Source organism: Manacus candei, unplaced genomic scaffold, assembly GCF_025592945.1.
Source record: "Manacus candei isolate 608988 ecotype Guabito, Panama unplaced genomic scaffold, ASM2559294v1 h1tg000046l, whole genome shotgun sequence".
Classification (NCBI taxonomy): Eukaryota; Metazoa; Chordata; class Aves; order Passeriformes; family Pipridae; genus Manacus; species Manacus candei.
In genome coordinates, this window is record NW_026138094.1 from 15048455 (window position 1) to 15118413 (window position 69959).

At 50.8% G+C, this 69959-nt stretch overlaps 1 protein-coding gene across 1 annotated transcript; it reads left to right on the forward strand.

Annotated features, from left to right (window-relative positions):
* Positions 1 to 13512: 13512 nt before the first annotated feature.
* SMAD6 (SMAD family member 6) lies at positions 13513 to 54470 on the forward strand. The gene is made up of 4 exons (XM_051796898.1): positions 13513 to 15137; positions 17783 to 17839; positions 19560 to 19637; positions 53888 to 54470. Exons 1-4 carry the CDS (start codon positions 14393 to 14395, stop codon positions 54427 to 54429), a joined length of 1422 nt encoding a protein of 473 aa, XP_051652858.1. The 5' UTR covers positions 13513 to 14392; the 3' UTR covers positions 54430 to 54470.
* The last annotated feature ends 15489 nt before the right edge of the window (positions 54471 to 69959 follow it).

Here is a 69959-nt window from a genome sequence, read left to right on the forward strand (position 1 = left end):
GTCAAACCCACACGGAATTTCCACTGGCCTCAGCTCAGAGGAGCTTCAAGCCCGTGCTTTCACTTCCAGATCACGCTGGACGGGTGAAAACAGAGTTTTTAGTCAGGCTTCACATATAAATGGAGAGTTTTGGAGTACTGGGGGTCGCTCGGAGCTCGTCGTGTGCTGGGCGCTGCTTTGGTTCAGTTTTTGCAGAGGAACCCTCTGGTTTGGTGGTTCCTGCTGGCATCCAGCACAGAACTTTCTTCACATGCCTTTACATTTAACTGGGGCAGCTTAATTGTTACTCTCTGAAAGCCCAAATCTGCAGCAGAGGCATCACTCTACTCCAGGGAGAGGAGCTGAGATTTAAGAGCTGGCAGGGAGAGACCCTTATGCAAGGGCAGGAAGATCATTCAGAAGTATTCATAAAACACGAGGCAAATCTTGAAATATTTATTAAAAATGAAGTTTGACTGTTAATTCCCCCTCACACATCACCCGTGAAGGAGATTCTAGAGATGGGGAAATGAAACCACAACGCCAGTAAGTGATTTGCCCGAGGCCTCAGCTGTAAATCAGGCTCTGAACTGGAGAGCAGCTCCTCCCTCAGTTGCCTGTCCCCAGACAGAGATGCCACCTGGGAGTGATGCTCATCAAGGTCCCAGCCCTCTGTTCTGCAGGGAGATGAACCCTGCAGCTACACAAGGAGCACAAGGGAGTGGCTGTGATCTCGTTATTTCTCTCAAATCTTACCATGCCATGATGAGAGAACTGGCCTTCTCCATCTGAGGAGTGCTCTCCTGGCCTTATCAATGAGAACACACCTATTTTCAGTGCTTTGTGTAATCAGTGGGGAAAATGATTGGTGTTGGCAGTTTTGTGTTGAGAAAGAGTGTTTAAGTCTCTTTTTGGAGCCTTCCTGGTTCAAGCCCTACCTGTGCAACCACAAAGCCACCGACGACTAGGAGCGCCGTTCCTCCTCCTGGAGGCAAATCCATGGATCTCCATTCCCTTTTGTGAGCTGGTTGGGCTTTGACCCCAGCACCCCTTAGCAGCCAGGCTCCCCAAAACCTCCTGGGCTCCCCCAAGCCGGGGCCGGGTGTCTATCCCCGCTCCGTGCCGTGTCACACCGCGCAGCAGAGCCTGCGGAGCCTCGGCCAGATCCGCTTCCTCCCGTGGGACTCTGCAGATAACTCGCTTGTGTATTAAAAGTTGTTTACCCCGTGCTCAGAGCAGGATGCTTTCCTTATCTGCAGGCTGAGCAAATTCCCCCCAGTGCCTCCTCACGTCATTCCTGGCCCGCTCCTGGCTCCGGGCTCGGCGCTGGTGGCTCTGCGTTATCTCCGGGCTGCAGCACAGACAGACCCTGCCTGGAGCAGCCCCCGGGCTCGGCAGCACCGACACCAATGGCTTCAAAGGCTCCAAATTGCCCCTGTAATTTGAATCTTTAACGACACGTGGAAAAATCCCCAGGAGCTGGCCTGTGTCGTGTCTGCGAACGGGCTTCGTAAATACCACGCTGAGGAATTTGGATACTCTCGTGTGTGTGTCGGTGATGGATGTTTGTATCCTAAAATAATGCATTTTCTGCTTTTCTCTATCTTTGAAGAGCAGTTCAGATCCACTGTGCAGCTCCTTTTCCTGACCCTTCCTTACCTCCAGCTCCTGTCCAGTCGTACCTCACCAGTCGTACCCGCACCAAGGGCAAAGTTTAGCCCCCCTCCCTAATTCCCAAGCCAGCGGGATCTGGTGGCTCCTCCTGGGCCACCACTGTGGTCAAACCCCCGTTCCTGTCTGCCTGAGATGCAAAAGCCACAGATGCAGAAAGTCCAGATAGAAAAAAGCTCGATGGAATGTATTTATCTGAAAACAATAGTGTGTCTGGATGGAAAAATCAGCATTTTACACCAATCATGTGGTTGTTATTAATGTTTTCCAAAACACCCAGAGGTACCTCGTGTGTTAAGTAAGAGCAGCCTGGACTGTTCTGCTTAAAAAGCAAAAAGTGCATCTCTGCCCCCAAAGCTGCTCTTGTGTTCCAGCCCTGCCCTGATGCCCAGATGGGACCAGAGGAATTTCCTGTTCCCCCAAATCTGCAGTCACGGGGCTCCATTTCAGCCCAAGACGCTGCAGCAAATCTTTATGGGTGCATTTCAACACTTCTTTTCAACACTCCTTTTCCAGTCCCTTCCTTAAAGCAGTCCTGGAAGTGTGGATGGAGCCTGAGCTGTGGCCCTGGCAGCCCTGCTTGGCTTTCAGCTGCCATGTGGGCTGAGGTGCCATTCCTGGCGCCGGTGTGCCGGATGGAATCCTGTGCCACGTGCTCTGGGATGACCCTCTTGAGCAGGGAGGTTGGATGACCCCACCAGTGGTCCCTTCCAACCTGATCCATTCTGGGGTTCTGTGCTCTGGGGGGATGTTGAGGGACACCGGTGGGGACGATGCTCACAGACAACGCTGGGCGGTGCCGTGGGCTCCAGCTGGGTTTTACAACCTGCGCTCTGACCAGCACAGAGCTGCCACGAGGAGGGATTGTTTGAAGCTGCTCCAGCAGCGCAGCCGAGCTGGAGGGTTCATTTCCTCGGCCGTGGCGCTGCGGCAGCCCCAGAAACCCAAGATGCACTGATAGCCATGGAGCAAGGATTTCCATTTTCGGTGCGGGCTCAGACTTAAAATAGACAGTCTTGAGCGAGGAAGAAACTCTGTTGACAGAACATAGGGAACATTCCTCCAGTGTACTTTTGCAAAGGACTATCTCTGTCTTTAATCTCCACGGCGTTTCCTGCAGGTCTCCCGGGCCCAGCTTCCCTCTCATTGTTAGTGGCGCTTTTGGAAATGACCTCAGGCAGTTTGCAGTGACTGGCGACCCACGGTCAGAATGACTAACCCAGTCTGTCTCCATCCCTTGGACATGTCCCATTGACTAAATAAATGACAGGCACTGACATGTGAATAGAAACAAAAACAGCCTGACAAGTGAAATCTTAACTCTTTGGAGCAAAGAGACGTCTGGACGCGGGTTCATCCTGCCCATGGAGCGAAGGGAATCGCTCCAAAAAGTCCTGACAATGGTAAAAATGCAGCCAGCCGCCCCTGAGCTGCTCAGGACACATGCAGATTGGGTAGACAAACACCTCTAATATTATTTTTAATTGTTGAAAATTGTTTTCTGCAGCTTTTTATCTCGGCACATCTTTAATTAAAAGGGCAGCTCGGTGTTTATGTGGCCATTTGGGTGTCTGGGCTCAGCATGAATAATTCCACCAAACGTTACGATCAAGGGTCAGTGATGAGAGAGGCTGTCACAGGATCCCAGCCCTGTGTTGTGCCCATAACTCACCACAGGTGAGCCTATAGGTGCTTCTTGCCATTCCTATTCCCACCTTTTGCACATAACCACCCATTGGAAAGGTGATCCTGGTTCTCCAAGTCTGTATGGACCCCACTGCAGTCAGCTTTAGGGAGGATGGAAGGGGGATGTAGGTTATAGGGGGGATGTAATTTGTAAGAGGGATGTATGGATTTATAGATTTATGGATTTATGCCCCTCCTAACTGGGGACTGTCAGGCTTTGAATTCCTCATCTTGCCAAGCTCCCTCCAGTCCCCACCCCAGCTAAGCCACACCAGAGTTTGGGAACATGCCCTGCCATCCCAGCATGATCTATTTTTTAGGGCCCAGACCAGCTGCCTTTGAAATCTAACAATAGTTTAACCAATATGAATAGAATTAGTGTTAATAAGCTACATTTGTGGATTTTTTTCTTGGTTGGAAAAGTAGGAAAGTATTCTCTTTAATATCATCAGAATAGATTTTAAATGCCGTAATTACAATAATTAATAATGCTGCTTAGCAGTTATTAGCACTGGGTGCATTGTTAGGATGTCTGTGTTAGCTAAGGTTTAATAATGAGCTTCACAGAAATCCAAAAAGAAGAAAATAATGATACGGGGAGTGGTTGTGGGGCTGTGGTCTGATGGCTTCTTGCTTTAATGTAAGTAACAAATAATTCCCTCTGGCTCTCAGCATTTGTGGATAAGGCCATAAAAAAGGAGGGGGGGGGGAAAAGGAGGAGGAAACCTCAGCTAATAAAAATGCCACCGTGGTTTAAGGACCAGGAGGAGTGTTTGTTGTTTGGCTGATGATGACGGAATAACCCTTGTGGGGACGGATGGCTCACGTCACCCTGTGCTCCTGCCCATGGAACGTGTGTGTGGGGAGCACAGGGATGGTCCTCACTGAGATCTGGGTCATTGTCACACACCTCGTGTCACAAGGAGAGGTTGTGGGCACAGCCCTTGGCTTTGGGATGTGTTGGCAGGTCCTAACCTGGATTTGGGGATTCTTCTTTTTAATGCAGCACAATTTATTGTCTTTCCTTCCAAATGACTGTTGTCCTTAGCTGGTGTTGAGCAGCTGCTGTCCCACCACAGGGCTGGGTGAAGCTCAATGAAGAGAGAGATGGTCCCATGAAAAGTGGGACAAGAATTACTGGGACCTGATTCCTGCAGATCCAACACCCAATCCCTCAGCCAAGCTCTTCTACACTTTCCTCTCTCTCTCTCGTTGCATGTTTGGTCTTGGTTCACCACATCTGATCACTGAGCATCAATCATTTACCAGTGAATAAAAAGAGACTGAGAACTAAAACCCACTCACCTTATGTAAAATTTGTTTCCTATCAGGTATCATCACCAAGTTTCTGCTCCTGGCAGCGCTCCATCCTCTCCTTCTCATCCCACGTTACTCCAGGACAGCCTGCTGGGTCATGGGAAGCTGTTTCCAGCCAGCAGGTCAGTTTTCCATCCTTGTGCCAGGTCGGTTCTAACACGGGCTGAATTTGGGAAGGGTGGGCAAGGATGGTGAGGGATGGTCCCAGGTCATCACCCACCTAAGGTAAATAATGGTCAGACTTTGGCTGGGAACTGTCCATGGAAGGTGAAAGGTGCTACACCAGTTTACACCCTCCAAGGGCTTGACTCACCAAAGTACCAGTGAAAGAGTTTAGTGTCATAAATCCATGTCCATGTCATAAATGCTATGGAAAATCCCAGTCATGGTGCCCAAAGGATGGAAAGGGGTCTGCAGAGAGCACCTGCACCCCCAGAGCTGCCTGGCATGCCCATGTGGGGCCGTGCTGGTGGCCAGGATGGCTCCCAGCAGGGAGAGGTGCTGCTGGCACCCACGGAGCCTTAGGGAAGGAGCTGCTGCTTCTGATCATCTCGCAACAGCCTGGGATGTCAGAGCCAGCAGATTCCTGAACAGAGACGGCTTCTCGGCACAGTTGGAGACCAACAGAAGGACCAACCCCTGAGGGTGCCTGCTCAGAGAGGGGTTTTCTCATTCCATGGTGTGGCAATGGGATGGAGAAGATTCCCTGGAGACTCGACTGGCTTCCAACACCATCTCCATTCTCAGCAAAGCCTGTGCCGGGTGTCGAAGTAACAACTGTGCTACTGCTGGGCCAAACCATGTCCTGCTGTGTCCTGGTGTCTATTTAAGGGTGATTTGCTCTCAGTAACACCCAGCAGTGCCAATGACTTCAGGGTCAGCTCCTTTCCTCCCTAATCCTGCTTTCTATTTTCACATACTTCTGCATGAGCAAGCCCTGGAGATCCCGCTGCCAGCAGAGACACTCAAAACACAGTTTCGACACAGGAGATGCAGTTTTGGTTCTTTAGCAATGAGTGCCTCTGGCTCCCTTTGGTCCAGGCTCAAAACAAGAGAAGACAATATTCTATTTCTCCCATATTGGCTTTCATGTCCCCATTCTGAGGTTGCAAGAAATTTGGGGAAGCATCAGCTCAGTGCGTGCTGATCCCGCAGCCGCGTCCTGGGACCGGCTTTTGAAGCCTGTCTTTTTTAATCTTCTCTTGCTGGGTTCAGCCTCTCCAGCCAGTGACTCACTCACTATTTCTATTCTCTTCCCACTTCTGTTCCTGCTTCTCTAAAGTTCTGGTCAGTGGCAGCAGCTTTTGCTCATGTCTTGTGGCTGCTTCTCCCCGAGTTATTATTGGAGATGCCTACGAAATAACAGTGCTGCTCTGTCAGACGCTGCTGCACCACTGCAGAAAATATTTACCAAAGCTGTGGTGAGCAGCTCTTTGCTGGAGTGACTGGCGTCTGCTCTGGGGCGGCCCAGACGCCACTCAGTCACTCCAGCAAAGAGCTGCTGCAACACAGCAAATTGCCCAGGGCAGCAGATCTTGGGAAGGGAGAAAAGCCAGCAGCCCAGTCTGTCTGTCTTTGTGTTTTCTGAGGGAGAAAAATTATCTTTTTACAAGCCTGCCCTAGTTGGCTCGGACCAGCCCTTCCCAGAAAATACCCTCAGAAAGAGGAGAGCAGACTATTGCATAAATGGACAGGTTGCCATTTAGGTCTGACCTTTCTCAGGTCTGCTTTGAGGTCAACCTCCCTTCTCCTCCAGCTCCACTGTGTTTTTAGCTCCTTCTTGTAGCAGAACACCACTGGACACAACAAACCTCAATTAAAATCCATTTTGGACCTATATATATATATATACATACATACATACATACATACATATATATATATATATATTTACATATAGTCCCTTTGCTCTCTGGACCAGCTCCAAAAAAAATAATCCTTTTTTTAATCCTCCCCCCGCCCGAGGAACTTCCAGTTTTGTGTTTGCAAATTGTTTGGGTAAACATGGAGAGGGGGAAATTTATTTTTTTTAAGGACACTGGGCTTGGCACATTCCACAGTTTGTTGCTGGATCGGCGTGGTGGCAGCACACACAGAGCTGGGCTGTTTTTCTTACTCAAATAGTCCCTTTCCAGCTCAAAAATGACAATTCACCAAAGCCAAGCCAACAGAAAAGTAAAGGGCAGTTTCAGAACTGGGTGTTATCTGCCTGGAAAAGGCTCCAGAAAGGCAGACTGTCTCCACAGGCTGCTGGATAAATGATAAAAGGACAAACTCCCGCGTGCTTGTGAGGGGTGGTGTGATTTTTAGATGGCTCCTCTGGTTGTAATTCCCTTCCTTTGGAGCAGAGCAGCTGGTTTATGTGATATTTGTGTGATACTGCTCAGCTCCTCCAGCCAGAGGGGTTCGGTGGCTGCTGGTCCTCCTGCAGCTGGGGAGGGAGAGGATGAGGCTGAGGGAGAGGAAGAGTTTCTGTGGGTCTGGAGATCCCCAGAGTGCTGTCCTGCAGGTGGGTGGCTGCATTCAGTGTATCCACCTCTCTCCTGCAGCACCCTCAGAGGCTGCACTGTCCTTGGAGTGGCTGAATGGGACTTTTCCTCCCCATCCCCTTCTCCACCTTATAGAATCATAGAATGGTTGGGGTGGGAAGGGACCTTAAAGATCATCTTTAATGCCATGGGCAGGGACACCTTCCACTAGCCCAGGCTGCTCAGAGCAACATCCAACCTGGCCTTGGACACTTCCAGGGATCCAGGGGCAACCACAGCTTCTCTGGGCAACCTGTGCCAGGGTCCCACCACCCTCACAGCCAAGAACTTTGTTCTGATACTCCATCTGACCCTCATCTCTGTCAGTTTGAAGCCATTGCCCCTTGTCCTGTCACTCCAGGCTCTTGTCCCAGTTCCCTCTCCATCTTCCTTGTGGGCTCCTTCCTGCTGGAAGGATCTTGCTCCGGTACCTCCTCGTGCGAGTCCCGGGAGCCGATCCCGGTGCTCACACCCATGGATCCATTGGAGGCTCACAGTCCACCACGAGGTAGGAAATCCTCCTGGATAAGCACTGGATTGAGGCTCAGGAATCAATGCCTTCATCCTCTCCACTCATATGCCTCGTTTTATTGGATCATCCATTCAAAAGGACATGGAAAATGCCTGTCAGTGGCACCAGGGAAGACATGGAAGGTCTGGTGGCAGCCCCGTGTCCGTGGCCAGTGGAAAGCCCACGGGCTGCCAATCACCTTCCCCATGTCTCCAGGGAAGGACTCCACACTTCATGGAGCTCTTCATCCTTTTCTACTTTCCTGAGGTGACTCTGGATTTTCTGAAGGTGTCTGAGGCTGCTCAGGGAGAATTGGTCTTCCCAGATGGGATTTTCAGCACCATTGGGAAAGACAGAAGATGCTTCATGTTTCACTGTGTGACTGACACAGTCACCCTATGACTGACCAAGAGCCAAGGTGTCCCTTTGGCTTGTTCTCCCATGGGAAAAGAATTAAAATTAATCTTCTGTTAAGGGGAGAAAAACACTTTTCTCTGCTGTGGAAGCTGGCACTGGGTTTGGATGAGGGCAGCCTTCCTGTCCTAGGAAACCTGAGACACCAGTGCTTTCCTTGGATTGCAGCAGGGCTTTTCTGGGATGGCTTGAGTTTGTTTTCCTAAAAATGAAAGCAGCAGCACAGGGGATAATCCTGTACTCGTGGCACTGCCTGACTTGTGGCTTTTAATCCCTGTTTGTCCTGCCCCAAACCAGGGAGCTGAACCCAAGATCTCAGGGCTCTCATCTCCAGCCTTAAAGTTGGACTCTTTCTCCCTGAATAACTGATTAATTATTTATACAAATTGGCCCAGCTCCACCTAGAAGGGATTTAAAGAAGTCCATGTCCCTGCTCCAGGCAAGGGGCCTGTCCTGGGATGGGGACCACCATGGATAGGGGCCACCACCACCCATGAGGACCAGTTGGGAGATGATTTTCCCCCTGTGGGTTTGACTAGAAATCCAGGCTTGCTCCCAAGAAAATTTTTCCAAGCAGCAAACTGGTAGTTTGCTACCAAAAAAAAACCACCAAAAAACAAAACACAACAGAAAACAACCAAACCAGTTTTGGCTTTGCCAAACTGATGTTTTCCTGACCCAAGAAAACATTTTGTCAAAAAAACTTCCCAACTGCTCTGCTGGGAATGTGCTCTTTGCCATCAGTCCCCAAGGCTGGAGCGCCGGGGTGTTGAAATGTTACTACAGCCCTGGAAACTGTGAGTCAGCTTGTCCCCACCCACAGCAGATACTCGTGGGAAGGGCCTTGAAAAGCCTGGAAACTCAGCAGCTCCTGCCTTGTGGAGTTTCCATTAACCCATTAACTTTAATTCCTGGTGAAATGAGGCATTTGGCGAATTTCTGTTGGATTTTGTCTCTTTTTTTCTTCTTCCTGATTCTGATCAGTTTTGGAGGATACTTCCTTTCAGCTCATCCCTGAGCAATTTGGCTGCTGTGGCCCCAGTTCACCCCCCGAGGTCCATGGGCAGCAAATGCAGCACCTGCCGTGGTGCCACCGCAAAACTAATCACTGGGCTGGGATTTAAAGGCAGCAAAATGGGCATCTCCTGGCAAGGCAAGAGATGGCCCAGGTTGTCTGGGAGAAGACCTGCGGCTCTGCTCCCGCTGGGAATGCAGCAGAAGCCCTGTGGATGCTCCCAGCCCTGCCAGCAGCTGCCCGTGCCACAGTGGCCATGGTGTTGTCACACATCAGGGATGCCCCAGGCAGATCCAAGGGTGGGTGTGATGCTGCCCCTCTGCTCTGGAGCCGGGTTGGGAGAGCTGGGGGGGTTCACCTGGAGAAGAGAAGGATCCAGGGAGACCTGAGAGCCACTTCTGGTGCTTAAAGTGGCCCCAGGAGAGCTGGAGAGGGACTGGGGACAAGGGATGGAGGGACAGGACACAGGGAGTGGCTTCCCACTGCCAGAGGGCAGGGATAGATGGGATACTGGGAGGGAATTGTTGGCTGTGAGGGTGGGGAGGCCCTGGCACAGGTTTCCCAGAGAAGCTGTGGCTGCCCCTGGATCCCTGGGAGTGTCCAAGGCCAGGTTGGAGCAACCTGGGCTAGTGGAAGGTGTCCCTGCCTGTGGCAGGGAGTGGAACTCCATAACCTTTAAGGTCTCTTCCAGCCCAAACTGGTTTGTGATTCTACATCCCAGGAGAGGTGGCCCAGAGTGGCTGCACCCACCGGGATGGGCTTTGCCACGGCCACAGCTCACCCAGGATGGGGGCACGTGCCGAGGTGCTGGGTGAGATCACACCCCCTGCAGGAAGGGTTTCAAGATGCCAGGGAGGTCTGGGGATGTGGAATCCAGCACTTGGGAAATTCTCCGTGGAGGAAAATACTTCTAACATTTTTATTTTTTTTTTAAACTTTGGATTTATCAAAACGCCTTGTTCTGATTTTAGCTTTTTCCATTTTGAAGAGGGTCCAAGCTCCCATCACAGTGTGTTACTGCACAGAGTGTAACATTTGCAAGAGTAAAATGCAAAGTTGGTTTGAACTGGAAAATCGTGGCAATGTCATCAAAACAAAGGAAACGGGACATTCTGATGTTGTCAAAACTTTTTTTCCCCCTGGTTCCTTTCAAAATCAGCTGCCAGCAAAACCAGCCTGATTTTATGAGGCGTTTTAGATTTGGCAGCTGTGGCACAGCAGTTTCGTGGTGGTTTCTCTGGCTGGGCTCAGACACCCCCTGCTCCTGTTCCCTGGCAGTGACACGGGGGTGCAGTTTGTCCCCCCAGCCTCTAACACCCCTTGGCATTGAGGCAACGGGGGGGGGGGTCCATTTCTCCACCCCATTTCTGAGGCACTAAAATAACCTATAAATCAAGCTGTTGCAACATTATATAAGTGGCAATTATTCGTTTTGTGAAAATATTACGTTTCATTTATTCGCGATTTAATTTTATATTCTGACCCCTGCATCCTTCTTTTTGACCAGAAATATACAAAATACTAGAGATTAAAAAAAAAGGACAGAAAATTATGAAATTGATTTTCCTTCCTGAAAACCTGGAGCACCCTCAGTCTGTGCCTGCAGGTTTGGGCTCTGCTGATGGTGCTGAGGGTGCTGGTGTGGACACAGTGGCAGGGCTGGTCCCTTTTTCCCCCAGTCCTGGCTGCAGTTTGGCTTTGGGAAGAGGCTCCAGTGCCCTCCTGACCACCCACAGTCCTCCTGGACCCAGGAGGATTTGGCTTCCTATAGTACCTGGGAGATCCATGTCAGATAAGACTGGCAGGCTTTCAAAAGCTTCTCTTCAGCTTTTCTGCCAAGACCTATAGGATGTGTTCCAGAGCATCTCCCAGGAATGTTTGTTATTATGACAGGCAGGGGAAAAAAAAAGGGGGGGGGAGAAAGGCAGTGAAAGAGCACATTGCTGTTAATCACTAGAAATCCTTTAATAACCAACATTACTATAAATTATATGTGCATTGTGACAAGCACAATTGAGGGCTCTGTTTTTCCTGCCCACATTAGAGCAGGGAACAATGTGCTGTTGTTGCAGGAGCCGGGATGGATGGCACTCCTGGTGGAATGGGGACTCCATCACATACCTGTGCCCCTGGAGATGCTGGGCTGCTCCAGATCCCATGAAAGCTCCATTGTTCTTCCTGCCATAGTGCACATCCATGATTATATAGCGTTGGATAAGCAGTAAGACGCTGCTTGCTGAAATAATACCCTGTCCTTGGTTTAAGCAGCGCTATATTTAAGATTTATATATATTTAAATGCTGGCAATTGCACATTGGTGGCATCTTATAATTTGGATGACAGTTTGTAAAGACAACGTTGGGAAGAAAAGCATCAGCTGCATTTAGGGAAGTGAATCTTGGGGTCATGCAGGACAGGGAGGTCAATGTGGATTTTAAACAAGTGTTGGAACCTCTCTGGAGCAGCCTCAGGATGGGCAGGGATCCTGTCTGGGTCCAAGATCCACCCCTGGAAGTGTCCAAGGCAGGTTGGATGGAGCTTGGAGCAACCTGGGATAGTGGAAGGTGTCCCTGTCCACCCCAGGGGGTGGAATGAGATGGGCTTTAAGGTCCCTTCCAGTCTAAACCATTCTATGATTCCATGAGATCCAGGAAATCCCAGTTTCTCCTTCCATGTCTGCAGCTGGATTTTCTTTGCAGCTGTTTTGTGCCTTTTCACTTGCTTTTATTCCTGGACATGAAAAAAGGCATTTTCCCAGCCCGGTGGGATGTTGGGTGACCTTTGCCAGGGGCTCCAAACTGTGCTCCAGGTGTGAAATGGGGCTGCTCTGGGGTGGGTGAGTGCTGGGTCTGAGCCCACTGGGACAGCATTTCCACATAAACTGGGTCAGTGCCCAAAACCAGCATCATCTGGGTTTACTCACAGTTGTTTCCTCCTCAAGGCAGGAGCCCATTGGAGGAGGACAGTGCTGGATGGACCATCAATCCCTTGGCCAGAGCAGTTTGGAACCCAATGGCAGAGGCAGCAGGTCCCTTACAGGTTTGACATGATTTTTGACATTTTTAACCAGGCAAACCACACATTTCCTCAAACTCACCCAAAAATGGCAGGGAAAAAGGAGCTTTGCCCCTGGTCCTAAAAGGTCAGAAGGGGCAGAAGTGACCCCAAAGTCATAAGGCCTATTTCATACTGCAACTATGTTGGTGCAAACCTCAGTGGCACACAGTATTGATTCTAAATGGAGTATTTGGAGATCCCTAATGTTACACTGATTAAGTTTTCCATTAAAAAAAAAGTATTGTTTTTATCCATATTTAAATTATGTTCTTGGGTGTATTAGGGCAGGTTTGGGGAAATGTGACAGAAATTTGGACAGAAGCCTTCAAGGATGGAAAAAGCCACTCAAAGACTCCAAGAGAAAATTTTCCCTGGCCATTCAGGTTGTCCAGGATTTGTTGGTTGAAATGATTTTATTGGTTTGGTTTTGGGGTGTTTTTCCTTTAACCGATGGAGAATTAACTGCCCAGACTTATTTTTGCTCGTGAGTGAAGTACTCAGGCTGGGTGGGAATCGCTGATTTAGGTGTTTAATTTATTTTATATTGTCGGGGGGTTGCTGGGGGTGGTGTTTAGGGGAGGGTCCCACCCGGAGGATGTTTGGGGGGTACCACGCTCGCACTGCGCTTCCCACGGACACCTCTCGCCGCGGCCGCGTGAAGGGGGATTCCCCCCGCCACGGAGCCGCCGCTCCCGTCCCTTTTGCCCCCCATTGGCCCCCGTTATCCCCCCGTTATCCCCTCGTTATCCCCCCGTTATCCCCTGTCCCCCGTCCCGTCCCCGCGGACCCCCGCGCGCCGCTCCATTCACGGGCACTGCGGGGTGGGAGAAGGGGGCGGGGCCTCCCCCGCACCTCCACCAATGGGCGGCGCGCGGCGCCGCGCGTCACGCGGGCGCGGGCCAATGGGGGCGCGGCGGGCCTGAACTTTTGGCAGGGCCGCCAAGGCGCCGCACGGCGGGGGCGTGTCCGGCGGGGGGGGGGACGAGCCGTGAGCGCCATTAACCCCCGCCGCGCCGTGACCTATTTTCCCTCCTCACATTCCCACCCGCCGCCGCCGCCGCCGCGTCCCCGCGGGGCTGCGCTCGGAAGGCGCCCGGGGAGCGGCGTGCGCGGGCGGGCGCGCGGGCGCGTTGCGCGGGTGCGTTGCGCGGGGCGGCGGGCGATGCCGCGGGGCGCGCGGTGCCTTTAAGGCGCGGCGGGGCCGGGGCGGGGCGCGCGCGGGGCCGGTGGCGCTCGGGGCCGCCGCGCTGTCTAGACTGGCACATGATGGGGCGGCAGCCAATGGCGGCGCCGCTCGCGAGGGGGCCCCGCGCGCGCGCCCCGGCCACACAAAAGCCGGCGAGGGGCGGGCGGGCGCGAGCGGGCGGCGGCGGCCCCGGGAGCCGCGCACGGACCCGCCGGGCCGGGGCCGCGCCCTGCGATGCGGACGAGGGACGCGCTGACACCGGGCTGTTCTTCTGCTGCGGCTGCTGCTGATTCTTCGCGTGTCTGATTTATTTCTTCGGGTGTATTTCATCCCCCCCTTTTTTTTTTAATTTTTTCGCTATTATTTTTTGCCCTTTTTTCACTATTTTTTTTTACTATTTCTTTACTATTTTTTTTATTTCTTTGCTATTTTTTTTAGTCTTTTTAATTTTTTTTTTTTTACTATTTTTGCCTTCCTATTTTCTTCCTAATTTTCTTCCCACTTTCTTCCTATTTTCTATTTTTCCTTCCTATTTTTCTTCCCATTTTTTTTCTTCCCAGTTTGTTTTTTTTCTTTTACTCTTTTTTTTTTCCAATTTTTTTTTTCTACATATTTTTTTTCTTTTTAACTATTTTTGGCCGAAGGGGGAAAAACCCCGACGCCGGGCAGCACCCACACCCCGCGACCTCGTACGGTGGAGCGGCCGCGGGGTTGCCCCGGGCTCCCCCCGGCCGCCGCTCCCCGCCCGGCCCGGCGTTGGCAGCCGATGTAGGGCACGGCGCGGCGCGCCCGAGCCCCAGCGCCGCCACGGGAGCGGCCCCCGCGGCGCCGTCTATGCCCGCGCCGCCCCGCCGCCCCCCCCATGGTGCGCTCCGAGAGCCGCTGGGCAGCGCCGCGGGGACTCCGGGCTGCGCCGGGGCTGCCATGAGATAGAGCCGGCGGCGGAGCGAGGAGCCCCGCGGAGGAGGGCGCGGGGCGGGGGGGAAGCGGCGGAGAGCGACGCGACCCCCCGGCCGCCCGCGGGTCGTATGTTCAGGTCCAAACGCTCAGGGCTGGTGCGGCGACTTTGGAGGAGCCGCGTCATTCCGGACAGGGACGGCGGAGATGGGAGCGCCAGGAGCTCGGGCCACCACGACCTCGGAGCCGGCGGGAGCTGCAAGATCGCGGAGAGGAGCCCCTCGGTAGCGCGCTCGCTGCTGCTGCGGGAGGCGGAGGAGCGGGGCGAGGCGGCGCCGCGCGGGGACCCCATGGCGGAGCGGCGCGGGGCCCGGCTCCGCAACCCCGCCGGGGCCCCGGAGAGCGACGGCCGGACCGTGACCTGCTGCCTGTTCTCGGAGCGAGAGCCGGGCGGCCCCCAGCCACCCCCCGCCGCCGCCGCCGCCCCCTCCGGCCCCGACGGCGCGGCCGACGGCGGCTCCCCGGAGCGGCGGGGCCGGGAGGCGCGGGCGCGGCTCCTGCTGCTGGAGCAGGAGCTGAAGGCCGTCACCTACTCGCTGCTGAAGCGGCTGAAGGAGCGCTCGCTGGACAGCCTGCTGGAGGCGGTGGAGTCCCGCGGGGGGATGCCCGGAGGCTGCGTCCTGGTGGCCCGCACCGAGGTGCGCCTGGGGGGCCTGGCGGCGCCCCCGCACCTCCTCCTGGGCAAGCTGTTCCGCTGGCCCGACCTGCAGCACCCCGCCGAGCTGAAGCCCCTCTGCGAGTGCCAGAGCTTCGGCGTCGCCGACGGACCCACCGTCTGCTGCAACCCCTACCACTTCAGCCGCCTCTGTGGGCCAGGTGAGCAGCGGCGAGTTGGGTTTACCCCCCGAAAACACCCACCGATTTGGGGGTTCGGGGCTTCTGGGCCCTTCCTGGGCTTCTCTGAACCCTCGTGGATCAGCGCTGCCCTGGCCCCGCGGGATGCCCGGGGGGAGATGCGCCTGGCGCGGGGTCCCCGCCGGGCATCCCCCGCTCCCCTGCCGCCAGCGGTTCCAGTTGTGCGTAAAAAGCCCTTTCTCTTTTTATTTCCTTTTTTTTTTTTTCCCCTTCCCGCGGAGTTTCCCCGCGCTCTGGGAGCCGGAGGGGCGATAATCGGCGGCTCCATCCCGCTGGCGCCAGCCTGGCTCGCCCGTATCGGAGCCGGGCGGTCACCGCCGCCGGCTTAAAGCCGCAGGACCCGCCGGGCGCCTCGGGGGGGGCTGCGGGGATGCCCCCGCCGCGGGGATCCCCCAACCCGCGGGGGAACCAGGGCTCCTGCATTTCTCGGGGGTTTCTCGTTGGTTTTTTTTTTTTAGCGTAGGCAGATTGTGAGCGTTTTCGAGGAGTGCGTTTGGTTTTCTCGAGGGTTTTGTGTTTCTCCCAGCAGCGCACGATGGGAGTTTCCATGTGAGCTGGGAGCAGTTAAATGGAGCAGAGGCGTGCTCATGGTTGAGGTGCAGAAATCGAAGTGATACTTACAGGGCTGGACTAAAACTGCGACAAAACTGGACAGTTGGATTCGTGCTGACAGAGGGTAGCATTGCGTGGGATCTTAGGAAGAAAGTCTTCCCTCTGAGGGTGGGGAGGCCCTGGCACAGGTTGCTCAGAAGAAACTGTGGCTGCCCCTGGATCCCTGGAAGTGTCCAAGACCAGGTTGGATGAACTTGGAGCAACCTGGACTAGTGGAAGGTGTCCCTGCCCATGGCAGGGAGTTGAACGAGATGATCTTTAAGGTCCCTTCCAACCCTAACCCAAACCGCTCTGATGCTGATGGTCCCTTTTTTGGCAAGAACTTGGATTTTCTGTTTTATTTTGCAGTCGGGGCTCCCGCCTCACTTTGTGCTTTGCATCATTTCTTTCAAAGAAACTTCTCTGCTGGGCGTGCTTCCCCCGAAGGTCGCTAGAGGCTGGAGGCAGCTTTTTTACTCCAGTTGGATTAGAGTTGCGTTTGTAAGAACGGGGCGTTTATTTTAGAAACGAGCGAAGTTTCCCAGTGACTTTGCTGCAGCCGTGGTGGTTTTCCCAGCCGTGTGCGGCTGCCAGCCCTGTGCTGGGAGTAGTAGAAAGCAGAGCTGTTATCAAGCGGCCCCTTATCGCTTTGATAATGGGTGACTGTGCCAGGCCCCACCCGCGCCGGCTGGGCGCTGGTGGCAGGAGCCAAGAAAAGGCCCTGATGCCCTTTTCCACAAGTGGCTCCCTGCAGGGATCATCCGCGTTCGTGTTTCCCACCCGGTTTACTGTGGGGTGTGAAGGCAGCGAGGTGCTCTGAAGAAGGCACCGCTGGGACCAGCACGGCACAGGTCGGGCTGTTACATCCACATGGGGACTGCGGCACCATTATTTTTTATTTTTGAGACTCTTAAGCCCCCTGTGAGAAGAGCATCCTGCTCCGTTTGGGGAGATGGGGAACCTTTTCTTACAAGCAGTAGATGACCCTAAAGCCATCCCATGGGGAACACTGAGGTTCTCTTTGAACTCACCCAAGCTGAGCTGCAGTTGTTGGCCGAGTGCTTTCAGATCAGGGTGGGAGCTGAGGAGCACACTCGTGTTTTGGGTGTCTGGGGTTAATGTGTTGCCACTGATTTTCAGTACAATTTCTTACTGAAGTCGGTGCCTGCTCAGTGCTGGTGCCATGGCTTAGCCCAGCTGGCTGCACACTCAGTTTTGCCAAGTTACAATTCAAGAAACAGATCATTGTCATATTGTGGAAAAGAAAAAAAAATCTAATGAGGACATGGAGTAATGAAGGGCCTTCATCAGCCTTTTGCATGGTCTTGACCCTTACAAGGACAGCAAGAGCCAGTTGAATGACCTGATTCAGCAAAGCACTTCTGAGGACTTGCTGAACTTGGAGCACATGACTGCTGCAGTCCTGCTGCCTAAAGCTGAGCCTGTGCTCAGGAGCTTTGTGGGATGGAGGTGGGGGTGAGCAGGATCATGGATCTGCTGCTGAGCCACTTGTGTGCCGAGGGCTTTATTGGGAGGGACCAGAATTTGGTGGCTTATTGGCTGAAGCCAACCTGGCTCTGGTGTCAGCCTTCATGGGCCAAGAGAGGAGCATCTTTTCATCACCCAACACCCTCTTTCAGTAGTTGTGTGTTTGGGGATCTCTTGTTAAGTCCATGTGTGTTGGAGCCATGGTTGGAAGGTTGTCTCCCAAGGCAGTTGATGGAAACCTTGTTCTTTGGGAAGCACCATCATGATTTGTGTGGTTCAAACTGGGTGTCCAGGCATGGATATGGGACAGGGGTGTAGGGGACACTTGCAGCGTTTTCAGTAGTAAAGCCCAGTTTGAATGGTCAAGGTGGAACCCCCCCATTCCTCAAAAATTGGGAAAACTCTTGGTCTCCAGTTGCTTCCAAGTGTTTTTTTTAACCTTGGGAGAGTTCCTACCCCAGAAGAGAAAGCGGGAGGGTTTGTTGATAAACTGAACAGAGCACTAACCTACAGTTTTGTTTTTCCAGAGTCTCCACCACCTCCCTACTCTCGGCTGTCTCCTAATGATGAGCAAAAGCCACTGGGTACGTGTTTTCCCTCTTTTGATGTCCCGAGAACTCTTTCATGGTGCAGTCCCAGTGTTGGTTCTGAGACAGCCCTCCCTGGCACGTCAGGCAAAAGCCAACAAGTTGGGATTTTATGGCTCCTCATTATTTCTGAGCAAGCATCACCTGACAGGCTTTAAGAAGTAAATGGATGTCAGTTTATCCTCCCAAATTACCATGTAGACACATGCATATTTTCCAAAATAATATGAAGCTCTATTTTTAATGAAGGCGTAATGAAAGGTTACCAGACGTCATGTTTTGTCTGCGTGTGTAATCTGTGGGATGATGGAGCAGAGGGGGAGTGGGAGCTCCTGGGTGCCATTTCCATAAAGCCCTGGCTGCTCTGCACCTTGGAGGAACCAGCTCTTACCTTTCCTCTGCTCATTACAATGAGATGTAAAGCCTTTGAAACTCAGCACCGTGTAATTTCTGAGTGGGGTATGACTTTTCCTGGTGAATTGTGGGAGGTTTTCAAAGCAAAGGTAGTGAAAGTGGCTGGGGTGGGTACCTGGGCACAGAGTGAAGGGTGCTGGGGAGCCTGGCAGCCTTGGATCCTGGTCCTATGTGCTGGACGTTGGCTTGGAGATGTTTCAAGTTGGCATCACTGCATCCTGCCCATCTTTCTCAGTGCCTGCTTCTTGCTCAGTTAAATGGGAAGCAAAGATGTGGGAAAGAAGGGAGTAATGCCCTGTCCCATGTGGGTTTTTTGCTGGGATCAGTGCAGCTGTGGGATTTCTCCCTTCATCTGTGGCCGGTGCCTCTGACTCCTGGGCGTAGTGACCCAGGTGAGCCACTCTTGCTCCCCATCAGGGAGGAGGCAGACAGGGTTTGGCAGGGCGATAGGAATGGGACAGTGTTCCTGCCTGTCCCACCCAGCCCCGGGGGAAGGCAGGAGCTGTCCTGTGCCAAAGGTGAGTCCCTGCCCTGGCGTCTCCCTGCGGTGCAGCCACATGGGCACCGTGCCTGTCGGAGGGACTGGTGCCTTCATCACCACAGGGCCGTGACCTGGGTGTCCTGCAAAGCCAAACTGGCTGCTTGTGGGATTTTTTTTTTTCCTATATTTTGTTAGGTGTGGAGGCAGAAAAAAAAAAAAGGAGTTGTCCCTCCCTGCGCTCCCCCTTCCAAGTTAATTCCCTTTGGAAACTGCTTGTGCTGCAGGGAGAGATGATAGTGGGCAGCACGTGACTTTATTAAAACAACAGCCAGGGATTGAAATTTGCTTCACTGGCTTGTTTGATTGGAAAAATAATAGTTAATCTGTGAGCAAACAGTTGAGCACTTAATTAGAGGGGTGTAAGCAAGAGAGAATAACAAAGACTCTTAACTTGTTAAAACAAAGTTTCCTTCGCTTCAGCAAAGAGGAAGGAAGGAAGGAAGCAAGAATAAACAGCTTCAAGAATTTTAATGGTGATAATTAAGTATAGTAACTCTGACTTGTTTAGAGGCTTAATGTAACTTTATCCAGTAAGCACCAAGTTCCTACTTGTTTGATCAACTTAACTGGAGTTATTTTTGTGGTGGAGGCAGTTCAGAGTTTGCATTTGCGTGGTGGAGCTACAAAGTTAATCGTTGCTTTCTGGCTCGGTGGAGAGTTTCTCTCGGGGAGGTGGTGGGAAGCTGGAGAGCCACTGGTGCTCATGTAGCCCTGGCAAACACAGGAGGACTAAAAGTGCTTTTTTTTTTTTTTTTTCCCCAGATCTATCAGATTCCACGTTGTCTTACACTGAAACAGAGGCTACAAACTCGCCCAACGTCACGCCCGGAGATTTCTCAGGTTGGCAGATGTTTGCGCCTTCCCGCCCGTGTTGTCTGAGCTGGGAGCTGGGGCAGCACAGCAGGAGGGTGTGGGGGGTATGGTCCTGCTGTTGATTTTGTGGTCTTGATGTGAAAGGAGGGAGAAGAGAGCAGTTACTTCAGTTGGTTGGTCAGAGACACCAGCGCTCTGCGGGTTGTGATGAGGTGCCGTTCGTGGGACGAGCGGGGACGTTTGGGAAGTGGCCACGTGTGTCCTTTGTGGAAGCCACCTGGACCTCTCCCAGGCTCCAGGGCCATGGGCTGCTGTGGGGTGGGGCTGTACACCCTCCCCATTTCCATGGCAGGAGCAGTGAGGCCATTCCAAATGATGCTGCCTTGTGGTGGTTCTTGCCGGGTCCGTCCGGCTTGTGTTACCTGTTGGGCCCTGGCCCCGCGGTGCAATCCCTGCTGTCATGAGCAGGCTCCCAGCTATGGTGCCATTGAAGCTCCTGAACAAAGCTTGGCTTAATTAGGTCCTGGTTTTTGCTCTGCCCCACCCCTGCAACCTTTCATTCATTTAATGGGGCTCTGTGAGGCCTGGGGTGGTTTTACTTGACAGCAGGTAGAGTTGGGGCTTTCCTTGGCTCCACGTTGGGCTCTGGCTGCAGTGATGGTTCCACATCTTTCTCCTTGGTGTCTCATCCCAGGCAGGGGGCTGACCATGTAGGAGATAGGAGGGGCCTGTCTACAGGTTTAATTTCTCTGGCTGGTTAATGGTCTGAGAGCTGAGATGAAGGAAGACAAACCTTGGTCCTGGTGGGGTCCCACATGCCTCCTTCAGCAACTGTGGTGGGGTAGGATTGGGCACCTCGGTGCCCAATTGCCAGATTGCTGAGCACATGGATTGAATTTGCTGCTCTCTCTGGGGATGCTGGAAGTTGTTGGTGGTGGAGGGGACCACTGGGGCACTGGTCCCTTAGCTGTGGCTTTTCTCTTGGTGTTCTCCACCTGCAAGAGCTTGTGGACAGTTTGTTGAGACCTGCGCCTTCCTTGGGACGTTCAGGCCGATCCTGACTCTTCAGCTCTCCAGAGAGTGTTCAGGCAGCAGTGCCGTGGCGTGGTGGCACATTTCCCTCCGGGGATTTTCCCTTCTCCTTCTCCTTTAAGGTCCTCCAGCCGTGGTGGGCCGGCGGTGCTGCCGCGTGCCGGATCCAACCGTGCCGCCCGCCCGGCTTTTGTTGTGCTGCCAAGTGCCCATAGCAGGGGAACAATTGATAGCCAGGCCTTGGATCGTTCGGGCCTGTGCTGTAATAAATGGGTGTTTGCAATTCCTAACAAACATTCCCGGGGCTGGAAGCGCGTCCGTAAAGGCTCCCCGTGCCCGTGGCTTTTATCGTAACATGATAATTGTCGTTAATTAGAGCGGCCGGGTTGGAGAACGGGGGGTTCCTGAGCATGGAGTGGCTCAGCTCCTCTCACGGCCGAGTCTTTATGGGACATCTGGTGGGTTTTCTGGAATAGAGGAGGGATTTTTAACTTTTCCTTGAACAATATAATGATAACATGTGACTGAGATTGTATGAAATCGGATCCCTCTGCTCCCCCTGTGCCGTTTCCAGTGGTGTAACTTTTAATAAGAGTCTGGGGTTGGGTGATTTATTTTTCCCCAGTGCTCACGATTGCTGAAAGAGGATAAGAGCTCTGCTGAATTAACCCATACGTGTCATCACAGGGAGGTAAAAGGGAAAAACCCACTTAGGCTCCAGTCTACCTGCCACATTTCAGTTTGTTTATTCTCCATTTCAACTTATTTAATAGGTCTGCTTGAAGTGTAGGTCTGTGGAAATGGTACACAAAGCACGTGGTCTTCCCTTCCTCCTCTCGTGTACCAAAGGAGCTCGGTGTGCATTTAACTCCTCTTCCAAAAATAAGTACATTTTGGATCTTGCACCAAGCCACTACTATTTATTGCTCCAGCTTTGATCATCAAAAAGGCTTTTCCTACTAAAACCACAAAATTCAATTTTGGATAACAAAGAGAACCATTCTTCTTCTGTTGGTCCTTTACTTGATGAACTTCTAAACAGGAAGTTTTACCATGAAGGCAAAAGATGATCTCTGTCATATGTAGAAATTTTATAAAAAACCAAACTCTTTTTGAAGTAGAACCTTTCATGGTCATAATAACACTTTTAAGAGGAAAAGTCTTCAGTGAACTAGCAGGCTTGCTATGAAATTCTGAGGAACAGCCAGTGCTAACTGGAAGCACGGGTTGTGGATAGTTGGGTGGATGTGACCTGTGTGGTGACCTGGATCTATGGATGATCCAGAGCCCTCTTCATCTGAGGTTCAGAGTATTTGGGTCATGAAATGAAGTTGTCTGTTCAAGGATCAGTGTCCAGCCGCAGCATTTCCCTTGGATTAGGGATGCTCCTGTTTCCTGCAGTGGCTTGGGAAGATCTGGGTTGCTGGGAAAAGGCACTTGGAGGTGTCTGACCCCGAAGTTTCCATCTCCTGAGCTCAAGCAGTGTCACATTCAGGCCCGTGAGAGTACAAAGAGGGGCTCCAGCTTTCCCTCATTAGATTTATTTCTGCCTGGGGAGCAGAGCTGAAGAAAACCTGCTGTTTTGGGGGTTGCATTCCTAACCCAAGTGGTTCCCTGTGCCTGTCCCCCAGGAGCTGGCAGACCCATGGCCCGTTTTGGCGTCCCCGCGGCTCCCAACCGGAGCCGGGGAAATACCAGGGAAAGGGCAAAATCCAGCAAGGCAGGAACAAAAGCTCAGCCTCGTGACTCATAATTGGTGGAACATTTGTAGTAATTTTTTTTTTTTTCCCTTCCCCTCAGACTTGGCTCCTCCAGCACATGCCAAGAAGCTGCTGTACCCGTTAGACTTGCCAGGCTTGTAGAGGGATGTGCTGCTGCTGCGGGAACTGGTTTGGGATGGTGGGGACGTGCTGGAGCAGATGTTGTGGGCTTTGGGATTGCCTGCCTTCCCCTCAGTCCCATGGGGCTGTCCCTCACCATCCCTGGGAAGGACCCTCTCTTAATCACCATGGAATAGCCCCTCTCCTCTTGCACAGCACCTGGAAAAGCCCCATGAATTCCTGCCAGCAGCCACCAGAGTTCTTGGTAGTGGTGGCATTAAATTCTGGAAGTCCCAAGGACTGTGCAGGAGGGGAAGGGTTGAGCACAGGTAGGAGGGCAAAAGGTGGTCTTGCAGCTTGGGATCCTCCTGCAGGTCTCTGTCCTGCCTTGGCCATCACCAGGGAAGGTGCTGATTTATTTTTTCCAGAAATACTATTATTTTTTTTCCTAAACTTTGAAATCATTTCACTTCCCCTGTGCTAAAACTCTGCTGGTGAACCCATTTATAGCTGAAAATGTGCATCCAAAAGAAGAAAGGTTTGTTGGAGGAGGAATGAATTCTCTCCACATTCTGAAGCTGTGGGAAGTTGTTTCCCACCTGAAAGTGGAAGCACAGGTTGAGTCTATTCCCAGCAGCTCTGCTGAGGTCCAGAGGATGATGTGGCAATGAGCTCTGCTTGGTGGCTTAGTCTGATGCTGGTGGAGGATAATTGGGAATTAACAGAGAGAAGAAATCGAGTTACAGAATATTCTGAGTTGGAAGGGACCCACAAGGATCATAGAGTCCAACTCTTAAGTGAATTGTAAACAAAGAGACTGAATGGGCTGGAGCTTATTGAAATTATTTCTGATTTTTTTTTTTTTTCAAGGCCTGAGAAGATGGAGAAGATTTTACAGGGCAGTGGTGGGATTGGGGATGTTGGATTTGGGAAGCAGGGTACCTCCAGAGGGAGGAAGAAGGCAGGAACATGCCTGTCCATCCCAGCTGGTGACTCAGCCCTGCTGAAGTGATGCCACGGCTCCAAGCGAGAGCCAGAGGGTTTTTTCTGCTTCCAGCAATATTTAGGATGAACTTAAGGAAGCATATTTTAAAACCCACTGAATGGAGAAAGTGAACGTCTCTCTTCCTCTTCCCCCCCCAGAAATAACAGGCTGCAGGATTTATGCTACCAAGGAAATTTATGAAGATCCTGTGTGTTGGGAGTAGGAAAAAAAAAAGCCTATTAAATATGTCAGGCGGATGCGTGTGGCAACTGGGCAAACATGGCCCTTTCCGGCCTGGGGAGAGATGGTGGAACTACCTGGGAGGAGAAGAAAAAAGAGATTTTTCTCATTAATAGGGCAGCAATTTCTTCTGGGGGGGGGGAAATGTTGGTTTTGTTACTTTTTGAGGATTGACTCTGTGTCCCACCGTGGGCTGGGAGCTGCAGGTTGGGTCTGACCCAGCAGCACCCTGGAGCCTTTTCAGCCTTTCTTCCTCCCGTCCTGCAGAAACAGATCCATTAAAAAGCAGGCAGAACATCTCTGTGCATCCAGTTTAATCACAGACAGATGTTTATTTGGGCCAGTGATGGTTTTAGTTTCTTTTCTCTTTCATTTTTAACTGTAAGCTTGCTGGCTTGTCTAACCCTGTGCAGTCTAGAACAATCAGGGTTTGGCTAAAACTTCTCCTGGTCGGAGGAACGAGCCTGTTGCCAAGAGCTACTTCTTTGATGCAAAAAAGTACATCCTGGAGGTGCTTTGTCAGATGTTTTTATATTAAACAGTTTTCCTCCATGATTTTAGTTTGCCAACGGGAAATAAAGGGCATCTATTTTTTCCAGAGTGCTTCAGAGAGTGTGGAGCCTTTGCCCATGTGGCCATGGATGGCCTTGGATGTTGGAACCCCTGTGAGAGAGGGTCCTTCTGGATGTCTGGGACAGCGTCAGAGCAATAACTTGCCTTCCCTGTGGGTTTGGTCATGTGCAGCTCCTGGCCCTGCCTGGGGCAGACATCAAAGGTCACTTCTCAAACCACAGGGTGAATCATGGAGTTAATCCCTGAAAGGGAAGGTGGGGAAGCTCTGGGAGACACATCCCTGGGCTTTCAGCACTCTCCCTTTCAGAGAGGTGCAGGTGTGCTCTTTTATTCCACAACAAAGTTCTTCCTGGGTTGATGATAAATCCACTGGAGCCAGTGGATTTACAGGAGAGTGGAGGGTTTTTTATGCTCACCACAGGTGGCAGCTCCTGGACTTCAAACATTCCTTTTTTTTGGAGCAGAGAGGAAAGGGATCATTGATTCTGTAGCTGGGTGGGCTCCTCGTTGGTTCAAAGGCTGTTAATGGCAGTGCTTCATCCATAAGTGAAGTAACCAGCAGGGAATATTCCACTTGGGTTCGTAATAAGCAGCTAAAGATGTTCTTCAGAGCACTGAAGCTGAGCAAGCATCAATTTAGGAAAAACCTTTCAAGAAGTTAAACAACTTGCCAACTGAAGAAAAGCCCCCTGGATCAGGGCTGGAGGAGGAGGTATTTCCTCCACGGGGTTGTTTCTTCATTAAAACCCTGTGGGACAACTCAAGTTGGGCCACCAAACCCAACAGCTGGAGCGTCGGGGTCAGTGGGAGCTTCCTCTTGTGCATGACCATGCTTGGGTGGTGATACCCCTTCATGGTGACTCCTGTGCCCAGTGTCCTGTCTGGAGAGGTGCCTGTGGCCCATCCATGCAGAGCAGGGGCCTCTGGAAGGAGGATGGAGTGTCAGCAGCTGTAGGAGAGTTTCTGCTCATCAAAGATCTCCTGTGGGTGATGGGCTCCCAGTGCAAGGCTTTGGGCTCGAGATTAATGCAGAGCTGAGCGTGGGGAGGGGAAATGAATTTTGTGAAGGGTGAGGAACCCCTGGGGAATTTGCTGGAGATGGGAAGAGGTGGTTTGTGCTGGAGGTCTCCCGAGGAGGGAAGTAAAGGTTGCTCTGAGGCAAGAAAGAGCATCAGCAGCAGCCTCCAAAAAGGTTGTCTTTCAGGAGGAAAGGTGTCTTCTGGACAGGGAGATGGAGAAATGTCCCTTTGTTATTGGTCATGTGAAGGCATTGCAAGAGAAGTGATTTTGTCCAGCACATTTTGTGTCAAGAAGGAGGAGGGATGGGAGGGAGCTCCCAGAGCACCCTGTGCTCAGCCAGGGCTGGTTGGTCCCAAGAAGCATCTTTAGTTGATGTTCTTCGTCTGAGCTGGTGAAACAGTGGTGAAATCCCTCCTTCCCATGTGTTTTTCCTTGTGAGGGACCAGGGAGTCATGATGGGAACCAGGGTAGATGGGGCAGCTGCTGGAGAGTTGGGAATCAAGCTGAACTCTTCCCTGTCACCATCCATTGCTTCGTGTGCCAAAACATCCTTCCCCTTGGATTATTATGATGGCTGATACTGCTGCTATAACCATCCAACAGACAGCACTTGAAAAATGGGGATAATCAGAGCTGTCCCCAAAAAATTGTGGGCAATCAGAGCTGTCCCTTAAAAATGTGGACAATTGGAGCTGTCCCTAATCCAGAAGAAGGATGAAAAAAAGCAAAACCAGCTGCCAGAGCCTTGGGATCATCTGCCTGGAGCAGCACAGGCTGCCTGGTGCACAGGGTGGGTGGAAGAAGGTTGGTCTTATCAATATTTGGCCCTGTGCCTAATGCAGGGATTAAAACTGCTCTGCAGATGATCCCTCTCTATTTATTTATGTGTGGACACACAGCTCCCTGGCTCTGAAGGAGAATTTCCTGGGATGGAGCTGGGTGGGATGATGCCCTGAAGGGAAGGTTCCATGGGCAGTATTTGGGGAACACTGGAGGCAATACAGTGAACTTCTCAGTGTATTTCTGCAGAGAAGGAGAGAGAGTTGCTTTTTCTCCCTCTCTCACCTGGAACTGGGATGGATTTTCACAGCTAGCCTGGATGTTTTCAACCTAGAAGTTCTTGGAGTAAGTACAACACCCAGATAAAATATGTTTTTGTCTGTGGTTCATTGAGTACTTATGATGTTTGGCCTTGAATCACAGAATAATCACATCCCTCACTTCTCCAAGCACCTAGGCATCACTCTTAAAAAAAGAAACATCAGGAAGTAAGCAAGTTACTTAAAAGTAAATTAGTTTAATCTCTGTAGCCAAAACATTACATTCTTGCACTCTATTAGGGGTTGGATAGGGCTTTCTAGGTAGTAAAAGTTCTTTTGATGTAGCTGGTTGTGTCCTTTAAGCAGCACAGATCCGATGGTAGGTCTTTGTTTGAACTCTCCTTTTTCTCTGTGCCTGTGTTTTGCTTTTTGAAGGGATTTGCTGAATACTGGACACAGTGTATTTATGACCTTTGAAAACGGCGAATGTTTTGAAGGAGGAATTTTGGCTTCTTCTAGGGGGGACCTGTAGAGAGAGGCTTGTGTTCACAGTCACAGTAATAGATTTTTTTGTGGCACTTTGATGAGTGAGAGGTGTTTATAGGCTTGATTCATAACCGAGTTACTAAGGTTTTCCACGGAAATAACTTATTAAATGTGTGGCGCTCCCCAAAACGATTGAAGTCTGGAGATTTGCTGTTCATCAAAGGTACCTCCTTTCCCGGCCTCCAATACCTAACTCAGCATTTTACCTCTGGAGGATGCTCAGATCCAAAAGGGGGGTGTGGTGTGGGAGCTTGAGCTGGGTTTTTTTAGTAAGAAATTTTAAAAAAAAAAAAAAAAGGCAAATTGGAAAGGAGGAGGTAAAAAAAAACAACCCAAAAACCCTCAGGAAAAACATCCCCCGTCGTTCGGAGCCGCTGATGGTTAAACCTGGTTTTCTGGAACACTGCTTATTTGTGTGGATTTTACTTTGCTGCTCCACAGCCCAAAAGTACATCCCTTTACTGCTGCTGGCCGGGCTGCTGAGGGCTTTGAAGTGCCCCGAGCCCCTGGAACCGCAGGTTCAATTTACTGGCAAAGGAGACTCGGCTCTTTGTGCTTCCCAAGTGCCGGGATCGGCGGGGATTAGGCACGTGGCTGCTGTGATTCCCAGCACTGCCGGCTGTCCCGCCGTGCCACAGGCTCTGGGAGGGAGGAGAGGAGTGTGCTGCTGCCTCCCTGGACTCTGTGGGATTCAGGTTTTGGGTGGGATGGAGGAGGAGGAGGGTCGTGGGCTCGTTGAGGTCCCACCTTGCTCACGGGTGATTGGGTTTGGGTGGTGCTCGTCCCAGCAGTGCTGTACTGCAGGTTTTTAAGATCAGACTGGTGTGGCATCAGTGCCATGGTCTAGTAACCAGGGTGGTAGTGGATCAAGGGTTGGACTTGATGATCTCAGAGGTCCCTTCCGACCCAGTTGATTCTATGATTCTATGATTCTGCTTGCTCTCCCTCCTGTTCTGTGCCTTACACCTGGTTGCTTCACTGAATCCTGAAATGGTTTGGGTTGGAAGGGACTTTAAAGCTCATCTCATTCCAACCCCCCTGCCATGTGCAGGGACACCTTCCACTCTCTCAGGTTGCTCCAACCTGGCCTTGATCACTCCCAGGGATGGGGCAGCCACAGTTTCTGTGGATAACCTCTGCCAGCGTCTCCCACCCTGTCACAAGTCCTTCTCCAGCTTCCTTATAAGCCCCAGAAAATGAGTGTTTAGCTGGGAAAGACCATCACTCCAGGGTCAGAGCACTCAGAGAGGGGAGGCTGATGGGAAGATGTGCAGCCCATCACCAGCACTGGAATCTGGGCTTTGGATGCTGAGAACTGTTGAATTCCTGTTTGGTTTTTTTTCTTCTGTAAGAACAAAAACATTTCACATGGAAATGCCTGTCTTGGCTGACCTCTTGCAGAGCTGCTGACTGGTAATGGCCTTTGCAGCTCCTGGGGCTGGAGCAGGGATTAAACAGGCTCCAGCCTTGAAGTGCTGGAGTTTGTTGCTGCCCCACCACCCCCTTCCCAGAGGTGCTTCTCCTTCAGTGAGAAGCTGAGCATCACTCTGGTTCCTCATCCTGGGCTTTTACTGTAGGAACATATGTGGGAAAACACCAGCAGCATCAGAGGATATAAATACAATTAAACCAAAGCTCTCTTTTCCTGCCCCAGCATCTCCTCAGTCAGCCCTGCACTCTGCTTTTTCCCCTCTTTTTCCCCTTTTTTTCTTGAAATACAAAAGAATTACCTTTGATACCCAGACCTGAATTCCCTCACACAATTCCTACCTTTCCACAGTAGGAATACAGTCTTTCCACAGGATGCAGTCTTTGTCTGGGAACAAACAGGCTGTGATACTTCTCCGTGCACTTGGCATTTTGCATTTCAGGTTTTTAAAAGCCCACGGATGAAACCTTCCAAAAAGTCAAATTCCCAGCAGTGCAAATGAGAGGGATCTGTAGGGAGTTTGTTTTCCCCTTCACTGCAGTTTTTTGTTCCTGGGGGATTCAGGAGGTCTTTCCTGATGGTACAAGGACCCCTTGCAGTGGGGCCCATGTGTTCCTGCCCTCCAGCATCCCCTGTCCCACTCCCAGTGTGGGACATCCAAAGCCATCCCTCCCTCCCTGAATGGGAATTCATGGAAGTGCCCTCATGGCACATTTGCTGTCCCAGCTGGACACTGATACTGGACCCACAGCAGCTTGGCCATCTCCCCTCCTGGGCTTGGAAGAGCTGCCCTCCCCTTCCTCTGCCTGTTTGGGTTTGGAGATGTTCCTCCTCCTCGGTGCTTGTGGCACCTCAGGAGGATCAGGCTGCCCTTTCCTCCAGGCTGGAGAAGTTGGAGACTTCATCCTGCTGTGGAGGCATCTCCTGGTGCCAGGATTGCCCAGGCAGGATCCCTCCCAGCCCTGCGGAAGGGTGGGAGACACCCTTGCATTGGTTTTATCTCCATATTCCATTAGCAGGAGCAAAGCCCGCCAGCAGAAAGGCTATTTTTCAGCTCTTTCCATTTATTAAGGTCTCATTTGCTAAGATTTTTCCATTTGAGGAGCCAAAGAATGTTAAAGACTATAGGAAAAAAGTGCCAACTGCTTTATGCTTTCCCATCCAGTGATGCAAACCACTGTTGTCTGTTGGGTGAGGGAGAAAAGCCCCGTAGGTACCACAGGGGTTGTGGCACTTTGGGGTCTGGTTGGTGGGTGGGCAGGCCCTGGCACAGATTGCCCAGAGAAGCTGTGGCAGCCCCATCCCTGGAAGTGTTCAGGGCCAGGTTGGAACAGCCTGGGACAGTGGAAGGTGTCCCTGCCAGGGCAGGGGGTGGAAGGAGATGATCTTTTAGAGATGAGCTTTAAGGTCCCTTCCAACCCCAGCCGGGCTGTGATTCTCTGATAGAGCTGAGCTGTCTTCAGATTTATTCCACCTGTCTCCGGAGGCTCCTGGAGGGATGGACGTGCTGTTCAGAGCACATCACTTTCCTTTCCTTCCTCTCCTTTCTTCCCTCTGGCTCTGCAAAGCCTGGCCTGCCCGGGGGGAGCGCCCGGCTCTGGGCTCAGACAACGACGCGCTTGTGAGACCCCGCGCCGGGAAAAGGCAAGTTTGTCCACTGGGAAGAATGAGGCAGTTGATTCCTCTCCCCCTGCTGAGGCTGGGGGGGGTCTGGGAGCATCCCTGTCCTGCACAGGGAAGGCAAACACAGGCAGTGGTGGCTGGGAACTCCCAGGGCTTTGCTTTCCCTTATTCCTGGATGGGTGCCGTTGGCATCGCTCATGCCCGGCTTCCCCCAAGCTCTGTGACAGACACAGTTGTTGTGCCCTGATTTTTTCCCTGTTGTTTTTGTATTTGTTGCTCTCTGAACACTCTTTGAGTTGTAGGTGACAATGAACTATATGTACTTTTTTCCCATTTTTCTTAAAATCCAGAGAAACCAACATTTTTCCAAACCTGTGGAATTACACTGAGTAGCCCCTTTCCTTGTGCTGAAGATTTCTTTAGGGTCCAACCAACGCTTGGAAAAGGGAAATAAATATGTAGGGAAAGGTCTTTACACTGATTAAGTCTGAACAATAAGCAAAGCCCAGGGGAAGGGCTGTACTGAAGTGTTAAGGACACTTGGGAATGTCAGATGGACATAAGTGATGCTGGGTGGGCTGGTCCCAGAGCATCCTCCTGGGCCTGACTGGGCTAATGGTGCTGCTCCCAGCTGGCATCCAGGGACCCATCTCGGTACTGAGCTGTGTGTTGAGTTGTACAGTCTCTGTGTTGGGATTTTTGATGGAGTAAAACTGTTGTGACCCTTGTGGTGTTTGCAGGGTGTGTGACTTTGGCTGTCCTTGCCCATCAGAAAACAATGCTGTCACCCTGGGAGTGCTCAAGGCCAGGTTGGATGGAGCTCTGAGCAACTTGATCTAGTGGAAGGTGTCCCTGTCCATGGCAGGGGGCTGGAATGAGACGGTCTGTAAGGTCCTTTCCAGCCCAAATCATTCCATGATTCTGGGATCCATCCCATCTCAACAGGCACTGGGCTTATGAGCAAAGCTTTGCCAAGTCTCGCAGCAAATAGTCACTGGTGCTTATAAAAAGCTCAGGCTCCAAGATTAGATCTGGTTGGGTTTGTCTGGTGCAACAGCTCAGTGCATCCAGCTGTGGAGAGAAGGAGCAGATGTGAAAACTGGGAATTTAATGTCTCAGACCCAAACCCTCCCTATAAAATGTGTCTGCAGCTGCCATTGAGCCGTTCTGCCACGGGGCTGATAACAGTAAAACTGAATCCACCAGGTTTTCATTTTGGCCTCTGTTCTGGAGAACTCTTTCTCCTCTGAGATTTTATGAAGCCCTGAAACCAAGTGCTGAGGGGGACGAGGTGCCTGTGCCAGGGTGCAGGAGAATTCCTTGGTGGGGAGGCCAGGGCCCAGTTTCCCTCAAGTTGTCACAGGAATTGCTTTCTGAGATCTGCAAGAAAAAGAAAAAAAACCCAACTGAACAAAAAAAACTCCAACAAAACTTTATGAATCGACCGAGAAGGCAGTAAAAATTAGTAGTAACAAGCTCATTTCAATAGAAATGGGTTTGCTGCTCTGCTGGCTGCCAACCATTTATGAGACTGGCTGGGTGCCGTGGGCAGGGTCCAGAGCGCCACATCCTTCCACCCTCCTGCTGCTGGAAACCATTTGTGACTTCAAAAAAATAAATAACCCTATTGTGGAGCCTGTTTTATGGTTGGGGCCTGAGCTGGGTGACAGCTCTGGAGTTGCAGACTTGGAGGGGGGGGCTTTCTCCTCCGTCTCAGGTGGGTTCCTGCGGGGTTTCCACGGTGCAGGTGAGGACACGGGGTCAGTGTTGTGTCCTTGGCATGTTTCCTCTGCCCCATGAGCTGGTGCAGGGGGAGGAGTTGGGTCAGTGTGGTTGTGCCAATGCAGGGGTGTTGCAGGGAGCGTTGGATGCTGTTGGGGTTGTGCCAGGAGAGGTTTAGGTTGGAAATTGGGGAAAAGTTCTTCCCCAGAAATGCTGTCAAGCTCTGGCACAGGCTGCCCAGGGCAGTGGTGGAGTCACCATCCCTGGAGGGATTTAAAAGCTGTGGGGACATGGGTCAGTGGTGGCCTTGGCAGCTCTTGGGGGACAGTTGGACTCTGGGGTCTCAGAGGGCTGTTCCCATCTGTACCATTCTATGCTTGCTCATGTAGGGCCATCCCAGCCCTACCAACGTCCAGGGTTGTGCTCCAGTGAGGCTGGTGATGGCTTCTTTGGAGGACCAGACCCCAGAACAAGCCCTTTTCTGCTGTGGCCCATCTTTGAATGTCGTGGGAGTTTCCCAGCATGGGAATCCATTGACTTTTCCATTTGCACAGGGCTTATTTCAACACTTGCACAAAGGGATGGGCTGTGCTGGAAGCTGGTGTCCATCCTGCCCTTGACAGAGGCTCTGTCTCCATCACTCTGTCCATCTGAAGCTGGTGTCCATCCTGCCCTTGGCAAAGGCTCTCTCCATCCCTGTGTCCATCTGAAGCTGTGCCAGGTGTTGGGACAGCTGCTGGTCTGCAGGCAGCGTGTTACCACCATCCCATCCCGTGGGAGTGAGCGTGGCCCTTCTCACCCCATTGGCAGCACATCACATCTGTCTTTTCTCTTAGCCCAGCTGATTTATACCCAAACTTGAGTTTTTATACTCAAAACATTTACATCCATCTCCTGGAAAAAGGGAGAGAACCAGTTTCTGGAGTGCTGTGGGACACTGCTAAATCCACTTGCATGTGACTGTGGAAACTTCCCCCCACAGGAGAATAAGGAAATTCCTGTGTGAGTACAAAGTAAGGTAAAGATCCTATGAGCACGGGGAGCTGCTCTTCCCCCCATTGTTGAGCTATTTTAATGGAAGGGAAGTGTCAGCACAAGTATGTTCAAAAAAAAAAAAAAGTCACTAGACTTATAGACTAGGAGCACACTGGGCAGCTTCTTCAACTCTGAAACAAGAAAATTAGAGTTGCTCTTCATTTCCCAGTAATTACAGCCACATATTTTGAAATATCCGTGGTCTTTTCCATGTTGAATCGCCGGGATGGACCTTTCGAGCCGGATTGAATTCAGCTGTGCTTGAAAGGGTCGGTCATTTGAGACTTCCAACATTAAAGATCTTTGCAAATTAGTTTTGCTCTTTGCCATGCTGAATTTGTTTGTGTAGAAAACCTCAGTAGATCTGGTATGTGCCTGTCTTTGAAGGGCTCTGCATCAAAGGCTGCTGCGCCGGGTGTTTTATGTGCTGAGCTCCACGATCCGCGAGGCTTCGCGGGGAAGCATCAGATCCTGGCTTGGTTAAAACCTGCAGGGAGGAAAAGCTGAGCTGTGGCTTTTCAAAGCCACCAAGCAAACTGGATGCCCAGGGCTCATTCCTATAGGAAATTAGTGCTGGACTTGCATGTGCTGGTGTGTGTCATTGATACAGCCCTAAATGTGGTTCCCTCCCTGCCCCTTCCCTGCTTTGTGGGAGAGATGAGCCCGTGGGTGATTTCCATGACACTTGGAGATTTAGGGATAGCTGGTCCCAGAAAATCTTGGCATTCAGAAGCCAACCACAAGAAATGCAGTTGGACTGTAGCAAGTATTCCAAAAAAAAGGTAAACAGCAAAAATAATGTTTCAAGCTTCCTGTTTCTTAGCTTGAAATGTATTTTTTTCCCAAAGTAGTTTAATCTCAGAAGGAAAAATGTGAAAACATGTCTAATGTTGGGGTGTTTTGCATGTTTGTAGCAGATCTGTCACCAAACAGGTTTTGTTGCCGTGGGGCAGGAAGCCCTTTCCCCTCCCACCCGGTGTATCCATGTGGATCCCAGTGTGGAACTGCTCAGCTTAAAATACAGAAACGCCAGTAAAACAAAGTAAAATAAAAGGTGCTAATGGAAGGGTTGAAGGGCTGTCACCTCCCAGAACCTTGGGCTGCCCACAAAAGGGGTTTTCAGTGCCCAGCACAAACCTGCTGCAGGTTTATGTGGGCGGGGAGCGCGTTGTCCACGTTCAAAGCAGTGACTCCGTTCCCAGGGGTGCCTTTGGGCTGTGCCTGATGTGCTGATGGGAAGGGGCTGCCCTGGCTGGATGTACGTGATGGGATCAATCCAGGTTTAAATGAGGACAAACTAACCAGCACCAGAACGTTGCTGGGAGCCAGCAGATAATCCCAGATCAGCCGTGGGCTGGATCGCCGCCGCTCCATCGCCGCCTTGCAGAAAACGCTCGTTCCTCTCCTCTTCCCCCTTTTCTCCCTCTCATTGAGATTTCGACACAATATTATTTTAATCCTGGTTCTCTCGCCCCTCCTTCTCCCTCTCCCCTTCCCTGCAGGCTCTCAATGAGAACCAGCTGGCTTCCAAAGCGATTTCCCCTCGGAGCAGGAGCCAGCTGAGTGCGGGGGCCGGGCGAGGGCGAAGCTGGCACCGCGCGGGGCCGGGGCGGGCTCAGCCCCCGCGGCTCCGCTGCCTCCCGCCTCTCCACCAGCCTCCAAAATGCTTTTCCTCCTGGCTCTCTCCTCTTTGAACACATGGGGTTTGTGCTCTTGGGGTTTGGGGCTGGTTTTGGGGCCATCCCACCTCAGAGCGTCACCTGTGAAGGATGTAGAGGGAGGACCAGAATGTGGCATGTACCACACGGCTTCCCAGCTTGCTGCCATGGCTTGGCCACCTCTGGCCATCACAGAGAAGTTTGTTAAAACATGATGCTTATTTGTTTCTTAAGATCTTTGGTGGGTCAGGCTGTGTTGGTGCAGATCCCTTGGTTTGAGTGTTTGGTGGGTGTTGAGCACAGGAAGCATCCACTGGGATTTCGAGTTGTGTTTTACCTTGTTCAAACACCTAGGAAGGTTTTAGGCATTCAGAGGATACTTTCAAGGCAGGTAAGTGAGTGAAGTTGGTTCAGGCATTAACAACTCACATGTCAGCTACAGGAAGCACCAAAACTCCTCCTCACATCCATCCTTCAGTGCCCCAGGATGGTGGTGAGGTACCTGTGGGGGTTTATTGCCTTAACAGAGGGAAGGAGCCTGGGTGAGAGCAGCCTCCTGAGGGAAGCAGCACAGGCTCATCTTGGAACTTTTATTCCTTATTTCTCCTTTTAAGTTGCATGTAATGCCTTGATCACATGAATAGCTGAAACAGTGTGTAGGGCACGTACCTTGCAGGCAGCAGAAATGGTTTTCCAAAGTGCTGTGTCCTTATCCCGGGTCAGGTGATGGTACAAGGGTGGGACTGTGTCTCCTGATGCTCTGGTGGGAGTGGTGCAGTTGTATTCACTGGAGATTTGGTGACCTCCACACTACAAAGGCAGCAGTGAGTGTTGGATGCAGATACACTCCCAGACTGGAAGCATCAGCTCACCCTTGGATCCCTTGGATTGCTTCCCTGTGGTACAATTCAGCAGAACGTGATGTGGGGAGAAATTCTCAACAATTCAACGTTTCAGAGCTTCTGAAGCAGGATTTTTCTGAGCAGCTCAACCCAGCAGCTCTCTGAGGAAGGGGTGATGAGAGAACTCTTCCCTTTGTGTGCCAGGATGCCCCTTGGAGAGAACTCTACCCATCACCCCCTTCCCGAGGTGCCACCCAGCCCGGTGGCATTCCCCCAGCAAGGGGGGAAATCAAGGCTGGGTGTTTGGAAAGGCAGTGACTCGAGTGCTCCCAGAGCAGTGCCTCTCTGTTTGAGTGAGGTCGTGGGTGTTTATTTGAGGGAAGAGCAGCTCAGCCAAACATCCTGCTTTTAAACTCGGCTTTGCAGCCATCGGAAAGATGCCTGCAGCTATATTTGTGTGCAGCCTCCGACTGCTGCCCTTCCTAGCTTGTCTCTGGGCATGGATGGGATTTGCAGGGAGGGCTTAGGAACAGGCTCCCATGTCTTTGAGGTTTCTGCTGCATCGAAAGCTCTGGTTTCCTTGTCTTTGCATTGGAGAACTGTAGCACGTCCATCGAGCTGTCCAGTGTCAGATAGGGAGCTGGGTGTCTTGCAGGGCTCTGAAAATCCCCCCTTCCTCAAATATTTAAGCCCTGAGTTTTGAGACAAAATAAAAATCAGTGGGAGCTGCCAAATTCGGGGGGGGAGTCTTGGTTTTGGGTCAAAACCGCTGAGGTTTTTCCCCCCCCTTGTTTCAATCCTAAGCACAGCCTTGCCAGAAACTTGGCTCAGCTCCCCCAGCAGAATTAGGGACGTATTTATGTTTTGAGGTTTGTAAAGGAAACCTGAAACCAGGTAAATTTGGCCAAAGGCAGGAGTGTGGGGCTGTGCTCTGCTCACCCTGGCACCAGCCTGTGCTGCCAGGAGGAGCAGGGCAGGGATGTGCCTAAGGGAGGGGACAAGCAGGACTTATTTTTGTAGCCATCTTTCATAGCAACAGGGCTAAAATAGAGTTGTTGCTCTGCCTTCTACGTTGCACGTGGAAGGGAAACCCTTTTTGTGCTGAGCAGAGACCCAGTGGTGGCTGGGATGGGTCCCCCTTCCTGCTGCAAGAGAAGTTTGTGGCAGTTCTTATTTAAACAATTGATTCTGGAATAATGGACACATGAAAATGAATTGTAACTTGGCCATCTCCTGCACACCAGAGCTTTGTGCCTTTTCAGCCCCTGGTTCCTCTAAATAGTTCGTTTAAACCTGTATCAACCTCTGGTTTTTGCAGAGCTGGGGCACTGTAGCTGTTAAAGACCATCATGATGAGGTCTCACTGACCTTCTCCAAGGTTTTGGGGAGTTGCTTTGTTTTTAGCAGCACTGGAAGGTGCTGCAGACATCCCTCAGTTCCGTAGGTGTAGCTAAATGCCACCAATTACACATCAATTTTATGTCTGCAGGTAGAAGGATCCACTAATGTGTTTATATTCCCAGTCCATTTCCAGCTCCATTTCCTATCCAGAGTATTCCAGGAGGATGGCACATTTGAATTCTCTTAGTGAGATGTTACTTTTGCATGTAATTAAAGACCTGATCATTTTTGGGGTCATTTTGACGGTGTTTGGGAGCAGTTCTTGCACGTAATCTTAGATTAATACAGATGTCCATGTCTGAGGTGTTCTTTTAGGTATTTAACTTCAGTCAGAGGGGAGAAAGAGCTACTTGCAGGACACAATTCATCTTCTCTTTATGGAAAAGAGGTAAAGGAAGTCGCAGAATCAACTAAGTTGGAAAGACCTCTGAGATCATCAAATCCAACATCACCTTGTCTGCCAGACCACAGCACTGAGTGCCACATCCAGCCTCTTCTTAAACACCTCCAGGGGCAGTGACTCCACCACCTCCCTGGTGGTCACATAAGTTGTTCCCAAAAGTTTGCAGGCACCAAGGTTTGGGCTTGCTCCCGTGGACCTGAGATGCTGTGATTTATCCTTTGGTCAGCCCGGCCAGGGGAGAGGATTTGGGTGGTTGGGAGGCAAAGTGAAAGGGAAAAGAATATCTATTTTTCAGAAGGGGGAAATGCAGCGTGTTGGCCACTGAGGCAACCAGCAGAGTCCTCCGTGACTTCCCTCAGCGCCGGGCTCTCTCCGGTGTTCCACAGAAACTGGGGAGCCTGATGTCACGGCCGGAAAACAGCCCCTGTTGTTATCAGAGGAAAAGTTGAATTTCTTGTAATCTCTTCCTGGGCTGCCGCCCCTTCCAGCCTTCCCGGCGGGAACCTGCGAGCACATCCCCAGCCCCTTCCTGATTGTTTTTCCAGCCCCATTACACAACGAGCCCGTTGTTTGGTTTTGCAAATTGCTCATGAGCAGCGTCAATAGCTGGGGATACACAGAGAGGGGAATGGACTTTATTTGGGTTTTAGGGCCTTCGGAGTGAATGGTGCCAAAGTAAATAGGGAGTTTTATGCGGGGCCGTGTTAACCAAACAGCCCCGCGAGCCCCCGGGGAGAGGTTCAGTGCAGAGCAGCGGGGATGGAACCACCAGGGTACCCGGAGCCGTGAGCAGGACTCGGGATTTGGGAAGAATAATGTCCCCTTGGGCCTGGGTGGTTGTTTTTTTTTTCCTTCCTGATGGATTTACAAGGGAATAAGAGCATCAGGGCTGGTCACAGTGTACTGGGTGACTTATCCCAGCTACGTTCTGCTTTTGGAAAGCACGTTATGTTTATCAGGCTCTATCTTAAGAGAAATTCAGGTTTGCATTCCTCTGCTACTGCAGTAAAAGCCTTGCCAGCGTTTCTACTCTTAAATTGACTCATGGCAAGTTTAATCCCCATTTGTTCTGGATCTCTCTGTAGTTCCTCATTCCTTGAAGCTTTGTAGCAGGGGCTGGGAGAGGGCAGGTCTGGAGTGTTGGTCTTCGTGGTTGCATGAGTTGTACCTTCTCAACAAGCTCAAGGACTTCAGATTTTTGTCTTCTTGGAGCTGTTTGAGGGCAGTGGTGGCAGAGCTGTGCTCCATGTCCCGATGAGTAAGGCTGACCTCATCACTGACAGCACCACTGGAGCAGCCCAAGAGCTTCTAAAAAAGACAATTTGAATTGCAGGCAAGTTTCTGCTCCGAGTTTCAGCTGTATAAATACAACCACAGTGAAGTCAGTTGAGTTACTTTGAATTTCTGGTCAATATTTGGAGCAGAACCTGGCTGTGCCCATGTGCAGCATGGAAGGATTTATTTGTAAGAAGAAGAGGAAAATATGATGGTGTTTGGAGAATAAGTGAGGGGTGGAGAATAAGACTCAGCCTGCCCTGTTCATCCTGAATTTTTACTGTCCTGAAAGAACTTTCCCTTTTGCAAACAGGTTGCCTCAAGTGGCCTTGGTGGCTTTCTGAGGGCACTGGGTTATGACAATAAATTAAAAGCGAAAGGCACTTCTAGAAATGCAAGGAATGCGAAAATGTTTAAATGATTTAGTAGGAGAAAACTTTATTTAAACATTTAATCGAAGAGCGCGCTTTCATCTTTAAGACATCACTGTTTGAACTCCCGTCCAAGTTTTTTCCGGACTTTCTGTTGCACTTCATCATATACAACAGCAAGCTGTGCTTTGGAAAGGGAATAAACTTCCAGTTCCCTCGTTCCGTTTGTTGTTGTTGCCTCAAACACACCTCGGTTACAGCAAAGAAGCTGTTCTGGGGGAAAAGCTCCTAAACATGTTATTTTCTCATAAAAAGATCTCATTTATTTGAAGAATTGGAGCTGGGAAACGCTGTGTCCAAGTAAATCTCATAAAACTACACGGCTTTCCGTATGGAAACCGCCCTGGATACAGATGTGGCAGCCAGCACGTGGGGTTTTTTCCCCTAATGCAAGGGAATATTCACCTCTGGGAAGTGCATCTTCCCAGATATCACCACGAGAGCAGCTGGGCTGGGTGCTTGGCACTGGTTTGGTTGCAGACATTTGTACTGGTGAGGGAGGCAGAACTGGGCTGCAAGGAATTGGGCTTGGCTTCAGACCTGCCACATGGCATTGGAAAAGAACCATTTAATTGTTACAGTGGGTGTGTACTAATGGATTATTTTTTAATTCCTTAATTTTTGCCTGTGTGATGTTAAACCCGGTGCTGCATTTGGAAGAGAAAAATCTTAGGACTGCACCCATAACATCAATATTTTATTGCCTTTAAACCCGGCGTCGCCGGAGTCGCTCTATTGCGATGACCAGTGCGTGTAACCAGCGTTCCATTTTGGGGTGAACCGAGGGGATCAGCTTTAGTAATTCTTTTTTTCCTGAGACTGTGACCTCAGGGCCCCTTGGGTCCAGCATTAGCATTGGAAATGTCCCTGTTTGTGTTCTTAAACCCGGCTGAGCGTGCGCCGCGCCGATGGCCTGCCGTGCTCCGGTGGGGAGATTTATGCTTCCTAAGTACATTGTAAAAGTTTTATAAAGTAGCTTAAATATTTACACAATAAGCATTTAAGGAAGCAGTTATGTCTCTAAAGGAGCTGCTGATCCTTTGGGTCCATCAGACCATGGCCGTGAGGGGTTTTTAACTGTCTGACCTCCAGGAATTGCCTTGGTGGTGTTTTGTTTTGGTTTGGTTTTTTTTTTTCACCTAACTGGTTTTAAGCAGGCAAACAAATGGAAACTCATACACAGGAACCTATAAATAATGTTAATGACCTGGCCTGTATCCTCAAAAGCCAGGAAATTTAGGAACATGACGGCGAGCTGGCCCTTCGCTCACTGAAGGGTGGAAAGCGTAGCTGGGAGGATTTCTTCCCACTATCCCATCCATCCCTGCCCTCTGGCACTGGGAAGCCATTCCATTTTGTCCTGTCCCTCCATCCCTTGTCCCCAGTCCCTCTCCAGCTCTCCTGGAGTCCCTTTAGGCCCTGGAAGGGGCTCTCAGGTCTCCCTGGAGCCTTCTCTCCTCCAGGTGAATCCCCCCAGCTCTCCCAGCCTGGCTCCAGAGGGGCTCCAGCCCTGGAGCATCTCCGTGGCCTCCTCTGGATCCACTCCAGCAGCTCCACGTCCTTCTTTGCCTTGCACTTCCCCCAGGACATCCACCTTTCCTTTGCTCCCAGATTTAATTTTGCAAGGCTCTGGTGATGCTGCATCTCCACTGTGCTGTGAGGGGGCCGTGCAGCTTTTATTTCTTGCTTCATCCAGCAGCAGGCTGTGAGATTGCTTGGATTTCCACCCTCAGGAGTCGCTCCATCCTGCTGTGAGTGCAGGCCTGGAATCCTGGAATGGGATGGGTTGAAAGGGACCTTTGGAGACCATCTAGTCCAACCTCCATATGGGCATGTTAAGGAAGATGTGAGGGTCCAGCCTTTGCTTGGTGTGCCTTAAGGAGAGCATCCCAGCGCCCTTGGGATGGCCATTCCCTTTCCTTTCAGGCCAGCATGGGATGGATACCCCTTGGACAGAGATAAGGGAAGCCTTGCAGTGTGAAGAGCAGGGGGTGGGTGCTGCCTGCTCCTCCCCACCAGCACCCACCACCCCTTTCCTTGTGCTTCCTGAGGCACTCGGGCTTTGGGTTTTTTTTCCTCCTGCTCGCACGGCAAACGGATGTTTAGATCCGAGAGGAAATGGGATTGCTGTTTGCTCGGCTCCTCGTGGAGCAAACAGCCCTTCAAAATAACTCCGGTGTCGTAAGTGCCAGGAAAAACAGCGAAGCCAAAACGTTGAAAGCAAATAATTGGGTTTTTTTGTGAAAGGGCTCCTCTTCAGCGCCCGAGTTTGCGTATCAGGGCTGCTCTTTTCACGTTTTGTTTTGAGGTTTTGCAATTCTTTGCAAAGCAAACAGAGTCAGTTTGTGCCTGAGGAGGGATTTCACTGATCCCAGGGTGCTGCTTCCAGGTGATTTCCCTGGGACGTGCCGAGCTTTTGGGTGGGAAATTGTAATTGCTGTAGTTCCAGAGCTAAAAGCTGGGCCCCGAGTGCTGGGTGTTGCCCTGGAGGAGGTGCCCTCTGGGGTGTCCCTGTCCCTGTTCCCTGCAGGGATGGCTCCCGCAGAGGCCTTGGCTGGCGCTGTGGGAAGAGCAGAGTGTCCCCACACAGCCCAGCCCAGCCCTCCTGAGTCACCCCAGGCAGGAAAGGCACTCAGCAGGTTTGGAAAACTGGCTGGAAGGGCAGGCAATGCCCTGCCTGCCCCAGGGCTGAGGTTTGCCCTGAATTTGGGCACATGGTGCCACAACCACCCTAAAACACAGAGGAGACCCCAGAAGCAGCTCCCTGGGGTGAGCACTGATGTCCTGCTTGGCAGGACACACATCCTGTCCCTTCAGGGACTTCCCCGAGGGTGGTTTGGGCACTGACCAGGCTCCCCAGGGCAGTGGGCACAGCCCCAAGGCTGCCAGAGCTCTAGGACCATTTGGCTGATACTCTGGGGCACAGGGTGTGACTCTTGGGGATGGGCCTGTGCAGGGATAAGGGTTGGACTGGATGATCCTCGTGGATCCCTCCCAGCTCAGCACATTCTGAGGAGCCCAATTCCTGCCACCCACCCTTCCCGTGGCACCCACCCCCCATGGACACCCATGCAGGACCACAGACGGCCCTGGCCCCTGGCTGGCCCCTGGGCTTGTGCAGGGGGGCAGGATGTGTTTAAAACATCCAAAGTGATGAAGTGTCACCCAGACTGAGCTGTTTCTCAGATCCGCAGCTGTCTCCTCCCGGATTTCAGCTGCTCAGCTTCCAGGAGCAGGGCTGGCTCCATGGATCAGGGGCTGCAGCCTCACTGGGATGTACCTGAGCTCCACAGACACTGTCACCCATCACCCACCCCCACCACGCAGCCCCTGGGTGCTCCCACGGTGGGAAGTCCTGGATTTTGAAGATCTGACAGAGAGAATTCTGGGGTGGGAGCATTTCCTGCTCCCTCTTCCTCTCCCTGCAGAACAGCTCGTTAGGGTAATGACTGCAGACACCGAGGTGGGGTGCAGGGGGAACAGGTACTTTTTTTAAACTTTATTTTTTCCTTTGGAAATGCAACCTCTTGCAGTCATGCTGTCACAGTTAAAATAAGGTTTAAATTACAGGGCTGGCTGTGGCTTTTTCCCTTTCTTTCAGAATTTTTGCCAACTTGCAATTTACTTAATGAAATCCTGCTATTTCGTTTAACGGGGATATTTTTTGCAGATGTTGATTTAACCCAGCTTTATAAAATATGTGAACTGTGCAGTTTCTTTCCTATTTTTAACAATTTAAGGATTCTGGTGCAGAACCTGACAGAGTTTATAACGTTGATATTTGTTTGTACCTCATGCAAACCATGAGGCTTCCACATCATCCACAGAAATAGTGTGAAATGTTGCAATAATGAGCCAAAGTTGTCCAAAAGGGGGAATTTGTGTTGCTCATTGGAGCTTTGTGAATGTATTTCTGCGAAGGGTCCGCCCCTGGTTTTACACTCAGTTATTCTTCAGGGTTTGTGCAGGGGGTTCTTTATATATGTGTTATATATAGAATGAGGAAGAGAAATGGGTCTGGTTTAGGCTGGTGACAGGCTGCCTTTTTAAAGTACAATTCCCAGTGTAGTTCCCCCCAGTATGCCTTACTTTATTTTGTCAAATGGAACTCCCTGGAGGAATCTGATATTCCTCTTGCAGAGCTGTGGAGGGTGTGCAGTGTTGAACTCATTAAGCCACAACGATGCGTTCACATGCTCTGTTAATCTCCCTGTCCTTGATTTACAAAGAGCCCGACCTGCTCTCCTTCCCCTTTTCCTCTCCATGGGAAGGTCGTTTGCTTTGGTGCTTAATTTGCAGAGTTTCTGAGGGCCTGTGCTTTCATCCCTCCTCATGGAGGAGTTGCAGCCACAAACCCTGTGTTTCAGACCGTTTCAGAACAGTCCTGAAAAGGTTATTTTTAGCTTGAAAATTCAGCTGCCCTCAAAGAAAGATGAGGCTTGTCCTACAAAGGTGGGAGGGTTTTTAATCCAAAGGATTCCACTGGCTGTGGAATAAATACGTGGAATATAAGTCATGTTATAGCATGGACTGACAGCACAAGGGGGAATGGCTTCCTGCTGCCAGAGGGCAGGGCTAGATGGGATATTGGGAATAAACTCTTCCCTGGGAGGGTGGGGAGGTCCTGGTACAGGTTGCCCAGAGAAACTGTGGCTGCCCCTGGATCCCTGGAAGTGTCCAGGGCCAGGTTGGACGGGGCTTGGAGCAACCTGGGCTAGTGGAAGGTGTCCCTGCCCCTGGCAGGGGGTGGGACTGGATGAGTTTAAGGTCCCTTCCAACCCAAACCATCCTGGGATTCTCTGACAACTCATTAATCCTTCTCTCTTTGAACATCCTGAGTGAAGCTGGAGTATTGGGGTGTCTGGGTTTTGTATTAGTGCAGCAGGACAGGATGTATTCCATGGAGTTCTGTGTGTATTTTGGCATTTCCCTGTTTCCCTCCCTTTTTTTTTTTTTTTTAAAGAAACTGTGGTTTTTAGAAATGAAAACAAGTCCTTCTTAGCCAGGGAGGGTAATTAGTGTGAGTCACCTCCACTCTCCATGGGCAAGTCCAGGGTTAGGAATCTGGTCATTTGGGAGGTGACACTGAAAGATGGGGACTTTCAGAGACCACATTCTCAGTTGCTGCCTCTCAGGGCTCCAGTGATGCTCCTGAATGTTCTGGATTTCGTGCAAATACATTGATTTTCCTTCCCTATCCCCTGCTTATGCTTTACACAAATTTTCTTGCCGTTTATCTGCATTTTAATAGCTTTTACAGCACCATTCCTGGGAGTATAAAACAAGACAGATGGACTCAGTGATCTTACAGGTCCAGCCTTAACAATTTTATGATTCTGAGGCAAGGTCTGTTTGGTTTTTGGGGGTGATCTTATCCCAGCTTAGCACAAATGAGTGTCCTGTGCTGCATCCACTTCTCTGGGTTGCTCATTTGTGGATTTTCCAGAAAAGGGCCCCTCCATGGCACAAGGGTTGTTATCCATGGCATTCCCAGCGGTGTAGATCCTGAGATGCCAGCACATCCTTGCTGCTTCCACTGGGGATGTGAGGGACCAACCGTGGGGCTTAAATCCCAAGATGCTTAAATCATTGTTTAGTCTTGACTTTAAGTGGGAGTAAGAACCCGTGGATGCTGGCCACGAGCAGTTGTGAGTGGAGTGAGGGCTGAAATAGCCCCAGAAGATGTTTACACATAAATACATGACCCAGCTATCGGGAGATCTGCTGAGTGGGTGCACATCACACACGCAGCCCTGGGCACGTTCTCCAGCCTGGCCACGGCTCTGCTGACATGCTGGTGCGAGCAGGAGGGCAGGAGCCATCCCTGGGCTCCTTCCAGCCCTGCAGGACCTGCCTCTGCCTGGCTGGATGCCTCCCACCAGGCTCTTCCCACAGCTACTCCCACCGACCCCATCCCCATTGCTTTTAATCCCTCTCCATCAGATAAGAGCTCTGAGACCTCCCTGTGCAGGTTTATCCCTTCAGGTTTATCCCTTCGGCATGACCAAGTTGGCTGGCACACCAGAGCGATTGTTTCCTTGCAAAGGCCACACTGGCACCCAAAATCCTTTAATTCCCTGTAAAACTTTGGCAAATCCTCCACTAGCGAGGACTTGAAGGATCCGTGGGCGTCGTGACACGCGGTGGAGCCGCGACTCCCTGATCCCGGTGGAGCCGCGACTCCCTGATCCCGGTGGAGCCGTGACTCCCCGATCCCGGTGCCTGCTCAGACAGAGAGGCTCGGGAGAGCTTTATCAGGAGCAGGATCTTGGGCTTTGGCCAGCGAGAACAAAGCCTGAATTTCCATTCCACTCAGCCCCTGTCTGCTTCCCATATATGTGAGGGCCCTGATACCGCGCTGGAAAAAAGCAGCGCCTTTTTTTGGGCTCGCTGGGGGAGAATTATCAGATGAGGGGAGGCATCAACGGTGGAGCCCTTTTGGAGGGAGGGGTTTGGTTGGAATAGAGGAGCCACAGCCGGTTTGGGGCCTAGGATGAAACCCCTGGCAGGGGATTGGGTTGAAAGCCTGAGATTTTTGTTCTCCCAGAGCTCCCAGGCCAAGCTCTTGTGCCCGGCACCGGACTCTGCACCCAAGGAGGAGCCAAGCAGCTCATTCCCAGCCTGGATGGAGAAAAATATTTGTTGGGCTCCTGCTTGTGGGCCCCCAGGGAGCCTCCTCCGTTGCAGGTTGTTTTGCAGGTCGGTGATAGTTTCCTAAAGCTTTCCCAGTCCTTGATACTTGCAGTGGGGTTGGCATGGAGCCGACACACATCTGCCTCGGTCTCCCCTCGGTGCCGCCGTGCCTGCGCCGTGTCCTCGCCGCGGAGAAATCAGGGTGGCCTTGGGTTTTTTCAGCCCTCTCACGTCATCTCTGCAGCCCAGCAGCTCGTTCTCAGGCGTAAATCCCATGGAGGGGGGATAGCAGGGCGAGATCCCGCTCCGGAGGGAACAGCTTGGGCTGGAGCACAAGGCAGGCTCTCAGAACGTATCTGAGGGTGGTGTTTTGGTTGGTATTGCTTTGGTTTTCCTCCCAGGGAAGCATCTCTGCTTGTTTTCTGGTTAGGAAACCAGAAAAACACAGCAGAGCTGCTGCAGCCACAGCCTGCTTGGTGTCCTGTGTCCTTCCTGTGTGAGCTCCCAAACCCCAAGTTCCCAGCTTTGCTGGTGTTTGGGGAAGAGGGTTTTGTGTGATCAGCTGGGACATCTGAAGGAGGCCTTGTGTAGGGGAAGATGGACATTGCCCTCTGGAAAGGGCAAATTTGGGTTGTTAAAAGAGGGAGCTGATCAAAATTTGGGGCTGGAGCTGTGCTGAGGGTGGTGAGACAGCCCTCCTGGTTTGGAGGAGTTCATTGCCCTTGGATTGTCTAACAGCTGGATGAAAAAAGGCATCCTGGGCAGGGTTAGTGGTCCTGCTGCTACCAGGGATGTTCCCATGTTCTTAACAAGTGTGGAAAATGAGGAGGCTCGAACATCTCTAGGAGCATCCCTGCAGCTGGAACAGGCTCCCCAGGGCAGTGGGCACAGCATCAAGCCAGACAGAGCTCAGGAAGTGTTTGGACAATACTCTCAGGCATAGGGTGTGACTCTTGGGGATGGTCCTGTGCAGGGCCAGCAGTTGGACTCGATGATCCTCGTGGGTGCCTCCAGCTTGGCATATTCTGTGATGTCCTCACCAACTCAGCACCTGGCTTCCCAAAACTCCTTCACCTCAGTGCCCCCTCCATCGTGACAGAAACCCCTTCATTAGAGGTGCTTTCCCCCCTTAATGGTTCCATGACTTAATGGTGGTGTGAACCAGGCAGGGCTTTGGTTTGGGTGCAGCCTCTGGACCATCACCCTGTGCTGAGGTGATTCCCAGGCTCAGCTCCAGCACCCAACGTGCTCTGCCCGAGAGGCTCGATGGAGGTGGAGAGGGGTGTTATTCCTGTTTCTCTTCAGAGGGACCTACTAATTAGTTTCTGCTTTTAAAATGCTTTGAAGCCTCAGCCGAAACTCCTCCGTGAGCGAAAACTATGATTATTTATATTTATCCCATTTCCCAGAGCCTCTGGGATGCTCCGTGTGCCGCAAGCTCTGGTCACTGGGCGGATTATCTCCCTCCCCAGGGGCACCAGGGGGGATTTCTGAGCACCTAAAATTCCTCTGCAAAGCCGAAATGGGTTGACAGGTTTGAAAGGCAGAGGAGAGCTCGGGAGGTCCCCTGGGATTTGGCCATCCCAACCTCTGGGATTGCAGCAGGCGGCCCCCGGATTAATTACCAGCGTGGGCTGGCGCGGGGCCAGGCGGGAGCGGCGCAGGGGAGGGAGCCTTGGACATCACAGCAGGGAAATCTGCCACAGGGTGATTTATGGGGTGATTTCTCCCTGCTTCTCAGCATTTTCCAGGCTCTGGGGATAAAAAAAAAAAAAAACAACAAAAAAGGGATTGCACACATGGTTGTTTGGAGGAGCTGAATATGTGTGAGTTTGCAACCTACACATGGAAAAAGGGAATTTTTTTTCCCCCCCTTTTTTTTATCCTGGCATACCTCACCCTGGCAGTCCTGCCCTGTGGAGGACACTCGGGAATGAGCCTTCTCCCCTCCAAGTGGAGTCGGTGCCTTCCCAACTGGAAGGAAAAAACCAACCCTGACTAGATGATGCTTGGAAGATTTTCACCAAACCTCTGGATTTTACAGCAAATCAATTGGTGGGGACCTTCCCTTCCCCTCACCTCATCCCCTGTATTTTCCACCAGCTCGTTTTCCTCCCCGTTTTTCCAGCTGGTTGAGGCACAGGGCGAGGACACAACGGGCTCTCACGGAGATGCCAGACACGACCCCGGGGTTTGCTGGGCTTGGACTAACCCAGGGCTGGTTTCCAGCAGTGGAGAAGTCTCAGCCAGGCTGTGGTTGCTGACAGGTCTGGTGCTTTGAGAAGTGGCAGCCAGGGGAGGTGGTTCCCTTTTGGGCTCCTTTTGAAGGTGTATTTACGTTGTTGTGTTGGCTTGGACATGCCAGGTCCAAGCTGGTTACGTGCGCAGCCCAGGGCCTGGAGGGAGATGAATGTGCCTGTGAAAGCAAGAGGAGCTCAGATTAGATGGAGACTCAAAATAAAAAAATCACCTAAATCTCTGAAAACATTGGCATTTAGGAGTAACACATTAAAATGTCACTGAAGAATCCCTGAGTTGGGTTTTTCCAGTTTTCTTACTTTCTAGTCTTTTCACCCCTTGGCTGAAAAGAGCTTTGTAAACCAGGGGAGCTGGGGGGGGGGGGAAATACCTGTTAAAATACCTTAAAATCATGTTCTGGACTGTGGATTTAGTGACCAGAGAAGGTACATTAGAAGCAAACTCCTTGAATTTAGCTTGAAAATGCCCTGACTGATGATGACTTCCAAATTTCCGGGCAGAACTAAACATGGCATGTGTTTTTCTTTGAAGGATATAAAAAAAAAAAAAAATTAGCATGAGCTGATGATTTTGCAGAGTGGTTTCTTTTATGCAGAGAAAATTGTTTTCATCCTCATTCTTGGCATTGGCTCCTGTCCTGTGTTGCTTTTGTTTCTTGGGCTGCCATGGAAATGTCCCCCTTTCCCCCCCAGGCCTCTCCACACACCTCTTCCACCGGGCTCTGGTGCTCGTCAGACCCTTTTTGGAACTAATTTAATTAATTAACCCAGTGCAAGTGTTCTTCTGAGTTAATCATCTACTGGGTTAACAAATTAAACGGGCTGATGGAGGAGGATGGGGAGCAGCAGAGCTCTGCTCCGCGGGAAAGGCTGGAAGAGGAGGAGCAGGATGGTGGATCCTCTGTGGTGGATCCAGTGGCAGCGAGGGCTCTTTCCAGCTGTCTTTCCTTGCTGGTGGTTTTTGTGGGATGAGGGAGCTGTGGACTCATGTCCATGGCTGCACAACAGCCACGTCCAACATGAGGAATGTGCCATCAGCAGTGCTGAGGTTGGAGGAGTTGGGAGCGCCCACCACGACACCAGATTAATTGTAATATAAAATCACATTCTTGTTTGGGAGTGGAGATACGAGCTGGGCTCAATCCACACGTCTCAGTGGAGTAAACCAGAAGTCTGGGAGAGAGTTTAGTGCTCTGCAGCCTGGGAAGGTCCAGCTGGGTGTCCCCTTGGTCATCGGCTGGGGAGCTGGTGTCAGCTTTGCAGGGCCTCTCTGAACCAGGGAGAGGTTTTCTTTGGTGAAAGCTGGGACACTGAAGGATCCTCTGTTAATTCTGGGATTTAAGGACAAGGTTCAGGGGGAAGATGAGGGCTGCCCAGCCTCCTGCTTGCACCCAGCTGCCTTCTCCTCACATGAGCCCATTGTCCTGCTGTGATACCCAGTTTCTTGCTTCACTGGAGAAACCAAAAAGAAATTTGAAAGGGAGACTGAATTGTCCTTGTCCTCATCAAGACTTTCCATGGCTTCCTTGTGGAGAACCTTCTGCTCCCTCTGGTGTCTCCAGGGCCACCTGAGGGTGGCAGCCCAGCTCCTGCCTCCGTTTGCTCATGGAATTGGGATGTTCCCTTAAATATATGTATTGAAACCAACACTGGGTTGCTCCCATGGGCCGACAAAGAGCTGCTGGCCAAGACAGGACTCACCAACTCCTGCAAGGGTGGCGAGGTGCCTGCAGAGTCCCACTCCCAGTGAGCATGGACAGATGGAAGGTGACCAGTTTGTGTCCCCAGGGCATCTGTGTGGGGACCCCTGTGCTGGGGACAACGTTCAGCTCCTCCCCATCCTCTGGGGCTCGTGCTGTGGTTGCAGCGTGGGGGCTCTGGGGGGGCACAGTGACACATTCCAGCTGGAACTTGTAAGGCAGAGGTATTTTAAGTATATTGGCTTAACCGAAATGGTTGTGAGCTTTGCTGGGGCAGATTGACAATTAATTTCTTTTTTTTTTTTTTTTTTAACCCAGGGCCATAAAAATTCCATTTCTGCCGTGGAAGGTTTTAACCCCTTCCTTACCCTGGAGCTTGTTTCCAAGGGTATTAATGGGGGAATTATTGTAACTGATGGCTCCCTGGTGAACTGTTAATAGATTTTTGGGAAATGTGTGTGTTCTTTGTGCTGGGCTTTTTATCTGGACCTTGCTCACAGTGACCTGTGTATGGTTATAACCTTCCCTGCTCCTGTGTGTTGGGCAGTGTAAACATAGATCTGAGCATGGACCTAATGGAGTCTAAAGTGGGATAAAACTGCATGGAAAGATGTTGAGAAAGGATGTGACTGAGTGTGAGGCTGCCCTGTGACACAGAAAGACAGGAGGGGACATGTGGGAACACTTCTGACTGTCCCACTTCATCTCCAGGTGCCCAGCTGTGCGTTCAAGCCCCTGTCACGTTCGGAGAGTGCAGTGATTTATTTTTTACGGGCCTGGTCTTCCCCGTGGGTGCCTCTTAAATGTGTTTTGAGAAGACCTTCCTCGCAGCCATACGTCGTGGGGGCCATTTGACCTGCTGAGAGGAGCTTTGGTGGCTTTGGAAGAGCCGGGGCGTTGAATCACAGCTATTTATTTCATGTCTTTCGTGATCTGCCCATGTTTTCCATCCTGCTTTTAAGTGCAGCTTCAAGCAGTGGGACTGTGCAGCTTTTTTGTTTTGGAAAAAGGCATCTTTCTTTTCTCTCTTCGTGCACTGCTTTGAACTTTACTGGCATAAAACGCTGTCAAATCACAAATAGTCTCAAACCTCAAGTTATTTTCTTTACCTCCGCGCTCGGCAGGGAGCGACAGCAGCGGTGCTGCTCGCACCAGGAGATTTACAGTGTTTGCTCTTTGCATTTATTCCCAGACCCCGAGCTGTGCAAGGCTCTTTTCCCATTAAATTCTGGGTTTGATTCTCCTATCTTGTTTTTTTAATCTTAAAATTGTTTGAATTCCCTTTTGGATGTGTCTGCTGCGAGGCATCGCTGCCGCGGAGGAAGGAGTAAACACAAGCTGGAGTTTCAGCCCTTCCATCTGATGGATGGAGGTGGCTTTGATTGTGGAGATAGCCCTGACTCCACCCTCAGTGGAGCTGCTAGAAGTTGTAGCTGCCTACAATGATAGTTGTTAAAAACACATCGTGTACCACTACGGGACTGAAATATTTTCCTTTCTTCCAAAAGCAAGCTAACAAGCCCGCCTCTGTTCCAGCAGAAAGGGTGTGGAGGGGGGAAAGAACAAAAAGCGGATTTTCTTGTCTGTGCTTTAAGGGCAGGGTGGAAAAAAGAGGAGGAAAAAGTGGAATATTTATTTAGAAGGCAGAGGACGTGGTTCTGTGGCGGCCGCCCCTGCTGTCTGCGGAGTGGTAGTGGCTGATGGCTGGAGGCGAAACTAATACTTGGCAGGGGATGAGACACAGCACAGGCCCCCCTGGTCTGGGGGCTTGCTGGAGTGCTTGCTTTGTGTCAGGGCTGTGGGGTGAGTTCATCTTTGCAGGATTTGGTTGAGTGCACTGGGAGATGAAAGAAGGGAGAGGAACCCACCACGGCACTGGAAGAAGGACCCTCCCGACAGCTTTGTGCAGGCATTGTTCTCAGATGAGCCTTTTAGGGTCTCCTTTTGGGGGGTTTGTTTGCCTGGGAGCCACAGGCAGGTTGCTTTTGCATCTGGTGAGTGGATTTTAAAGCCTTTCTTCTCCCCCCCCAACCAGGAAAGGTGGGTTGGAAAGGAAACTTCTCACTCCTTGAGGTGGAGTTCCCTCAAACGTCCTCACGTGTTTGAAGGAGCACAGGGCATCTCCAGGAGTGCCTGGAGCTGGCAGAGCTGGCACTGCCAGGCAGGAGCTGTGATGGGATGACAGAGATCAGGAGCACATTGGCAGGGGGGTGCATTCACAAAGGGATGGGTGGATGGACTGAAGCTCCTGCCATGAATTGCACAGAAGTGGTTTTAACAAAGCTAGTTCAGATGCACAAAAGCAGGAGTTATAGAAAAACCTTCCCTTGTTTTCATGGATGATTTTGCCAAGATATTCACCAGTTCCAGGAAAGCAGAGATGACACCAGGGCTGGTGGCACCGCCAGAGAGATGGTCTTGTAGGATAGACACAGGTTGAATCCTGCTTTGCTTTCCCCCTTCGCATGTTAATTTGCAGTAAACCACAGGAAAAACCTCTTTAAATCTTTATTGCTGCCTGTTCCCCTGATTAACTCAGCTGATGGGGAAACTGGAGTTTTGAAGTTGTCCCATCCTTAGTGTCTGGAAGGGAAATTCAGGGGCTGAGTGGTAGTTCCTAAAAAATGTAATAACAAGCCCAGCTTAGCTAATGGGCATGGAGGGCTTTGAGGAGGTTGGGAGGTTAAACAGATGCAGAGCTCAGTAATTGCTACCAGCCTTCAGATGAAAGGCCCTGAGCTGGTCTGTGCCCCCCCCCTTCCCCAGATCACTTGAGTGGGACAACAGCAAAGTTTAGTGCCTTAGGAGACTTTTGGAAAGGCACTGGGAGCATCTGTGTGGGAAAGATGACTGTGGAAATTGGATGCTGTGGAAGATGGATGGGTCTCTGAGCAACCTGGTCTAGTGGGAGGTGTCCCTGCCCATGGGACTGAGATGATCTCTCCCAGAATTGTGACCTGTGAAGGGGTTGGTTCAAGATGGTGAGCACTGCCCACAGCAGTGGACATCCCAGTTACCCCCTCCCCCCATCTCCCCTTAAATTTGTGTAGTTACAACTCCAGTTAAATCCAACAAAGCCGCTTAATTCAGAGCTGGGTGATGGGGAGGGGTAATTTGAGCCTGAACAGAAGCAGGGCTGGAGGGGCTGTGCCTGAAATCCGGTGTGTCAATGGGCTCTCTGGAGCAAAATAATGGCATCACCCCATGGGTGAGTTAATGGGACATGATGGCAGGGAGGCACAGGGGTCAGCAGGCCGCGGGCGCGTGAGGGATTGTCAGGGAGCTTAATGCCGGGCAGGGAGCTCGGAGCAGAGCTCCTGGCTTGGAATTCCAGGCTGCTTTTCTGTTAGCTGGCATGGTAGGAGCAGGAATGATGTTCAGCAAGGAGTTAATTCGCCCGCTTCAGGGTTCTTTCAGGGTTGAGAGTTCCTGTCTTCCTTCTGGAGACATCCTAAATTGTGGAGGCATCGTGGATTAAACAGTGTCTGCCCCCCCCAAATGTGATTCCTAGAAAGGAGAGACATTTCTCTTCTGGAGAGACTTCCACTGGGGTTTTAGGAGGATATGTGTAGTTCATAGCAGCTACTCCCCTTTGGCATGAAATGCTTCCTCAGATTTCATGTTCCCTGTGGGAACATCGGCAACACTGTCGAGGAATATTTACACAGTGGAGATAATGTTGGGTCAGTCATCCAGGCACGTTGTGGACATCCCTGTGCCTCAGCTCAGCACAAGCTGGGCTTTGAAAGTGAGGGTACACCACCAGGGGTACAGGATCCGTGCTGGCTCTTGGTGAGAGACATCCACATATCCTGAGGACACAGGGCCCTGGCTGCTGGACCCAGAAGTGAATGTTAAATTTGAGAGAGAAAGATGTGTTGAGCTCCTTGGGGGGTGGTGGGTGTCTTGTTGGGTCACCAGCCTTTGCTTGAGCCATCTGTCTTGGTGGTGTTTGACATAATTGAAGATGAGGTTTGGGTTGAAGATGGACTTTGGGTTGAGTACAAGTTTTGGGTTAAGCATGACCTTTGGGTTAAATATGAGTTTTGTGTTGAGCACAAACTTTTGGGTTGAAGATGGACTTCGGGCTGAGTACAAGTTTTGGGTTAAGCATGAGTTTTGGGTTGAGCATCATCTTTGGGTTGAGCACAAACTTGGGGTTTAATACAAGTTTTGAGTTGAACACAGTTTTGGAGTTGAGCACAAACTTGGGGTTAAATACAAGCTTTGGTTTCAACATGAATTTTGGGCAGAACATGGAGTTAATATTGAATAGGAATTTTGGGTAGAGCATGGAGCTTGCGTTGAACACAAATTTTGGGTAGAGCACAAACTTTGCATTAAATACAAGTTTTGGCTTGGACAAGAATTTTGGGTAGAGCATGGAGCTTGTGCTGAACACAAATTTTGTGTAGAGGATGGACTTTGCATTGAACACAAATGTTGAGTAGAGCATGGAGTTAGCATTGAACATGAATTTGGGGTTGAGCACAAGTTCAGTTCTCACGTGAGCAAAGCCGACGGGGTGGGAAGAGCCTTTTCCTTCCCCTCCATACCTGTCGTTTCCAGGTGGTCACAGCAATCCCTGAGTGTCCTCTCTTGCCCCCACAGATGCCAGCACGTCGCCCGATGCCGTGAAGAGGAGCCATTGGTGCAACGTGGCCTACTGGGAGCACCGGACGCGCGTCGGCCGCCTCTACACAGTGTACGAACAGTCTGTCAGTATCTTCTATGACCTACCTCAAGGAAACGGCTTCTGCCTCGGACAGCTAAACCTGGACAACAGGAGCGAGACTGTGAGAAGGACTCGAAGTAAAATCGGCTACGGGATCTTGCTCAGCAAAGAGCCGGACGGCGTGTGGGCCTACAACCGCAGCGAGCACCCCATCTTCGTCAACTCCCCGACACTGGACATCCCCAACTGCAGGACCCTCATCGTGCGCAAGGTCATGCCGGGCTACTCCATCAAGGTGTTTGACTACGAGAAGTCCTGCCTCCTGCAGCACACGGCCGACCTGGATTACGCAGACGGGCCCTACGACCCCAACAGCGTCCGGATCAGCTTCGCCAAAGGTTGGGGGCCCTGCTACTCCAGACAGTTCATCACGTCCTGCCCGTGTTGGCTGGAGATCCTACTCAGCAACAATCGATAACGGTCGGCCCTCTGACGAAAGGAAAGACACACGGAATTAAACCCCCCTCCCCCCCCCAAAAAAAAAAAAAAAAAAAAAAGACACAGACTATCCCAAATATCATCTACCTAGATTTAATATAAAGTTTTATATATTATATGAAAATATATATTATACTTGTAATTATGGAGTCATTTTTACAATGTAATTATTTATGTATGGTGCAATGTGTATATGGACAAAAAACAGAAAATGCACTTTGGCTTATATAATTCTTTCAATACAGATTTTTTTTTTTTTTTAAGAAGAAGAAAAAAAAAGAGAAAAATTATACAGCAAAAATAGGAGAAAGCCCTAATTTTTGATGTATGGTTTTTTTGAAATATTATTAATACCCAGACAAAAAGCTAATACCAGTCACTCATTGATAATAAAGTATTCGCATTATGGGGGGGGATTTAATTGTCTTTTTTCTTCCCCCCCCAACTGAAGGCCAGCAGTGTCTGCTGGGGTGCTCTACAGTCAGGGGGGGTTCCAGAGGGGTGTCCTCTGTCTCCCATCCCAGCCAGGACCCCAGGAAGCCAATAAATAAGTTGGGAGGCTGCAGTTGGCTCCAAGAGGAGGGTGAGTGAGGACAGCTGGAGAGCCAGGGAGCACTTGGATAAAGGGAAGTCTCCTGTGGCTGTCACTCAGGGCTGTGTCTCTGATAACACAAAATGTGGTGGGACGTGGTGAGAGTGAGTTGTTTATGATAAATTTTGTGCAAATTAATGCTCATCAGTGCAAAGAGAAAAGCAGAATTTATTGTGCCCTCAAATCTGCCCAGTAGGAGCAGTTTGGAATATCAGCCTTTCACGGGGCTTGCCTGCGAGTCCAACATCTCCCAGACGTGTTTGATGGCTGAGAAACAAACAGGGGGTTTGGACAACGCCTGGTTGGGTGGATCCTCTGTTGGAGCGTGGTCTGGGTTTCAGGAGCCTCTCCAGTAACTCAGAGGAGGGGATTGGATGAGTTGTGTGCAGATTTTTTTGTCCCACAGATCTCCCCAGTCTGTTGTCCAGGCAATAAACTGATTCAGAATTGTTTGGGAAGAATGTATTTGCTCCGAGGAGCAGTTGCAGCCAAAAAAGTGTCCTAGGCAAATGTGCTTGTCTGGGCTGATTTACACTCTGGAAATCCTGGATAAAATCAGGCCCTTTGCTGACTTGTGCCTGAACTCCATCCCTGTCAGCACAGGGCACCCACGTGCTGCCAGGGGCAGGTTGGACACTGGCTTGGCTTGGTTAGGGAAGTTATTTATTGCCAGGGAGCAGCACTGCCAAGTCTTAGGGTTGTGTTCCAAATCCCTGTACCTTGGATTTCCATAAAGTCCCAGCCTCTGGAGTGCAGTGACTGGGAAGCACCTCAGCTTTCAAGGTTGCAGGGGGTGTTTTTATCACCTTTGTATTTGCAGAGAAAAACATGCAATGAGACCTCCTCAAAGTCAGAGTAAAACAGGATCTAAACTTACTACTCCAAAAGCCCTCCTGAGCGAGGATGGGGAATCCTGGAATCCTGGAATGGTTTGGGTTGGAAGGAACCTTAAAGCTCATCTCATTCCCACCCCCTGCTATGGGCAGAGACACCTTCCACTAGCCCAGGTTGCTCCAAGCCCCGTCCAACCTGGCCTGGGACACTTCCAGGGGTGGGAAAAGGTGGAGACTGCATCCCCCAGGGAATCTCACAGGCCTGGGTGGATGTTGGGAGAGACCCAAGCAGAGGAATGTCCCAGTGACATTTCCTCAGTCATTTTTCAAATTATAACCACATTTGATGTTTAATTGGGACCACATTGGTTGAGTTCCTGCAGCATCACTGTTCATACTTGATGTCATGGATTTTTGTTTGTGTTACAGCCATTCTTAGGGAACGGTGTCAAAACATGTCACTCTTGTTTAAAGCAGCTTTCAAGAGCTTTGCAGGGATTTTCTTTTTGTCCCTTTTGGCTTGGGTTTGGTGGGCCCTGCCATACCACCCACCTCCCTTGTGGCATCGCTTTCACATGGTCAGTCAAGAGGCCGATTTTATGTTTGGGGCTGGTTTTTAGGAGATTTTTAATCTAAACAATACCATCCTCATTTTACCTGGGAAGAGTCAGCCAAAAGCTGACTTGCTTCTTCTCCCCATTTCCTTTACTTTTTCCCAGCATTTCCCACCACCTCCCAAAAGGTTTTGCATTCACATCCCAGGCTGGCTGCTGCCTTCCTCCCTGTCCTCCTCCTCCTCCTCCTCGTGTGCACACACTGATGCAGCAGCACCATCATTATCCACTTCATCCATCTTCTGGACAGAACAGCACCAAGGATGCATTGGAGGGTTAACTTTGGGCTCTCCCTTGTGCAATCCACTGATGGTGCTTCGTTTTTCATTACTCATGTGCTTCCCCAGGAATAAATCTGGAGTTTTGTTTTGACAGCAAGGCTTTAAAGAGAATAAAAAAGGATTTTTAGGGTGAGGCAATGAAATAAGTATCCTTTTCTGTCCAATTTTGCCCCTTTAATCTTACAATCATACAAATTTAGGATTCTTTTAAAGAGGCTTTAGGGCTTCAAAGCTCTCGAACTCCACACTGGACAGTCTCAAGCTCAGCTGGAGCCTTCCCTGTGCACTGGGTTTGACCTGAGGGCTGTCAGTTGGCACCTGGAGCAGCCCTGTGGGTTGAGGGCACTTCCATCAGGGAAAGATCAGTTATTTCCCTGCCAGGGTTTGCAGGAGCAGCTGGACATGGTTGGAATTAATTAACGAGCTGATGGGTTTCTCCTGTGCCCACACAGCTGTTGGTGTTTGCCCATCTGCCCCAGCCCCTATAAAAGCAGGATGGCCACAACCCCTCCCCTTTCTCAGCAGCCTCCTGGGGTTCTCTAAGTGTGGTTTTTCCTCTCTTCCTGAAGGAATCGTGGTCTCCCAGCACTTCAGGTAAGTGGCACGTTCTCTATTCTTGTTCCTACAAAGTCTATTATATGGTATTTTATCATTTTAAGGGTAGAAGTCCCAGCAGTCCCTTGGCAGGAGGTGCTGGGCTGTGCTGGGGCCGAGCTCCTGGTGCTGCTGTGGGTGCCTCAGTGCTGAGGTGCTGCAGGGTTTGCGTGGTGCCTTTTGAGCTAGAGCTGCTTTGTTTTTGTCCTGAGAAGGTTGTTGGGTCACCTGAGTGGTTACATATCACTGGGGGCCTTTTTTTGGAGGGATGTTTTGGGCAGTGCAGCGGGGAAGTGTTTTTGTCCTGTGGTGGTGCTGGAACAGCCACTGTGCTGCTCCAGGGGGGTCAGACTGAGCTCAAGGAGCTGGGGGCCAAGGCAGGGTGTCTGTAGCACCCCTCAACCCTGCATGGGCAGAGGGGACATGGGGAGAAAATCCCTGAGCAAACACAGCTCTCCCCCTGTGCTGAGGGGCTCCAGCAACGCGCTGACCCCGGAGTTCGCTCCGACTTCCCGACGGCTGCAGGGAGAGGTCGTGGTTTTGTTGCAGGATGAGGGTGTTGTGTGGGTTTGGTGCCTCAGCTGAACTCATGCTGGTGACTCTCACCCCTCCGAGGCTCAGGTGGAGCTTCCCCAGCCCACAGGCCTCGGGTTTCCTTGCCAGTGAGGAACAAGATCTTGATCCTGCAAGCAGAGCCCGAAATGAATGGTCTGACTCACCTGGCTGCTTTATGGATCATCTGTGGAGGTGGTGGGACATGGAGGTGTTCTGAGGTGTTGCTTAAGCAGTGGAACTGGCTGGACACCTTTTTCTGTGGGTGTCAAGACAGTGGTAGAGGCATCAGCTGGTTTCTCGTGGTGTTACTGGTGCAACCAGGAGGCTGAAGGCTGCCCAGGCTGTTTCTGCCTTCCCTGTGCCAAATATACCCAAAGTCTACTCCAGTAGAAGTCCTGAATTAGTAATTCCATATTGGACCTGAGTCCTTATGGCTCTGACGTGTGCAGTGTGTTTATTTGACAAGATCCTCTTAATGTAGTAATACTGGATTTTAAAACTGCAATAAGCTGATGAGGAGCAGCCAATTACTGCTGGTGGGTCCCAGAGGCTGCTGCTCCTCCTGTGAGAAGACATTCATCATCCCTGTCCCTGGTATTCATTGCTGCTGTGACTGAGAAATACCTTTTACTGGCCAGAATGGAAAAGAAATTAAAGCTCAATGGATCCACATTCAGCTCTTCTTAAAAAAGAGAGGCTGAGATCCCTTTGTGGCACAGGTTTAGCCACAGTTTTACAGGGACTGTCAGTCTTCAGACCTTAATGCTTCTTCTCAGGGTTTTATCTCTGCTATAAAAATGTGGGGGTCTTGTTCAATGCATAATTAAAAGCTGAATATTGTCCCCCATGTGTGGGCTAGCAGGGAAAAATAAAATCACTGTTGATGGGAGAGGAAGGAGCTGGAGGTTTGTTTTGGGGGGTGATGCTGCTTGGCTTCATGGTCTGTGTGAGTAGTGGAACATCTCCAGCTCTTTGGGATGTGGATTAATGATTTTTCAGAGGTGCAGAATTGCTCAAACCTGTACCTGAGCTTCCCAAATCCTCAGTGGGCCCTCCAGGCTCAGCTGTGCTCTGTGGTGGAGCCTCAGGTGGGACTGAAGTGGAGGAAGAGCTGGAACAGCTGCCCAGGGCACGGAGTGGTCCTGGATCAGGGGATGGAGCTGCTGCTCTCCTGGTGCCTCTGAGGGGTGGGATGAGCCTCAGGAGCCAGAGTGGGTTGGCTTTTTTCCTCTCAAACACCTGGACAAAAAATCATAAGTCTCATTGAAGTAAAAGCTGTGTGGGGGGAGCTGGTGGAAGGGACAGGGCTGTGGGAAAGCGCTGCTGGTGCAGAGCGTGGCCTTGGGGTTTGAGCTGTTGGGTTTGGGAGTGGGGCTGGTGAGGAACCTGCTGCTCCTTTCTTTTCCCTGGCTGGTTTTTAGCTGAGTTTTCTGACAAGATGGGTTGTTGGGTGGCTGCAGAGCTGTGCTGGGGGATGAGAAATCGCAGTGCCTTGACCCCAGCATGTTCCTCCTGTCCCTTGTCCGAGCTGTTTGGGAGCAGGAACTGCCTTGTGGGTGAACACCCATCTGCTCTCATGGATGGCCAGTGGACCACAGCTTTCCTAGAAAGCAAAAATAAGGATTCATCTCTAGTTCCCCTCCCTTGAGGTGGCCTGGGCTGAACCTGGTGGTCCCCTGGAAGGGAGCTGTGCTGGGGGGACCTGTCACTGCCAGGGGGTCCCACAACACCACGTGCTGCTGAGTGACATCCCAGGGCTGGTCCCTGCAGCCTCTGCCCCGTCACCAGCACCCCAAACCTGCATCCAGGAGCCTGAGTCGCAGTGGTTAAGTACAGAGCATCTAGAGTTAATTCCTATAAATAACTCCTGTTGCTTCCCTCCAAGGTCTTATTTTCCGTCTGGTGCGTGATGAAGCCTCACTCGCTGCTTTGTGGATAATCCTTCCTATATTCCTGATTTATGTGTGTGCACAAAGTAGCATCTGTGCTATAGACACTGTGGGAACAACCCAAAATTGCTCTGAAACTCGACTGGCTTACAATTATATTGGATTCTATTAAATTAAAACACATAGCACATATATTACACAATAAACCACAGCTATTTCATGGATCAAATTAAGTTTTATTTGGGCAAATTACAACCTTTCTTACAGTTGGGCCTTTGTGAAACCATTCCTTTTTAATAAAAGCAGGCATTTTTGGCAAATGCTCTTAAAGTGTGCATTCCCAATAATTGCATATACTGTTGCTATTCTTTCTGGGATATATGTGGCTAATTATCTTCTATTTAGGATAGGTTTAAATGAGCAGTATCTTCCCTTTTCTCCTCCCCCACGCCTCCCTTCTGCTGGAATTTCTTATTACTTTCCATTTTTATTAGCTTGGCTATGGAAGTCAGCAGAAAAAAAAAATCTTCTCATTAAAAGCAGGAGTGTTTTTCCGGGAATTTCATGGGGAAATGTGACTCTTGTAGCCTTGTAGCCTCCCTCTGGCCCTGGCTCAGGGGGACACAGGTTTGGGGGACAAAGATTAAAATGAATCTTGGAGGAGCAGGGTGGAGCCTGCTGTGTGTGTGTGTGATGGAGCTCTGGGAGGGTGGTGGGAAGTGCATCCTGGTGGTGGAGAGGCAAAGCTTTGGAGAAAATAAAGGTGTTTGTGGAGGAGGAAAGGGCTTGGAATTGCCGTGGAATTGCATTTGGGCGTTGGAATTTTCCTTGTCTGAGGAGATGTGGGCTCTGGTTGGAGGCTCTAAGGCTGGGACATCTTGTAGCCCCTTATTAAATCGGCATAAATTGAGCTGCAGTGCTTTCCTGTGCAGGGACAGGAAGGGGTGTGTGGGATTCCAAACCCCGTGGAATGTCTTTTGCAATTGCTTGTCCTCACACAGTTTTTGTCACGAGCAAATAAGTGGTTCAGAAATTGTGGGGATGGGCAGACAGGGTGGCTCAGCCCCATGTTTCCTTAGGAAACTTGGTTAAAAAATAACCCCCACCAACCCCTCCCTGGTTTTGGGAAGAGCTGCTCCACTGTTTTTCCTGCCTCTCGCTTTCCCCTCACTGCCAGGCCAGGCTCAGAGCTACCAGTTTTGTTTTCCTGGGAATGATTTTCCCCCCAGCATTTTCAGGCTGGACCAGGAAACAAAGGAAATGTCCTGAGTGCAGTTTTCCTCAGTGTGATTCCTGGACCACCAAGATGGAGATAAACAGCAGAGCAGCACCCAAGCTCCCTGATTCCTGAGCACGGCACAGGACACGAGACCTCTGCAAATTTTAGGCTGGTGTTTCCTGACCCTGCAGCACCTCAGGGTGTGGGAAGGGTGCTCAGGGCGGGATGGGGACGATGGAGCTGTCGCTGTGCGAGTCTGAACCACATTACATAAAACTTCAAAGGTTTTTGTCAGCTCTCCAAATCCTTCTGGGCACTATTGTCAGAAGATGGAGAACGTTTACTGAGCCTCCCAGATCACATCTGGATGCTGTTTGTGGGATTGTGCTTGGTATGATCACATCTGGGGGAGGGGTTAGCAGTGGGAACTGGTCTCAGGGTTGCCAGGGCCCGTGGACTGGTGGCATCTTCCCATCTTGCTCCCAGCCTGTGGTCCTGGTAAAGGAACCTCGGAGCTGATGGTTTCCTTGTTGCTTTAAAACTGCTGCCAAGGGTTTGCTCAGAGGTTCCTCATCCGTGTGTTGATGCTTCCCAGCTCCTCCCCTCCACGGCCCTGGGGGCCTCAGCACCCTCCAGCTGCCCCTTGGAGTTGGGTGGGAAGCTGATGGCCTTGTGCCACGTGTGATGGGACTGTCAGGGTGCCCACTGTTCCTGTGGAGTGGACATCAACCTGTGACACGGGGAAAGAGAAAATGGGATTGTTTTCTCCATATGAAACACTGACAGGAATGTCTTTATTGACTGATGTTTTGGAATAACAGTGTCTCAGACCTGTTGCCTCTTCCCAGTATGTCCATGATGGGATTTCCCACTGTCACTGCTGTATGATATGGGATGGTGGTGTAGGAGACACTGGCACTTGCTCAGTACACACACCCAGTACCATGGGGGGGCAGGGACTGAATGAAATGACCACAAAACATTTTTGGTGACCTGCCTGTGTGACCACAGTATTGGAAGATGGTGGGGGCTGTGTGGTTGTCACTCAGTTGCAGTGGCAGCAGGTCCCCAGAGTGTTCCCTCCAGCTCGGCATCGCAGGGAAGAGCCAGGAGAAAACACGGATGGGAGAGAAATGGAAGGGTCCCCAAAGCTTCCCTTGCAGCATGGTTAATGGGCTTTGGGGGGAGAAGATTCTGCACTTTGTCCCTGGTTGTCTCTGCCATCCAGCACCTTCTGTCATCTTCCAACTCGGGTCGTGTGTTTTAGTCTGGATCGTGGTCTGAGGCCGTGGGTGGCATTTGGGACATGAGGCTTTCCAGGCAGCATGAGCTGCTTTGGGGAGTGAACTGAACCACCACCATGGGAAGGGCTTTGTGTGGAGCACGTGCTGCACCTCCTCCCCTGGCACAGGGATATCTGTGTTCACTTTTGGGACACAGAATTGAAACCACAACCCGTTTCTGGGGAAGCCGTGCGAGGAGCGCAAAGTGCCTTCTCCTGAAGGATGCTGGGGAGGGGGGGAAGGGTGAGAAGAAAACCCCCACCAGTTTCTGGAAATTGCTTTCCTTCCTCTTCTCTTTCCAGAATAGCATAATTAACAGAAATAAACTTTGCAATGCTGTTAATTTTGAAGGCCTTGTGTGCCAAGCTCGAACACGCAGCGCCGAACTGAGCAGGCGCCGAGCGCTGGGAGCGGTTAATTATTACCCAAACGGTGTCTGAGGGAGGCTGAAAGCACTGAAGAATTATGAAACTCTAATGAGGGAGGCCCATTCTTGGCAAACACTGACGTGATTCAAATGCTGGGGAATTCAGCATGTTTTTCTCTTTCTTCTGAGGACTTTGTAAGCCAGCTCATGGTGGGGATTGAGTGGGACCATCAGTCCAGGGAAGCCAATGCTGGAACAGCTTCTGCAGCTCTTCTCTCTTTAAAAATAGCTTTGGCAAGTCCATAATTAACCCATTGTTGCTTCTTAAAACTCCCCAGCGTGTGACTTTCTGGATGTGATGGTTTGGTGCTGGAGCTGTAGGAGAAGATCTCTCCATGTGATGTTTGGCTCTGCTGCATCTGGGACCTTGCACTGGCCCTTCTCTCTGCTCACCTCTGCAGAGTTCTTTGAGTACCTCTGGGCTCCATTATGGGCAATGTTCCTAGGGAAGGGGGTTGTTTTCCTGTGGCAGAGCTGTTCCTTGGCCTTGGGAGACCAGGAAAGAAGTTTAATGCATTAGAGAGTTTGGCAGAAACTTGTCAGGTTTTCTGCTGAATATCTGAATTCTACAGAATCCTGCTTCCTCATCTTTGGGCCATGTGTGGTCCATGTCCAGTTTTTTATGTCTCAAAAAAGAACTCAAGGCTTTCTAGTCTCCCTACCCCCCAGACACCATGATCTGTGTGTGGTTGGGGTTCAGCCTCTTTTGAGCAGGATTTCAGTCCCAAATCTCATGGCAAAGGTGGTAGAAGTGAATGATTGTATCAGTGGGAAGTGGCCCATGCCACTGGTCCCTGAAGGTTTGAACAGTTTAATTTGAACAGCCCCTGGTTTGGGCTGCTGCAGTGGTTTTTGTCTCAAACTCAGTTTGCTTTGCTCCAGTTCAAATCAAAGTGTCATAAATAGATAAAACTGGAGACTGAAGCATTTGAAATTTGGAAATCCCTCAGTGTCTCATGTCCTGATGTTGCTCAAGCCCCACAGAGCCCAGATCCCCCCAGGCCTGGCTGTGCTGTGGAGCAGATGACACTCCCTCTGAAGTGACTCTTTGGGAGCTGAACCTTTGTCTTGAAAAATCTCAAAAAGCTCCTTTCCTCCTCCAGCTGTTCCCTCAGTTCTCAGGAAACACATTAAGCACGTGGGGGTGCCCTCATGGCTCTAATCTCGGGTGTCTGGTGACCTTCTCTCTAAAATGGCCCTTGTGCTTCTCTCCCTGTGCTCACCTGGTTTTTGGCTGCTTCGTTTGCAGCTCTTGCAGGAGCAGTTGCCTGTGGATGGTCAGTGGGGCTGTTCTGCTTTGCTCAAAGTGTCTCTCACCAGGGAAGTCCCTGCTGAGTTGCTTTTCTGTTGCATGCAGTGACCTGTAGAAGATTCCCCTCTGGTCATTGCTTCTGGTATTTCATAAGGGTAAATCCTCCTCCTCCTCCAATTGGTTGTGTTGGCAGAGTAATCCCTGGAAGGAACCTTTGGCATCACCTTCTGTCCATGGGGATATAATTGGAGATCTCTTTTATGCTCTCTGCTTTTATCAATCCCTGAAATCAGAGAGATCACCCAACCTGGTAAAACCTGTCCCCTGTGCTGGAGTCACTTAGGCAGGGCTTAAATAAGCAGGATTTATGCTGCTGTTGGTATAAGTAACCTATTAAATGTCAGTGCATGTGTAGTAACTTGGGCAGGGAGCCTCTCAGCATCTGAGGTGGCTTCAAGTGTGTGGTGCCCTGATAGGAACTGACCTCAGGGTTACTTTCCCTTTAAAAAAACTTCGATAGCCTTGCCCTCAACTTCTTGCATTAGCAAACCTCTCACAAAGATGTGTTTATGAGCTGGTAACAAGCAAGATGAAAGGGGATGTGCAATGATTTTTGGAGTTGGCCAACGTGGTTGTAGCATTTTAGTCTAAAACCAGGCAAGCTGAGATGAAATTTCCAGAAGGCTTTTGATATCAGCTTAACAGTCATAAACTTTGGGTTATTAAATGTAAAAGAAAGCTCTGAGGTAATTTTTTTAATGTGATGTTGTGAAATGTTTCCTTCAAGATAAGTGATGGTGTGGAGGTCAGAGCTGCTCCTTGAGTAAGACTTGGGCAATCCTTCCTCTCTCACCAACCTACACTCCCCCCTCAGAAACCCCTCCTCATGGGAAACCCTCACCTCATGGAGCAGCAGCCATTGAGCCAGTGGAAAAGTCTGGAAAACGATTCTGAAATCCTCCATGTGGGCAGGAAAACAGGGTAGGGAAGCGCAGCAGATGGACTTTTGATGTGGTTGTGAATGAAAACTTCTGCAGCAAGGTCGAACATGTTCATTTATTTTAGAAACACACCTCTAGGATTATCGGTTGGAGATGAGGAATGTTCTGTTCCCCCATAGAATGGATTGGGCTGGAAGATCATCTTGTTTGAACCCCTTCCTTTTGTAGACCTGCTGTTGGTGTTTTACCCCTCAGTGGATCATGGAGTGGGAAGAACTTGGGGGCTGGTTTTGGTTTAAAGCTCTGAGGCATCGTGTGTGCACGAGTTCAGCACCCTGCTGACCCTGTGGTCAGGTGTGGGTTTGGGCTGTGGTTTGGGAAGACTGCTCCTTTGGGTTGTTGCTGCTCCTTTGGGTTGTTGCTGCTCCTTTGGGTTGTTGCTGCTCCTTTGGGTTGTTGCTGCTCCTTTGGGTTGTTGCTGCTCCTTTGGGTTGTTGCTGCTCCTTTGGGTTGTTGCTGCTCCTTTGGGTTGTTGCTGCTCCTTTGGGTTGTTGCTGCTCCTTTGGGTTGTTGCTGCTCCTTTGGGTTGTTGCTGCTCCTTTGGGTTGTTGCTGCTCCTTTGGGTTGTTGCTGCTCCTTTGGGTTGTTGCTGCTCCTTTGGGTTGTTGCTGCTCCTTTGGGTTGTTGCTGCTCCTTTGGGTTGTTGCTGCTCCTTTGGGTTGTTGCTGCTCCTTTGGGTTGTTGCTGCTCCTGTGCCACTCAGCTGTGCAGCCTCCCCTTACTCCATCCTGTCTCATGCCCAGGCTGGGCTGATGTCCCCAGGCACGTTGGGAGGGACACCACCAGACTGGGGAGCACCAGGGAACCTGTGCAGAGCCCTGAGTTGCACCAGTGTTGAGTGAACCCCGGGGCTGTGATCCCAGTGTCCCTTTGTGGCATTGCTCTCCCAGCACAGAGGACATTTCTGAGCACTGGGAAGTTCTGGGAAAGCTGGTGGTGCTGAGCCCCCTCCCTGCCTGGCCCCAGCTCTATCCTGGTTGAGCAACACGGGTCCAAGGTCGACATCCCCCCTCAGGGCTCTGGTTGGGTGCTCCCACTCGTGCCGAAGCAAGCAGAAAAACAGGGCAGCAAAGCACAATTGCTGCTTGAGTGGCTGTTTCTTCATTAAAAAGAGAGGGAGGCAGAAACATCAAAATCAACCCCTTGCCCCCACAAATCCTGCCCTTGTCTCGGAGTATTAAAAACATCCTGGAGCTGAGACCATGCTTGTGCTCCTCAGCGTTGGAGGAGGATTTCTGCCAAGACACTGACCCCTTGTGGATTTTCCAAATGGCTTTGAATCTCTTTTGCTCTTTGAAAGGCAAAAAGGGAAAAAAAACCAAAACAAACCACCAGAACCCTTTCAGACCTTCACTTGGTCCCTTGCAATCCTGAGGTATCAGAAGATTTATTGTTAAACGGAGGCTCGGGGGTGATTTATGGAATTACAGCTGAGCCGTGTTGTGTGCTGGTTACAAATTGCACAGATATTCCATGGGACGTGAGCTCCAACGAGCACGGGATATATTACACTGCGGGGAAAAGGGGAGCTTAAAACCAGCTGGCCAACTGTAACAACTACAGCCACTTCTCTTTGAAGAGGAGATGATCTCCATCTGGGTTTAATACGAAACATGATGGACTGACACCGGCCTTCGGAATATCTTATACAAACGGGATAATTTTTGCTTGTTTTTTTCCAGAGCTGTCACACCACTTTATATTCCTTTTTTTTTTTTTTTTTCCCCTTCCTGTTGTTTCTTCATGTGTTGGCGACTCCCTGTCCAGCTTTATAAACTGCTGAGGGTTGTTTCTCACCACTTCCCAGGGGAAGGGTTTCTCCGCGCTCGGGGTTGGGAAGGCGATGCTGCGCCACCATATGTGGAACCACTGAGCTAAATTGGCTACCTATAAATATCCCCCAGATGTTAATAGGAAAAAGGAAGCTGGAAGGCATTATCAGGAAGGAAGTGTCTTCTTTGGAGTAAATCCCTCCCATGGAGACCCCTCCTCTGGCTGTTAATGGCTGTGCTTCTCCAGGAGAAGTCATCTGTGAGCCCCCGTTGTGGTGGGTACGCCCTGGGGGGTGGGATGGAGATTAAGGACACCTCTTGGAACCTTCCAGTGAGTAGGAAGTCCTGGTGAGCCAGACATTACGGGTTGTAAAGCCACGTTGTTGCTCTGAAGATCAATCCACAACATCTGGTCTAAAATCTTCATCCCTCCACAAAGGAATGTACTGGCCAGGTTTTGGTGGCCCGTGAGTGGGAGGAATTGGTGAATTGAAGAGATTCCTTTTAAGCACTTGTTGTCCTCTTGGATCAAAGGTTTCTGCATGAGCAATCCCCTGTTTTGGCTTGTCAGTAAGTCACGGTGGTTTTATTTAACTCTCTTGGCTGGTTTAGCACTGATTTGTTCCCTGGCCTGGTTGAGCTCTTAGTTCTGACTCCTGTTGGGAATATCTAATGCCACTCCAGAAGTTTTGGTGTAAATTGGCTGCTCTGAATAATCTTGACACACCCATTTCTAGGAAAATGGTCCTCAAAATCTGACTGCAACTAAACGTGCTTCAGCCTTCCCGAAGCTTTCCAGGCTGTGTCCGTGGCCACAGCACTCCTGGGAAGCACCTATAAATATCCACTGTGATGAGAACTCCTGCTTCTTAATAGTTCACAGAAGTATTTGCATTCCTTGAAACCAGCTGCTGGCCCTGTAGTTTTGGGATGGAGGGTGGGTTGCATCCTTCCTCTTCTGCCTCAGTCTCCTGCATCTCTTGGAGCTGCGCCTTGGATGGATGCAAGTTCCCAGGCAGAGTCCTCAGGCCAAAATTTTGGAGAATTGTCCCCACTGGGAGCTGCAGGCAGCAGTTATATCCTTCGTGGGCCAACCTTTGGATTGGCAGAGTCCTTATCCCTCCATGCCTGGTACAATCCAGCTGTTCCCAATACTGGCTTCAGGCCAGGGAGCTCCAGCTTCCAGAAGATCCCATTTCAGTCACCTTGTGAGGGCTTTTGGGGCCAAAGTGTGCTTTGATGTCTGTCAGTTTGGCCCCTGGCACACCCCGTGGTCTGGCCTGGGAGGACAAGGCATAAACTATAAATTTCTGCAACCCCAGGCAGTCCTGGCTGAGCCTCCCCGTTGGATTGGGGTTACGAAATCCCGGCACGGCTCTTCTGAGATACTAATTAGGGATGGACAAACCAGAGGGAAGAAAAGAAGAAATCCCTTTGCACTCTTGGTGGGGTTAAACAAAGTTCAGCTGACTTTCTTCCTCTCCCCCACGTTATTTTTCCCTTCAGTGCAGGCTTTGCTTCTCCAGGTTCCAGCAGGACTGGGATGTGGAGCTGCTGGAGTGCTGGGAGAGGCTGTAGCTGTCGCTGCGGGATTTCCAGACAGGCTGACACGAGTCACTAACCCAAATCTAAGAGTGTGACTTAAAGCAATCCTGATGAGTTCCTGGCCCTCCAAACAGAATGAATCAGTGTGCCGTGTGTCCCACAAAGATCTGGATGTTGCTCAAGGTAGAAGATCATTATTCCTCCTTTTCCAAATGGAGCTGTGCTGGATTGGTGCTGCAGGATTGATGAGTTTGTCCTGTGTCCGTGGGCTGGAGGCAGCAGCACTTGGGATACCCATCCCAGCTGTGTTGATTCCTGCTGCAACCAGTCTTCTTCCTGAGGCTGGTGGGCTTGGGGCAGGTGGTGGACTTGGTGGTGTTGGTTAATGGTTGGACTCGATGCTTTTAAGGTTTTTTTTCCCCCAACCTAAACGATCCTGCGATCCCATAAATCCTTCACGTGGGGTGAGGAACGCTCACAAATCCTCCTGGTGCTGCTGACAGCCCCTCTCTGCAGCTCCTTGCACGCAGAAATCAAGCTTTCTAAATGAATAATAAAAAGCAGGGAGTGAATTAACACACCCCAGCGCTCCTGTCTCTGGCTGGGCTCTGCTCCTCTCATCTTCCCTCAGCCCTCCCTGCCCCGACACGCTCTGGCCGAGCCCTGCACATTCAAACCCTGCCACCACAATGGGCTTGTCTCTGGCTAATGAAGCTCTGCATCCAGAGCAGAATTCCTCTAATGCATTAGGAAATAGTTATCATTTTTCTTTGGCACTGAGTTTGATAAGCAATTGCCTTTGGCCAAAAGCACTGCCAAGATTTTACTGCTTGTTACGGAGCTAAATATGTGACATTGCAACACATGTAATTGGGATAATTTAACACCCCATTAGCAGAGAGCAGGAATGGCCTCGTCTCTTCCTGTTGTTTGGGGCCATTTTTTTTTTTTTTTAATAAATCCAGCAGTCTTCTGGGAGAATAATTTTTTTATGGGAATATGGACACATTCCTCATTAAAGTAACTCATTTTCAAACGCTGAGGAGGTGGTTTTTTGCAGCATGGGTTGGGAGAGCTGCTGTTTGTGACAGGAAACCTGGAGGCAGCCATGTCCCAGTTTACCAAACTGGGAGTTAAGGCCCATAATCCTAAATCTTGTTTTGGGTAAATCTTGTCTTTTTAAGGAATTGTGAAAGGATAATACTTGGAATTTCATAATCCCTGTATGGTTCCCATGATGTCCTTGTCCCAAGGCATGAGACAACTGGAAGTGACTCTTCCTTGGGGAAGGAGAGGTTGGTGATGGGATGTCACCACCTCCTGGAGACGTGTGTGCAGAGAGGTAGAGAAGTCTAAAAACAGGTCTCCTGAACTGCCTTCAGAAAGGCTCTTTCAGGGCAATTCCAGATCTTAGGAGAAGCAGGAAAGGCTGGATGTTGCAAGAGCTCCCAGTCTGAAGGAGCTGTATTTCTGGTTGAGCTCTGCTTTGGAGCTCTGGCTGATGGGCTGGATGGATTTGCATCAGAATTCCTGGTTTCCCTCAGTCGGCATCTCCAGGCCTTTTGATGTTGCTGAGCGTGGAGATGGCCTGGTGTGTGTGGGATTGCACTGGGAATTGGCAGCAGCCAAATCCAGGAGCTGTAATTAAACCTG

What these genes read in the sequence shown, in the direction of transcription:
- SMAD6 (XM_051796898.1), top strand. Translation starts at nt 14,393, where the DNA reads ATGTTCAGGTCCAAACGCTCAGGGCTGGTGCGGCGACTTTGGAGGAGC. An exon ending in CAGCCGCCTCTGTGGGCCAG is followed by an intron (nt 15,138 to 17,782) that starts GTGAGCAGCGGC and finishes TTGTTTTTCCAG; the next exon opens with AGTCTCCACCACCTCCCTAC. An exon ending in CACGCCCGGAGATTTCTCAG is followed by an intron (nt 19,638 to 53,887) that starts GTTGGCAGATGT and finishes TTGCCCCCACAG; the next exon opens with ATGCCAGCACGTCGCCCGAT.